Raw genomic sequence first — 72,089 nt, 5'->3', positions numbered from 1 at the left:
TGTTTTCTTTTTAGATTATAACAAAAAGGTCTAACAGTTATGAGAAAAATCTGATATATGATTTTTTCAAACCGGCTCTGGGTAATGGGTTGTTTACTATTAAAGGTAATCAACACGTTCATATGTTATAATATATATATAATAATCCAAAAGAATATTTTAAATGTCTTAAAAAGGAATACTGGTAAAAGTAGTACTTTTCTTTATCTGAACATATACTGTTTATAGTCTCTCAAAAATATATACGTATAAAATGAATTTTTTTTTTCCTAATTTTTAACTGATGATATATAAAAGAGAAATCTCTTTAACTGATGAATATATAAAAGAGAAACAACGTAAGAAATTTAAGTAAGAAATATTCTTTTATTTCAAGCATCAAATTGGGAAATTCATCGAAAAATCTTAAGTCCAGTATTCAAAGAAAAATTTCATTCAACCTATATAGACTCGATATTAAAAAATTCAAACAGACTAGCAAGAATTTTAGAAACTACTAACGGAGAAAATGTAGATATCATGCATTATGTACATCTATGTACTTTAGATATAATATATGGTAAGCTTTTGAAATTCTTAAATGTTTAAATTATTTGTATAAATATAAGTAAGTTAATTAAAATATGTTTTTTTTTGTACTGACAGATAGCTTTTTAGGTCGTGATCTTGATTTGCAGAACAATCCCGAATGCAAACTTGATGAATATATGTCAGAGTAATAATATAAAAAGAATATTTTAATATTTATAATATAATGCAATTTTATTTCATATTTGTTTTCTCTTATTGAAATTTATACTTATTCAGAATCATGGATATTGCTTTTCAAAGGATCGTCAAAGTCTGGTTACATCCTAATATTATTTTTAACAATTCATCTCTGGGAAAGAGATTACAGAAACTTTTATCTCCCATTAATAAAATCACGAACGAGGTATAAATAAGAAGATTATTCTTATTTTATATTATTTAATCTTATCTGAATATTTATTGCTAAAACAAAATCACCTATTACTAATGTATATAACTTTCATTCGTCAAGATTATGCGGGAAAAAAAAGAGTCAATGCAAAAAGATAAAATTACTCCAGAATTGGAAGTTTCAGATGAAAGTAGGTAGAACAGTTTAAAAACAAGTTCTATTGTTGATCCATTTATGAGTAGAAAACTTTTATAACAATGTTAAATAATAAATTATATATTTTTCTGAATAAAGGACTAAATACAAGTACATTTCTTGATTTGCTATTGAAATCATTTTATGAGACAGGAGTATATTCGGAACAAGACATTCATGATGAAATTAATACATTGGTTTTTGCAGTAAGTTTTTTTAATTTTAGATTAAATACAATTTTTTGAATCGAGTAAACGAGAAATATAATTAGTATTACTTTTCAGGGAAGCGAAACAGCAACTGGAACACTTGCTTTTCTATTTTTAATGCTTGCCACATTTCCGAAAGTTCAAGTATGCACAGATAGCATTTAAATAGTATTTAAAAAATCAAATATATTTTTATATTAACATTTTATTATATTTTTCTCTTTATTATATTTCTTTCTTTATTATATATTTCTGATTGCAGCAACGAGTATACGAAGAGTTGTACCAAATGTACGGCTCAAGCGATCCCCAAAATGTTCCTATTACACTTCAAGATATTAAAAAATTGAAGTATTTGGAGCGTGTTATCAAGGAGACATTACGTCTCTTCCCTGCTGGTCCTATCATTGGTCGAGTTTTACAAAAAGATGTGAAAGGTATTCCTACATATACTACATGACTACATGTATATATTTTTTACCATTCGCATTATTACTTTATGTACTAATTATATGTGTTTATTTATTTTATTTAGTGGACGAGAATGTGGTAATACCGAAAGATTGTGCTCTAATGCTTACTATATTTACACTTCATAGAAACGATAAATATTGGAAGGACCCTTTAACATTTAATCCCGATCGGTTTTTACCAGGCAATTACGATCCCAAATGTTTTTTACCATTCGGTTCTGGAAGAAGAGATTGCATAGGTAATACCACATTTTTATAGATTCTTGAATTCATATTCGAAAGAGTTATTTTGCAAAATACATATGTATTTAATATCACATTAACAGGTCAAACATTTGCAATGATCGATATGAAGGGAATAGTTGCTACAATATTAAGAAAATTTGTTGTACAAATAGATAATCCAGTAATAGTTAAAGATATTAACCTAAAATACAACGTTACTTTGAAACCAGCGAAACCTATATTATTGAGATTTTACAAAAGATAATACCTGACATTCATGTCAATACTCTGTTCCAAAGTGCAACAGGAATATTTGTGGGCAGACACCTCTCGACGTAACACGGCTCAACTATCTAAAATAAGATATAAAAATTATAAACTGACGTCTACGTTTTCATAGGTTGTGCCTTGTTCGTAGCCCCTACATAACGGCAAACTTGATAGCTGACGACTAGGAGAGGCTAACGAATTCGAAACTAGAAAATAAGAGCAAGCGAGTCGTCGAGTAGGCAAAAATTGCGATAGCAATTTCTAACATTGTTGCCAAAAATGGAAATCTCCTCGCCATAGAGGAAAAGATCGACACTCTTTCGCCAACTCTCCGATAGCTACGTTCAATAAAATCTTTTATTGCTTTTATTTTATTTAACATATATATATTAGTAATATCTTTTTATTTTATTGCTTTACTTGTTAACTTTATATTTCTTTATTTGTTAGAAGCGATATCGTTCAATGTTTTAATATTAGAGTATCTATTACCCTACTCTATATTCGACTTTTGTTCATAATATTCTTTATTTTACTTCTTAATTTTACTTTTGTATTACATTGCATTGTATAGATTTTATTGCTTCTATTACGTCCTTATTATTATAATTAATCGTATGTATTTTAACTTACTATTCTTTAATATACCACTTCTTATTAAAGTTATATTTATTTTGGCGCGGTTGGGAAAAAATGTATAGATTGAATTTTTACAATGCGTGCGCATCCCGACCAAAATAAACTTCCGAAAGCGATCAATGTCTACCGGTTTTTACAATGCGCTGGCAAAGAGATTTCAAATTTACAGCATGAAATAATTCGATTTATCTTCCTTACATTTAATGTGGACTGATATCTATATTCTGATATTTTTTCAATACTAAATAACGTGCGTGGATTGACAAGGATTTTCTTTAGGATTTCGTGTGGCACTCAACGTTTTAACGATCTATGTATGATCCATAAATATTCTAGAATCTTAGCATATATTCGAAATACGCGCCTCAATTATTTTGAAAATATCGTAGGGAGAATATTCTTTCTTTGTGAGAATATTGAGAATATCAAAATGTTATCGCGCCTCCCTCTCTTCAAACCGTTGCTAAGCACACCATGCTGGGTCCATTCACAAAGATACTCGTTCTTTTCTTCCACTGGTTTATTATAATTATTTCATATGGTGGTGATTGATATTAAAAAAACTGTGAATATTTTCAAAAATATCTGGAAACACATTGACTATTTGATAATATTAGTAATAAAAGTCTTTTTTGAGGTTAACGAAGGTATGTTTCTTATTTTTTAGTTTTAATTCGTTTTATTTCTCCTCTATAGTGATCATCGAATTAGGTTGAAAATGTATAAACTGGATAATACACTGTGCGATTTTTTTTACGCCTTAACAATATAAAGCTAACTCATTTTTGAAAAGATAAGGTTGCGTTTTATTTTATGTTATCGTTACTATTTCTTTTAACTGAAAAAAACCTAAAAAAATAAATAATATCTGTTAGAAAAATTAAAAGGAAAATAAACGGATGCTATACGAGTGTATGTGCTACAAAAGATTGAGATAAATAAAAAAAATAATATGTAATCAAATGTGTCTCAAGCGAAAAGTAAACTCCCATTATTTCTTGATTATCGCAATCGACAATATCGAAAAGAAATTTTCAATTCCATCTGGCCTGCGCGGAGTAATAAATATATAAATTTGTGTGAAAGATGTTAGGAGCGTAATATTCGCTTCATTCCGGCAAAACTCTGAAAAAACGCTGATGTTTCTCTGACGCAAACTCGATGCAATCTCGAAAAAACGCTGATGTGCGATTAGATGTAAATTTTTCTAGCACATTAATTTATCATATTAATAAGATAGGAATTCTTCGTTCAATAGTTAGTAAATACGGACGTGCTTATCTACTGCTCCCGAAAATATAAGTATTTAAATAATAAATACGTTGAGATACACAGTATAACATAAGTTAGGTTTACATGGCAACTTCAAGAGTCAAGTGACCAGTGTTGTAGCGAGGTAACACTGCACCCACGCGGGTAACCGCATGTTTAATCCTATGGCAAAAAAGCTTTGACCATGAAAATTAATAACATCCCACCTCTTAAAATAGTTAATAAGGAGAGCAGGTATATTATTAGAATAAAAGCTAATATCGAAATAGGTCAACCATCGATGGAAACAAAACAATCCTCTAAACTTGCTCGTACAGAAATGAGAATAATCAAAATAGATAATAGAAACTCGTGTATGGAAAGTGATATGGATACAGACTCCGAAGATTCGCAAATCTAGATTCCCGCTTACATAGTTCAAAAAAGCGCAAGATGGTGAACCAAAAAACAGTAATAATAACTCTTCCGCATTATTACCTACAAAATGGCTTCAAAACATACCCATAAGCAACTCTTATGATCTACTCGTCCAGTCAACAAAACCAAAAAATACTACTGAAAAATTGGGAGGTAAAAATGCAGTAAAACCACCACCAATATAAATTGACGCGGAAATCATCGACCCTCTGATCGAGTTATTGAATTAGACAGCTGAACAAAATAGCTATGTAATAAAACAACTTATAGAGAACAAAGTTAAAGTTCAAACTACTCCATCAGATACGATCAGAAAGGTAATAAATGCACTAAAAACTTAAAACTTGGATACCACAAGTATCAAGAAAAAAACGAGAAGAGCTATAAAATCGTAATTGAAGGACTTCATTCCAAGTCAAATACAGTTAAAATAACAAATGAATTACACAAACTTGGTCACAAGGTAAGATGAATAAATAATATATCAAAATTCAATACCAAACAGCCGCTACCTTTATTTTTTATCGAACAGGCTCCTCAGAATAATAAAAAAAACATATACGACATTAATACCCTGCTTAATACAATAATTAAAGTCGAACCACTAAAACTAAAAGAGAAATACGTCAATGCAGACGATGCCAAGCTTATGGAAACACAAAAAATTATTGCAACAGAAATCCTGCCTGTTTAAAATGTGCAAAAAAACATTTAACAACACTCTGTCCTCAAGAGGGCAAAATCGAAAACCTCATATGTGTAAACTGCAACGGTAATCACCCAGCAAATTATAAAGGATGTCAGACGAAAAAACTACTACAACAAAAATTGTTTTCAACGTTAAGAAAAAAAGTATTGGTAAAACCTATTCTAGACGATACTTACAAGGAAATTCCTTACTATAAACAAAACAAAAATGCACAACAGAGATAAAGTACCAATATATGAACACACTGAATCAAGAAGAAGCTACGCTAAAGTGACCAAACGAGCACACACACATAAAAAAGACTTTAACACTGATGAGACATCGAACATTAAAGAATTATTAAAGCAATCAATTAAAACTACCGAAATCAAAACACTCACGATAATAGAGTAAAATTCTCTCTTCACACAACAAACGCAACAAATTACCACAATGCTATACGCCCGAACGTTCTTAGAAGTTTCATTTACATTATTCAGCGCCTGGCGATAGGCAATACTTTCGTACTTTTGTGTAATAAGTGGCAATCGACTAATAGAAGCTTTTAAAAGAAATTACCGTGCGCATTCGATACATTTTTTCAAAATTTATGAACGTTTATGAATATCTATGATTCCTCTATTTGTAAAACAATAGTCTTGTTGGAGCTCTCTTTAGGGAGGAGATACAGTTAGAGGAGTGAAATTTGTAATAATTGTTTTTTATAATAATTAAGTTTGCTTTATAAAACTGATTAAACAGAGTTTTATATTATGATTCAACTTAACTTCTACAATATTTCAAAAATAAATATTAATTATTATATAAAAATATCGCCATCTTTGTTAGACTCCGTTTCGCAAGGAGTGCTTTGCGGTGACATCAGAACATCTTACTGGATCATCAAAAAAAAAAAAAAATATAAATTATTAGTTTTATAATAAATCTAGTTCTTTTTTAAAGGTGTTTTTTTTGAAAATTAATAAAATGACGGTTTTTGTTATTGTTTTGATTTTCGGCAGAAAAATTGAGTCTATTGTAAAAATAAATTGAAGTTTTTCATCTAAATGAAAATCCTTCGATGAAGAATCAGTTTTTAGTGCTATTAATAAAGAGTCAAAATTTCATTAAAATCCATCGAGTTGTTATTGAATTATAGTGGTCACCAACTTGACAAACATAGTTTGGAGAAAAAGGCATTTAAAGATTTTTGATGTGGATACGGTATTATATTTTCGTAACATTTGGCGCTATATGGATGAAGCTAAACTTTTTTTATCTATTTTGATCCGCTGAATTCAAATTTCACCATTTTTTGGCGAAAAGTGAAACATTCAATTCTTTATAGCCGATTGTTTAAACAAGTTTTCAAAAAGTTATAGTTTATCGAGATGAATTATTTTCTTTTCATATTTTGGACAATTGCACAACGAAAGTATTCTATAAAAAATCTTGCTAAAGCTTATAGTTTTTGAATCATAAATTTTTGAAAATTTCTAGAAAAGTTTTCCTATCTTACACTTAATTTATGTACTTATAGAAATACTAATTAAATAATTACTTACATTATTATATACAAGAAATGTTATCGTTAATACAATCATCACGTGATATTACAATTTTAAATCTCGAACCACGTGTGCTTACTGTCTGAAATTTCACATCCACATTACACTATTTTCCTATTGCAAGATTCGAAATGGTCGTAATACAGAAACAAAGTTTATTATTTTATATTCAACACAACTATCTTCAGGTACATCATCTTCTATGTCACATTTTAATTTTTTAGCTAATGAACTTGTAACACTTTCCACATTTTCGCTGTTTTCGAATTGAAAACACTTTTTGTTGTTTCCACAAGACTATTCATAAAATATAATAGGCGTATCGAAAACGGTTGCTTGCTCCTTCTGTCCGCTACCTATCAATTGTAGAATGTCTCGGAAACTATTCATCGGATTACCTTCAAATTTTCAGAGAATATTTTTGAAACGTACTTTAAGAAAATGTAAAAAAAACAATTCTATTTTTTGAAAATCTTGACTGAATCTCACCACTTAAAAGAAACTAAGCACTACGCTGATCTTTATAGTAACGGAATATAAGAATAATTATATTTATATAAAATATAATTATATTATATAATATATATTTAATATATTAAATAATAACTTTATTTTTAAGATAAATAATAACTTTAAATAAGTTATTTAAATCAATTAAATTATTTACAATTCTAATAAGTTTAAATAATAACTTTATTTTAACACAATAATAACTTTATTTATTATAATAATAATTGAATTCGTATTTTTTTCTATATTACCTTCTTTTACCTTTACAATGTGGAAGTATGGAAGATTAAGTTTTTAAAGTTAGACAGAGTTGAGAAAACGCGTGCACAGTACGGAAAGTGAAGATTATTTGATGATCATACGAACATACACCTATCGTTGTTTGTTTCATTTCCTACTCTCTTTCCCCTCCATTAGCTTTAAAAATAGCAAGTTAAAGCACATTTCATAGATTAATCAAAACCTTCTACGCATTCTATAGATTTACCGGAATATATACATTGACCATAACATACAAAAAATGATATCGAAAAAATGGATTGGTTCGCGTACTTCGTTTAGGGGCAAAAACGTTGAAAGAAAATTATATATACCGCTGCTGATAATAAGTTATTATAAAGAATCGTTTCCACATTTTTTCGGCGTTCCGAAAAAATTTCTTCGCTTGGTGCCGGCTGCGTTACTTCGGATTACTTCTCTTACGATTGGCCGTTCTCGGAAGTAGTAGCTCGGTATGACGGTCGAAATTTCGACGTTTTCTCATGAATTTTTTTAAATTTGAAAATAAAATGCAATCGTTTCGAAATTTTTACATGTTTTCATAGGTGTCTTGAAATGTACAAAATAAATTTTTTTTAATTAATTTTATATTAATTCGTCAATAATTTTTTCCGTCTAAGTTGAGCCCTCGAAAAATAGTTGAATTGTTTCGGAGAAGCACACAATCTTCCGTAGTCATTTGAAATACAAAATTAAAGAGACTATTTTTCTAAAGGCTCTATTCTAATGAACTATTTAATAATATGCATATTAAAAAAAAAATAAAAATAGCGGACTTTTAAAAAAAAGGTTTTCAAAATTGAATTTTTCTTTTGATAAATTTTGTAAAAAAGTTAATTTATCATAAAAAATGTAATGTTTTAAAAGTTATGTATTTAGCTATGTGTGTTTAAAATTACAGGTTCAATTTTTAGCATAATCGGTGAGTAGTTTTAAATCAGTGCTTTCCCGAAATTCCGTAAACGTGATTTCGAGAAAAACGCGTTCAAAGTTTTTTATACTTTCATACAAACTACAGCGCGCTTGTTTCTTTTGGCTATAATTTTGAAAATATTCTACATTTTGATCAGAAACCTTTAGAAAATATTTTCAAGATGTTTTACTTGCAAAAAATGTAAAAAAATTAATTAATTTTTTAAACCCGTTACACCGACCTACTACCTAAAGTTATCGAGAAATACATAATTTATGAACGTTCATGAATATCTATGCTTGCTCTATTTGTAAAACATACAGTCTTGTTGCAGCCCGCTTAAGGGACATCACTAGTGCGAAATTTTGAAAAGTCGATTTTGTTGTTGTTGCATATTTCGATAGTCTATACCTTTAAAAATAACATACAAAAATTTCAAATGTCTATCTCAAATAGTTTTTGAGTTACATCCATCTGAAGAACAACATACTCTTACCGTACAATATCAGTAACTTAAACTTTAAACGCGTTTTTCTCGAAATGACATTTTTCAAATTTAATGCAGTTATAATTTGAAGACAAATCATCCGATCGATTTGATTCTTTTTGCAGCTTCTTTTATATATGTTTCTCCATACCAAGAACCTCCAGTTTTTCGATCGAATATAAAATGTAATTTTAACAGGCCAAAAATCATCAAATTTTCGTCAGTAGTTTCGGTACTGTTTTTGAACCCTTGGAAGATTGCAAATAACTTGCTGAATTTTTAATTTTTTGATCCAAAATTTTATTATGTACTTATTATAAATTCACAAATATTTCCTTAAATATTAAAACATTTCATGCAGTAATTTTCTTCAAAAAAATTCCCAAAAATCACCTTTTTCAGGAGGTTACACTAGTAATCCTGCCCCTTTATGATTCTTTTGAATGTCCGAATGCGACTTCGTGGTAAAGCGCTAGAATGGATGCATTCGCGACCTGAATTTCTGGAAACCAACCTAAACGATCTGATGGAGAGATTCGAAAACATGTTTTATCACCGGCCCAGTAAGTTAGTTTTTGAACACCGGCCAGATAGTAAAATGATCCATGTCGACGCTTTAAGTGGACATCCTCTACCATTATTAGTTTTGCGTTGATTATGACTGGCCCGAACAAGCCTAATGGGTCAAAAACTTGCGCGATTTCTAGAACTATATTTTGTTTGCTTATCTTGTATGGATTGCTCTATTGTTTTACCGTATAATCTATGGTATTCTCCACGGCGTTCCAATTTACTCCCAGCGTTTTAATAGTGTTCGAAACATCTAAACTTACGAGCTTGTTATTGGTTGTGTTATTAAGACCTCTCAAAATTTCCGCGTTATTAGAATCCCATTGTCTCAATTGCATTCCTGCTTTATTTGTTAGGTTAATAGCTCGTCGCGGATTTGCTTCGCTTCGGATACAGTATGAGCTCCCGTCAAAGGTCGTCTACATAGAAATCTTCCTTTAAGATGACGGAAGCCCTTGGATATTGTTCGAACTCTTCATTGGCAAGCTTATGCAGGGTGCGAGTTGCTAGAAAAGATGCAGATGCCGTTCCGTTTATTACCGTGTTTAGTCTGTAGGTTTTCATCGGCTCATTTTCATGTTGACGCCAAAGAATATTTTAATACTTGCGGTCACGCGAATCCATTATTATTTGTCTGTGCATCTTTGCTATGTCCGCCGTGAGTGCGAACGCGTGTGATCGAAATCTTGAACCAAAATTGTGAACAGATCTTCTTGAATGGTTGGATCGACCATTAATATATCGTTTAAAGATAGACCGTTATTCGATTTTGCAGACGCGTCGAACACTACCCGAAGTTTCGTGGTTAGGCTAGATTGTTTTATTACTGCGTGGTGGGGTAAATAATAGCCGTCATTACGGCGCGGGGGAGTGGATTCTTTCCATGTGACTTAAATTTTCGCATTCAGATAAGAATTCCGCATATTCCTTTCGAATCTCCGGTTTGCATTCTAAATATCGTTCTAATGTATGTAATCTTCTTAACGCATTGATATATGAATCGTTTAATTGATTTATGTCTTCCTTAAATGGCAATCTCACGACATACCTACCCGATTTGTCGCGCAAAGTGTTGGTTTTGTAATTATTTTCGCAGCATTCCTCTTCGTGAGACCTGCTACTTTTTTCTGGGGTTCGTTCGATGCGCCAAAATTTTTCTACTTGATCGTGCAATTTAACAATGGCGGTATGGCACTTAACGGTTTGTGGAACAGGCATGTTTCCATTCGTTACTACTATCCAATCTAGTCGCTTGTTTTGTACGGCTAATGATTCGTTAAGTTGGACGATTTAACCGACACGCTATAAGCTACAGAATATTTCCATCCCGATAATTGCATCGATTTCTGATGGTTTAGCGAAGTCGGGATCAGTTAATTGAATATTCGAGGGAATAACTAAATCTTCCGACGGTACTTGATGCTACGGCGAAGTATTTGTTATATTAGGCAAAAGTAAAAATTTTAGTTTCGCGGTATAATCTTCTGTTCGTGACAGCTTTGTGGTCACCATGATCTTGCTAGCGTTAGTTTCAGTCTTATTTATTCCTGCTATTAGTATGTCTACGACTTGTTTGGGAATATGAAGTTTATTTGCAAATTCTACCGTTAGAAAATTAGCCTCGGCACCCGAATCCAAAAGTACACGACATTTGTGTGGAATCCTGTCGCGATCTATCACCGCGGTTAACCCTTTGAATGCTAAAGGCGTATATATACGCCCTCGCAAGTCCATCAATATATACGAAAGGCGTATATATACGCCCTCTGTATTTTTTAGCCATAACACTTTTATTACTGTTTTACCAGTTGATTCAACATGGAATTTGTTGTCTTATGTACATAGCAACTAAATATCGGCAATTGTTTCAATATCGTTCAATCAATTGCCTTCATATTACACTGCTCTTCTACGTTACGCTCTCGTATAATCTCTTCGTGCATTGATTCCTGTAAACCTGTTTCTTTACAGAATATGTAAGTATTTATATTTATTTTTTTATTTTGTGATTAGTTTTTGAATTTATCCATTCGTTATTTTTTTAAATAATATAGTACACCCTAAAAATGTTTGGCCAGAAGAAAAGAAAACGTATGTACCTAAGTAGTAGTTAAAGGAAAAAATAGAGCTTCTTGACGACATATTTTCCTCGTCTGAAGAAGAGAATTTAATTGTTCAAAAATCAAGACGCGTTTTGCGCTCATTAAGTTCAAGCTCCGAATCAGAAACTGGAGAGCAAGATATTTCACAATTGCAAGAAAATAATGCCAATGAATTTACATCGCCAGATCCATTTGTAAACATCTGTTGGTCGCATGAAAATTTAATTCCAAAAGTACACAACTTTGATGATAAAGATTTTGGATGAAAAGCAGCCCTAAACAAAAAATCAAAACCGTTAGATTATTTTCAATTATTTTTCCCAGAATCATTAGTAAATTGTATTGTAAATGAAACTAATAAATACCATAATTATTTAAAAAAAAAGCGTACATGGAAGGCTAATTCGCGAATAAATTCATAGTACGATACTAATGTAGATGAAATATACTGTTTTTTAGGTACCGTATTACTAATGTCACGCGTAAAAAAACTTTCTTACCCGGAATATTGGTCGAAAGACAAATTTATGAAAACTGACATTTTTCATGATATTATGTCTCGAGATAGATTTTTAAACTTAATACAGTGCTTACATTTTAGCAATCCCGAGGTACTAAACTGTAGAGATAAATTGTTCAAAATTCTTGAACTAAATGATAGATTTCGATTGATTTTAAAACAAAATTTCTACCCGTTTCAAAATATTTGTATAGACGAAAGTTTATTATTGTTCAAAGGTCGCTTATCCTTCAAACGATTTATACCATCTAAACGCAATCGATTTGGCATAAAGTCTTTCATTGCTTGTGACTGTAAAACGGGGTATATTTTTGACATGATAGTATATTCAGGTTTGGAAACACACAGAAATTTCTGTGTTCCAAGAAAATTTGGGTAAATCCGGTAATATAGTCATGACTCTCATGAAAGATTATCTCGGGGAAGGTCACAGTTTATATGTGGATAACTGGTACACGAGTCCACTTTTATTTAACACATTACACTTGAAACAGACAAATAGTTGTGGTACCGTAAGAAAAAACCGCAAATATGTACCAATTATTTCAAACAAACTGCAAAAAGGAGAAATATCATTTCGATCAACTGAAACTTTATTATGTATGAAATGCAGGATAAAAGAGAAGTTTGGATGTTGACAAGTTTACATCACGCTGATATCGTAGCAACAAGAAAGTTCATTACCTTACAAAAACACCAATAAAAAAAACCAACATGTATACAGGATTACAATCGTAATATGGGTGTTGTAGATAAGACCGATATGGTAATTAGTACTATTGAGTGTATTAGGAAAAGTTATAAATGGTACAAAAAAATTTTTTTTTCATTTATTAGATATAAGTATTTGGAACGCATATGTTTTATATAAATACGTATCAGGTGAAGAGTTAAAATTCGTGACATTTCATTTACTAGTGTTAAAACAAATATTTGGAAAATTTTTTTACGAATTTCAAATACATACCAAAGGAAAAGAAATACCGACGATCCCTTACGTCTTATTGAAAGGCATTTTCCAAGTACTTGTGTCAATCCGTCTGCGAAAAAAAAGAATCAAATGCGAAAATGTGTGGTATGCACTAAACATAAAATCCGACGAAAAAGCAGATATGAATGTAAAAAATGCGATGAAGGTTTATGCGTTGATCCATGCTTTCAAATATAGCATACACAAATTGATTATTAACTTTTTCTATTAAAATTTTATCTTTATTCGTTCATTATGGTTTTATTATTTTTATTATTATTATATTAAAATTATCAAAATATCCTGTTAAAGTTGTCATATCCTGTGTTACATTATACATTTTGGATTTTTTCTTTTATATTTATTTACCGATTATTATTGAAGGAATGTACAAAAGTTAAGTAAATTAAAATAGCTTAAAAAGTTACTTAATATAAATAAAAAAAATTGATATTTTTAATTTTTTTGCCATTATTATTTTTTAAACCATAAGAATAGCATCAAATTTCCGGGTACTGTTTTGGTCACTGTCAGTGTCCATCAGTCAGTGGACAACTAGTCGCAGCGACCGACAAGCGAAAAACGCACCGTCCATATTGATGGATTCGTCCGAGAGCGCGCCGCAGTCAAAAATAACTATTAACCAATAGTTATGTCGGTAAGGGAACGCGATCGAGTTTTAAGTGTGCGCATCGTACCGTCGCGCTTTCTTCGTCTAGGTGTAGTAACGTGTTATGTTTATCCTTATATTTTTTGCAAGTTCTTGCACGGCACGTATCTACCTTGTGAATGCTGCGTGAACAATCAGTGCACAAACCCGTATGCTCAATGATCTTTCTTCGTTTCTCGGGTTTAATTTTTAATAATTGCTCACACTCGGACGTATAATGATTATTCTTGCATAATGAACACCGCTGACGTATTTGCGACGAGTATACTTGCATTTCATTTTGACGCAGTCCACTTTGTGAATACCTTTGCGGAATCGTGTAGCGCGCGTTGTTTTGTATTACGTTTCGAGAATTGCCACACCGCACGAATGACTTGGATGAATTGCTCATTTTAAATCTTTCCGTGTTTTTTGATTCCTGTATCGCATTTATATGCTTATTGATTACCATTAGAGGATTATCATAATACTCTTCTAGTTACTTCCATGCTATTTGGTAGTTATTTCCCGTAGTTTCTACCGCGCGGATTTTATCTTCTGCTTTTCCCGATAAGTAAGCCTTCAAATACGAAAATTTTTGTATATCTGGTAGGTCGGACTTTTTGCCGATGATCGATTGAAATTGATTCGCGAAGTTTGACCAGTCTTCGAACCGCCCGTCAAATTGCGGCAAACGCACCGCTGGTAATTTTAAGTTATTACCGTTTGTTTGAAGATTGTTCGCGTCTAATGGGGCATTCACGGCTGATAGTGATACAGGCGAATCGGTGGCTCGAGTTGTTAATGAATTGAATTTCGTTAATATTTCTTCTGCTTTATTTTCACGCTGTAAACGGCCTCGCGATAATCATCACTCTCTTGGATATGAGCTTCAAGTCGGAGCTTCAAAGTCGGAAGCTTTATTTAATAGATCGTCTTAAATAAGTTCAAATATCACTATATCCGAATTGATATCGTTTAATCTTAACTTGCCATTTGCTATATCCTCTCGATTAGGGTTGTCTAAACCGTTAAAGAGCTTTTTAAAAATCGTTAATTTGCTTTTTAATGCGACTGTTTGAAAAATTGCCCTGTCGTTGGTTCGCTGGAAACAAAGGGACTCGCTACAACGGTCTTAAATAATTACACAAATTAAGTGCGTGGAAATACGCAATTGTCGTCTTTATTGAGTCAATTATCAACCAGTAGAACAAGCGGCCTTCCGGAAGGGGTTTAGTACTTGCGACCATCTCCTCACAGTGATAATTCTAATAGAGAAATCAGTCGAATACAATTTCCCTCTGTACATGGCCTTCATTGATTATGAGAAGGCATTCGACTCTATTGAACACTGGGCACTGATAGAAGAACTCAACCATGCACGAATTTACTCTCGATATACTAAACTGATTAGAAGCATATACCAACATGCTAGAGCAACCATTAAAATGCACGAATGTACTAACAGCTTCACGATCGAGAGAGGTATTAGACAGGGAGATACAATCTCGCCTAAACTATTTACTTTGGCACTCGAAGGCGTCTTTAAAAGGATGGACTGGTCGGGTAAAGAAATAAATATCAATGACGAAAGATTAAATCATCTAAAATTTGCAGGCGACGTTGTTCTGTTCGCGGAAAATGAGGAAGACCTAAAAAATATGATAGCAGAATTAGAGCAAACATCAAAGGAAATAGGACTTAAAATCAACCTAAGTAAAACAAAGACAATGTGTCGACAAGATCCACAAATAACTGTAAATGGAACACGGATAGACAACGTCAGAGAATATATATATCTTGTACAAAGTGTAACACTGGGAAAGCAAAATAAAGATATGGAAATAGAGAGAAGACAACGACTGGGATTGGTAGCATTCGGAAAACTAGCTTTCATTCTGAAAAACAAAAAGATACCCCAGCACTTGCGATCCAAAGTATTTGACCACTGTATTCTTCCTGTTATAACCTATGAAGCTCAAACCTGGACCCTCACAAAACAAATAATAACAAAACTAGAAGTGACACAAAGGGCTATGGAAAGGGCAATGATCGGTATCTCGTTAAGACAAAGGAGAAGAAACGAATGGATCAGGCAGAGAACTAAAGTAACTAACATAACAACAAGAATAACACAGTTGACATAGGACTATGCCGGACACATAGTTCGCATCAAAGACAATAGATGGAACGCTAAGATGCTCAAATGGAGACCATGGGCGAGAAAAAGAAATAGAGGTCGACCAATAACTCGATGGTATGACGATATCAAGAGATCAGCAGGACTACCATGGATAAGAATCGCACAGGATAGGAATAGATGGAGAATGGATGAATACTGGGGCAAACGGATTAAAGAAGAAAGAAGATTGAGTCAAAAAGATAGATGAGAACAGTCCACTGAATTGCACACAATTTGAGTGTTTCGCACAGCGATTTTATTGATGCACTGCGAGTGAGATGTTGAGATCGCCTAACGGTCAGCGACCGATCACACGTGGTCGGCACACCACGAGAAGAGATGAGTGTAAAAGTTGATGCACTAAATGCCCCTTAAGCTGATTGACGCACCGTTGCTTCAATCGCTAGATGAGAAGACCGTAAGATTTATCTGAGAATTACAATGACCCTTGAGTTCACACACTAGAAAAAAAAACTATAATAATTGAGATAAAACCAAAGCACGTGTTATCGAAACCACGAGTAGGTAGACAATAATCGTTAGTGGCCGTTATTCCCGTTGAATCTGATGAGAAGAATAATGAATAAATCATAAAACTGAATGAATATCTAAAAAGAAAATACATACAACTCTACAAATCCTCCAGGGTATGTTACTTCTTAAAACATTCTGACAGATGTAAAGCCACTTTATATTTTGCGCATTCCCACTTCGTTGCGCTTCGAATTTTATGTTTATAGCAAATTTTGCACATCCTTGTTGGATGCTTTTTCCGAGGTGACGGATCTATATTTTGGGGGAAGTGAGCCTAATATTGAGCTTTGAGTCAAAGGCGTGTTTTAAATAATGATTTCCCACGCATTTTGTAGTCCGGTAATTTAACAATTTGTAAAATTTACTCTGCTATATGTACACGGTAATGAACATAAGTCTCCCGTTTTCGACTTTAAATGGTTTTCTGCATAATATAGGTATTGAAAAGAGTCATATCTGATATGTAAATGAAAAGCTTTTAGTATCCTTTCATGACTTTTCTCATTATTAGGAAACAAGCTAATTTCTGATCTTGATGATCAACTGCACCCATATCCTTGTTATATTCTACGATACATTTCGGCTTCATTACTTTCTGTAATTGTTTGTTTGATTGCTCGACCATCTCTACAGTTTTGTGTTTTGTGGAGAGCATATATACGTCACGTTTGTCTTTCCATCGCAGAGCTGTCAAATTATTGCAACATCTCCACACAAATTCTCCTTTCTTCTAAATATGCTTTTGCATGTCTCGTGGCATATTTTTTCTGTTCTTGCGTACCGTCCCGATAACGTTTGTCTATTGCTGATTTAATTTTAGAAACAGGTTGGGTGAAGAGTACCAGTTTTCCAGGAATAAATTATATCCTTTGTTTATTATAGATTTTGACAACTCCATCACAACGTTCTCCGATGCATTATCGTTTCAATTAATTCTGTCCTGGCCTATATATATATTATGACAGAAACCGGTACCTGCCAAATCTATGATTGTTGTGTCGTACTTTCCTCTTCACTACTCTCATCTATAATCATACGCCTTATACGCTTTGCGACTGGCATAATTGCGTCACTATCGGAGGATTCGTTATCACTACCTTCATTTAAAACTTTTGTACCTTGCATTTTGAAGAGGTTTCTTAAATTTTAATATCTGAACTGCTTAGTAACAGACACGATAAGAATCGTGACTGACTGTCATGAAGTACTGATAGAAACTAACATTCAGTCACGACCGTAACGGGCAAAAAGTCAGTCCGCGAGCTCGGCTTATTATGTTTACGTTATGCTCAAGTATCTGGTCGCGAGTCAGACTCGCTAAAGTACGGGAAAGGGTTAAGGGAAATAAAATAGAAAGGACATAGGTTGTTAAAACATTGTTAGGAGAACAGAGTAAATAATTAAATATTTGTTAGTTTGGATGAAACGTGTTACTTTATTTTAACAGAATATATATGAGAGTTTTAGATTTCGCGAGCGTGCTTCAATGCAATTCACTTTTCGACCACCGAACTCAGCACGGTTGTCTCTCGGCTCGCTTCGATGCACGAGCATCGCCGAGTATATTTCATGCTTGTACAGTTACACGCAGAACCGTGCGTCTGTACACTTGCTTACAGAAATACGCTGAACTCAGCTTGCTTTATTATAGATGATAAAAGGCAAACCGTTTATTCAACTACAAACGACAAACGTAAAAATAGGAAAAACAAACGGCACAAATGTGGAACAATCCAAACATAGTCTGCTACTGTCCTTCATCCCCTCGCGCATATTCGTATGAACAATCATATACACACATGAATACAACATAGTGATGCGTATAATTGCCGAATCTTCAACACAAATTATCATAAAGACTCATTTATTCACTAAGAAAAAATTATTAGTAACTAATTGATTTTTATCTTGTCCAGAAAATAAAATTATTAAAATAGGTGTCGTAGGAAGATTCGACGGGTTAAAAAATCTTTTCGAACGTTATTTTGATCTTGTTGAACGTTTCGTCCCTTTCATCGGGACTTCATCAGCAACTGAAATTTTTATTATGACTTATTTGAAATAGGATTGTTCTGTTTATTTATACCTCGCTCGTGATTTTATCTATGTGTGAAGCCAGTTCCTTTAGTCTTTTTCCAAAATATGAATTGTAAAATATAATATCTAAATGTAACTAGAATTGGAAAGCCCTTTTCATAATTATTTCCATCGATCTGAATAAGAATAATAGTCAATAAAAAAACAAATATAGAATAACGCTGCATTATATTATAAATACTAAAATACTCTCTTTTTTTATTACTCTGACATATATTCATCAAGTTAACATTTCGGATTATTATGCAAATCTAAATCGCTTTCTAACAGGTCATATGTAATTACAAAAGGAAAACAAATTTCAATAAATTTATTTATATTTTAGAAATATTTGAAACGTTTAAAAAACAAATGTTTCTTTTTTATATGGACCGTTTATTTTTAAGGTAGTGGAAGTCTATTTTCTATTGTTTCAAGAAAAAATCAAAAGTTTCCATATTAGTCAATTCAAAAATATTCATTAATTATGTTTAGTCTGACTATGTATCTATTATTTTTTTTGAATATGTAACTTGATTATATGAATTTCTTTTAGGCTAATTAAACTGAAACAATGTATATTTACGGGCTACAAATAAATTTAAATTACTGTCAGAATTAGTTAATTGTTAAAATCATTTAATTTGAATTTTGAAAAATCTCAAATATCTCTTTAATAAGAATATCAAATTTAAATATCACTTTAAAATTTTAATAACAAAAAATAAAATCGAAATAGAATTTTTTATTTTGAAAGTTATTTATATTGTTAAATAAAACATAAGATATTAGTATTATTTACTTATGCTCTTCATGTAGCAGTGTTTAGAAATATTCCTGATCAACACGAGGTATATAGTGTAATGACTATTCGCAATTCTAATATTTTTTGTAAGTAATAGTAAAACATATATATATATATATAGGGAATAGTTTTTTAACCCTACAGATACTCTAAATTACTCTTTACCCACACTCCCACAATCCCACACTCGGCCATTCTGAACGTAAATTCGTCTTTGAATGTATCTCTCTCTCTTCTTTTCAAGCATTCACTCATCCATAACATCTTTCGTTCTAATTTCGCTTTTATTTTGCATTTAGTATCTCACTCACTCATAACATCATTTGTTCTAACTTCGTTTTTATTTTACATTCTCGTATCTCACTCATCCCCATACGTACACTCATCCATATACATAGGCGCCTTCGTTTACAAATTTTATTATATTTTATTCTCGCTCGCTTTCGCTCTCGCACTCATTCTGTTCACAAGTGAAGTCAATCCACAGTTTTATGTGATCCGCGGAAACCGTCGTATTAATCGGGCCCTCGTGCTCACCAATCTTACTAACCACGTACCTGTTTCCTCGTAGTACACGCGTTATGCTATAGGGACCTAAATATGAAGTGGCTAAATTTAAGCCAGGTCTGAACTGAGTCCCCTTAATTGCTACTAAATCGTCTTCTCTGTAGGGACGAAAACCCACTCGTTTTTTATTATATGCCTTACAGTTTTCCGCCTGTAATTTCGTTATTTTTTCGGCAGCTAGTTTGCGTAGCTCTTCGCGGTTGTCGTGGAAGTCGTCTAACCACTCTTTCTCTAGATGGTCGCGAATCTCTAAATTTTCGTGTAAACGTGCATCTACCCCGAACATTACTTTAAATGGAGTGGTTCCGATACCACGATGCTGCGTGACATTCAGGTATTGCTGTGCTCGATCCACGAAACGATACCATTCCTCTTTTTTCGAATGCGCAAGTTTTGTCAACAACGGAATAAGCGTCCTGTTCACTCTTTCGACCTGACCGTTCCCCCTCGGTACTCCTGTGGCGATACACACATACTCGATAGCCTCTTCTCTGCAATAGTCCTCAAAATCTCGTGATGTAAACGCGGTTCTTCTATCGGATATTATTCGTCGCGGATTCCCAAAAATGACCGCCTGCTTTTTAAGACGATTCAAAACCTCGCTCGATGAAGTCGTCTTAGTCGGATGTAACCACGTGAATTTAGAAAAACTGTCGACCACTACGAGAATATGACGATAATTTTTTCCCGTGGAAGGAAGCTGTCCAAGATGGTCTACGTGATAGGTATCCAACGGTAGTTCGCCTTTATTAATAGGGTTAAGCAAGCCCTCTAACCTCCCCTCTTTTATCTTGGATAAAATTCACTCTACACAGTTGTGAATTACTCTTTCCAACTTTGGTTGTAGCCCTGGAATCCAATATTCTTTTCAAAAGCATTCTGGTTTTGTTCGCGGCGAAATGACTTATCACATGGTAATTTTTTTATAACTGACGATTGCATTTCTTTTGGTACGACTATACGTACGTCATCTCCTACTTTCTTAAACAACACGCCTACTCGTATGATATATCCATCGTCTTTACCAATTTTAACCATCTCGTATATTCGTTGTACATCGACGTAGTCTCTCTACGCTCGTCATAATCGTAACGTTATCGAATCAATCTCCTGGTCTAACGCGAAACACGAAGCAATCGGATTTCTACTAAGGGTATGAACGCGTGCCATCCTCCTACTCGGTCGATGCTCTATACTGTAATTAAACTGTTCAAGGGCTAACGCCCAACGCGCCACTACCACGCATAAATCCTTTTTCCTCATCGTAAGTGCAAACGCCTGGCAGTCCGTCACTATTTTAAAAGGAACACCCAATAGAAAAGTCCTAAACTTCCGTAGTGCTCTTACTATCGCGAGTACCTCTAATTCGTAGCTCGCATATTTACTTTCCATCGGTGTTGTCTGTCCACTCGCGTAATATACCGGGTGTAATTCTCGTGTTACACTATCTCTTTGCATTAGTATTGCACCGAACCCGCGTGACGATGCATCGGTATGCAATTCTGTTTCTGCTCAGGCCTTATATAATCTCAAGCAAGGATATTCGTACAACTTAGCTTTTAGTGAATTAAACGCGGCTCTTTCCTCTTCGGCAAAATCGACCTCTATGTTTTTTCTCAGTAAATTAGTTAATGAACGAGCAATTTCGGAATACTTCAGGATGAATTTACGGAAGTAACCAGTCAATCCTAGGAAACTCTGGATTTGACGCTCTGTACATGGTTCTGGAAAATCGCGTACCGCTTCAGTTTTCCGTTCGGACGGAAAAACGTAGCCGTTTTCTATAACGTGTCCCAAGAATTCCACTCTGCTCTCTAAAAATTTACACTTTCCCCAGTTTATTGAAAACCCTGCTTCACCCGCAACTTTTAGTCCTTTTTTTAACTTATTTAATCCGCTCGTTAAATCTTCCGACGGTATGATAAGGTCGTCCATATATGCTAACACTACTTTATCGTTTATTAGTTCTCTGAAAATCGCGGTAATGTACCTCTGGAAAACAGCTGGAGAGTTACATAACCTAAAAGGAACTCGTAAAAATTCATAATGCCCGTCAGGTACTATGAAGGCCGTAAACTTTCATGATTGCTCATCTACTGGTACATGAAAGAATCCGTTTTTTAAGTCTAACGTGCTGAATACTTTTGCACCCTGTAACGCGTCTAATTGGTCTTCAATCAGTGGTAGCGGATACCTATATCTTACTACTTTTCTATTGAGTTCCCGATAATCAACACACAACCGATTTGATCCGTCTTTTTCTCTGACCAAAACCACCGGACTCGCGTATTCCGAAAGCAATAGTCTTACAATACCTTCTTTGATCCACTCATCGATCTGTTTATTCGTCTCGTCTTTCTCTAAAGGAGATAACCGTCGCGCTCATCGGCTAACTGGTTCGTCGTCTTTTAACACTATTGTCATCTTAACTCCTACTTCCCGACTCTTTTTAGGAATTTACTCTTCTATCGCTACTTTCACCCCCTCTCTAACGCTCGGATCTGATATATGTGAAAGCTCTAACTCGTTCGTTTATACATCAATCGCAAAAACCTCCGGAACTTGTTCTGTTTGAATAACCGGCTCTTTGGGTCACATAAAAATCTCACCGTTCTTTATCTCATAGTTTATAGTGAGCAAAAAGTCAAGCCATAATATCATAATATACCCTAACAATTCATCTACCATAACTCGAATAGTAATGGGGTAAACCTCGTCGTCAACGCTCATTCTTGTTTGGAATACGCCATCGTAGGTCTCACCCTCGTGCTGACTCCATTGACCAAGATCTCTGCTCCTGTCAAGGTCGGCGAACCAATTCCTTATACTGGCTCCAGTTGATTATGGTGATATCGCTGCCTGTATCCACTAGGGCTGATACGACGTGACCTTGGATGTCCACCTGCTTCCAGATCTTGGGTCCTTCTACCGGTACCACCGTCGTTGCTGTCGCCGTGTTCTCCGCCACCGTGTTCGCTTCGCGTGACTGCACCCCTCTCGGACATAGTGCCGTTCGATGCTCTCGCTCGTTGCATTTAAAACACTTAGGACACTGTCCTCTCGTAGGGCACTCCGCGCCCATATGATTTGCCTCACCACAATTGAAACAACGTCTGTGTCTCTGAATTTCCAACATTGTAGCCTCCTCCCGCGCGCTTCGTTCCTCCTGACGCTCCTCTCCAAAGCTGCTGGCGGCAATGGTTCTCCCACCGCTTTTTCTCTGTGCCTCGGATTTGGTTCTCTCCCACAACGTGATGCTCGCGAAGGACCGAAGAAGATCATCTGTGGTTCGCGATGCCTGAGCTCGCGCTAAATCTCTTAACCGTCTGTCGGGTATCCCCTGTATGATGTACCCGAGAAGTTCTTCTCCTCTTATTGCAGTTCGGTTTCCCAAGATGACCTTTTGGTGCAGATATTGGGAAAATGTTTCCGTCGGCTTCCACATACGCTCCTCGAAGCGCATTCGCGCTGCGAATATATCTTCTGGGTGGTAGAACATTCGTCTTTTTTAATTGTCGTAGCAGCTCATCCGCCGCTAACGACACGTATTCTGTAGTAAAGTGATACCACTCTTTGGCATTCTCCGTTAAACGCGATGCAATCAATAACCGGGTCTCCGTATCGGTTAAATTAAAATCAGCTCTGACGGCTTGGAGCTTACCTTCCCAAATCTCGTTATTCGACGTACCATCGTAATAGTAAATAGACGTACCATCTTTAATGTCCTTCATTAAGGCGGCGATGTTTTCTCTTCTCGGCGGCGTACTTATCACAGGTATCTCGAAGTTAGGCCGACCACTGATACTTCTTAATTCCTCCGACAACTGCAGTATTTGCCGCTCCAGGGTTTCCATCCGCACCTCTCGTGCGTTTCCGTCTGGACCTTGAGTTCCCTCTTCGACAGATCGAGCATCTTTCTCTTCAATGCTTGCTCCTCTGGAAGTCCAACCTTTAGCTGGGTTTGCTTGCTGAATTCTGGCCAAAAGTTCGGCCCTTTTTCCATACGTTGGCAAATTGTATTCTCTTAAAATTTCTCTTAGCTCTTCTACTTGGAATCTTCGGGTGCGAAACTCATGATTGTATGGCTAATGATGTACACTTTACACTCACTGCTTAATTTCTCGCTCTATCTATTCTATTTTCCCGCTGTATCTCTGTTCAGATCCCGGAGTGAGTTTCCAAAATATGTAGTAAATATTTTTGAGCAACGCTACTTTTACTCTGTTCAGATCCCGTCTACTCTGTTCAGATCCCTTTTATTCTGTTCAGATCCCGGCTGAGCCCCCAAAATATGTAAGAAATAGTTTTTTAATCCTACTGATACTCTAATTTACTCTTTAGTCCGATATTGGTACTCTACTCTTTAAACTCTTACTCTACTCTTTTAACTCTTACACTCGTCGATACTCTTTACACTCGTTAATAAACTCATCAAACTCATCAAACTCGTCAAACTCATACCCCTCTGCCCATTCTCTCACCTTATATCCTTTCTTCCTTTTGTCTTCCCCGCATCCACATTAAATACATACATACACACATACTCTCTCGTTCCCTTCATACTACAATAATAAAGGAAAACATTTCTTATACCTTTACCTAACCGAAAAACAACTTTTTACTTATACTCGACTATTCTTGAATATTCATATTTCAACGCCTCTTGCTTCTATATTTATTCCAATCCCACATCTATGAAGACGGCGGAACAGTACTCTTTATTTTCTAAAGCTGTTATTATAGTATTAGTTAGTCTGTGTACTTGTTCAACGGTAGAGTGTTTGTTTCGGAATCCAAATTGATGGTCAGGAATCAGGTTTTGTCCGAAATTATTCGTTTCATTCTTTGGTATATTATTTTTTCAGTAGTTTCGATAGTAATGGTAAGAGCGATATCGGTCTATAAGAATTTACATCATGCGGATCTTTAGTAGGTTTAGGGAGCATTATAATTTCCGCGAGTTTCCAAGTACTTGGAAAGTAATGGACTCGTAATACTGCATTAAATATTATTGTGAGCATCCTAATTGCTTTAGATGGCAATTCCTTTAGTATTCTGCCATTTATTAGATCGTAACCTGGTGCCTTTCTTATTTTTATTTCTGATATTCGCATTCTAATTTCTTTGGCTATTGTGCTATTAAAGTTTTTATGTGATTGTGTTTTGCTTCCGACGTCATTTACGTTAGTGTCTGTGCACGTATGAATATTGAAGTTGTGTGCTTTGAATATGTTTTCTAGGTTTGTTGCGAAGATTTCCGCTTGTTTTTCTGTGCTTTTCGCCCAAGAGCCGTAAAAATTTCGTATGGCTGGTATTGATTTTACTGGTCTTTTGAATCTTTTTGTTGTTTTCCAGAGAGAGAGTAATTTGTATCTTCGTGAGGTGAAAGTGATGTCAGGTATCTTTCGAATTCTGCATTGTTGTAATCCCGTATGCTCTGCTTAACATCTTTAGTTACTTTGTTTAGTAGTCTCTTATTACTCTTTGTTCTATTTTTCTGCCACCTAGCTTTAACTTGCCTTTTTATTTTTATTTTATCCAAAATAATGCTAGGGTATGACGGAATTTTTCTGGATAAAACATTTTGGGATGTAGATGTCCACGCTGCTTCTTGTATAACATCTGTTAGGTTGTTAACTGCATTTTTTATTTGTAAAGAGGTCTTGAGCGGAATATTACAGTTCAATTTGAATTCTAAAGTTTCTTTAAAGATCATCCAATTTGTACTTCTATTGCACAGAGTTGGTGATTTTTTATATAGTATAGGTTTATTCTGGTAAGTTATTATTATAGGTGAATGGTCTGAACTGAGATCAAGTGATGATTTGGTTTTGAAGTGAATTAGGTTTAGGACTTTTAGGACGCCGAAGTCTATTAAGTCGGGAGTTTTATTAGAAGCTGATGGCCAGCATGTTGGTTCACCTGTCGTCAGGATGTCTAGGTTTGCGTTCGTTGTGTAGGAGTTTAAATTTTACCTCTTGGTAAAGTGGTTTTTGATCCCCAATATGGATGTTTGGCGTTAAAGTCTCCAGCTGCTATAAATTTATTACCTAGTTCCTTGAAAAAGTTGTTCCATTGGTCGATTGTAATTTTAAATTTTGGCGGTGCATAGATAGCCGATAGTTTAATTGAATTACCCTGTGTTTTTAATGTAATTGCGGTGGCTTGAAGGTAATCGTTGTCTGTTTTACTGTGTAGATGATGTTTTATCTCGTTCTTAATAATTATGGCAGTTCCACCTTGAGTTTTACCTGAAAGATGTTTTCTGTCATACATGGTGTAGTATGGAATATTTATATAGTTTTTGTCTGTGAGATGAGTTTCAGATACGAGTAGAATGTCTGTATCATGCGTGTATATTAATGTTATGGTGTCTTTAATTCGTTGTTGTAATCCGTTGCTGCTCCAAACCGCTATTTTTATTTGTGTATACATTATTTGTTATTAAGTAGCGTTTTTGTTAATAGTTGTAGCATTGTGAGGATTTGTTGCATTTGTTGTTTTAAAAGAGAATTTCGCTCCATTATCGTTGTTGTAATGATTTCTGTATTTTTAATAGATTGTTTTAGTAGTTCTTTAATGTCCGATGTCTCCTCAGTGTTTAAGTCTTTTGTATTTGTATGTACACGTTTGGTTACTTCGGCGTAGCTTCTCCTTGATTCGCTGAGTTCAACTATCGGAGTATTATCCCTGTTGGCATTTACGTTTTGTTTATTGTAGTATGTTTCATCGTAAGGATCTTCTAGAATAGGTTTTACCAATACTTTTTTTCTTAGCGTTGAAAACAATTTTTGTTGTAGTAGTTTTCTCGTCTGACATCCTTTATAATTAGCTGGGTGATTACCGTTGCAGTTTACACATATAAGGTTTTTATTTTGCCCTCTTGAGGACAGAGTGTTGTTAAATGTTTTTTTGCACATTTGACACAAGCAGGATTTCTGTTGCAATAATTTTTTGTGTTTCCATAAGATTGGCATCGTCTGCATTGACGTATTTCTCTTTTAGTTCTAGGTGGTCCGACTTTAATTATTGTATTAAGATGGGTATTAATGTCGTATATGTTTTTTTTATTATTCTGAGGAGCCTGTTCGATAAAAAATAAAGGTAGCGGCTGTTTGGTATTGAATTTTGATATATTATTTATTCATCTTACCTTGTAACCAAGTTTGTGTAATTCATTTGTTATTTTAACTGTATTTGACTTGGAATGAAGTCCTTAAATTACGATTTTATAGCTCTTCTCGTTTTTTTCTTGATACTTGTGGTATCCCGGGTTTCAAGTTTTTAGTGCATTTATTACCTTTCTGATTGTATCTGATGGAGTAGTTTGTACTTTCACTTTGTTCTCTATAAGTTGTTTTATTACTATTTTGTTCAGTTATATAGCTATTTTGTTCAGCTGTCTCATTCAATAACTCGAGCAGAGGGTCGATGATTTCCACGTCGATTTATATTGGTGGTGGTTTTACTGCATTTTTTCCTTCCAATTTTTCAGTAGTATTTTTTGGTTTTGTCGACAGGACGAGTAGATCATAAGAGTTGCTTATGGATATGTCTTGAAGCCATTTTGTAGGTAATAATGCTGAAGAGTTATTATTACTGTTTTTTGGTTCACCATCTTGCGCTTTTTTGAATTCTGTAAGCGGGAATCTAGATTTGCGAATCTTCGGAGTCTGTATCCATCTCACTTTCCATACACGAGTTTCTATTATCTATTTTGATTATTCTCATTTCTGTACGAGCAAGTTTAGAGGATTGTTTTGTTTCCATCGACGGTTGACCTATTTCGATATTAGCTCTTATTCGAATAATATAACTGCTGCCTTTATTAACAATTTTAAGAGGTAGGATGTTGTTAATTTCCATGGTCAAAGCTTTTTTGCCATAGGATTAAACATGCGGTTACCCGCGTGGGTGCAGTGTTACCTTGTTAGAACACTGGTCACTTTACTCTTGAAGTTGCAATGTAAAGAAATTTTGCCAAAAAATTGCCAATAAGAGAATTCCTATTTTATTGATATGATACATTAATAACTCCGCCTGCACGATCGCAGATCAGCGATCATGTTGACGGTCCTAAGCCCGGGAAAAGGAGGAAGGTTGTTGGATCAGGTTAGCTCCCTACCCAACGTAAAAAAAAGACTACGGCTCATAGAACAGACACTCTGCCTCGGAATAGGACGGATATACAGATGACGACACATGCAATGAAAAGGACAACGAAATGGAAGAAAGAACATATAATGCGTCTGGCTACCTGGAACATCAAATCATTTAATAATAAAGATCAAGAAACCCTGAAAGAACTGAAAGATAATAACATCGATATATGCGCCTTACAAGAAACCAAAAAGAAAGGCAAAGGACAAATACAGTACGACGACTACTTAGTGATCTATAGTGGTGTAGAAAAACAAATCAGGGCAAAAAAGTGGTAGCCATCGCAGTATCCAAGAAATACAAAAACAACATACAAGAATGCAACTACATATCTTCACGAATATTGGTGGTAAAAATGAAAGCGGAAGACCAAAAATTAAATATAGTGTCAATTTATGCACCCGAAGATAATAAACCGAAAGAAGAAAGAGAAGCCTTCTACGACCAACTACAAAATTTAGTCGGATCATTACCAAGTAACCAACAAATGATAATCCTTGGAGATTTTAACGCCCGCATCGGAAACGAAATAATACCTGGAATAAAACAAGGGTTCAACGAAAACGTGTTAAATGACAATGGAGAACTAATGACACAGCTATGCACATTTAACGAGCTAAGGATTAATAATACATTTTACAATCATAAGGAACACTATAAATTTACATACAGCAACACCAGAGGCTTCAGGTCTACAATTGATTATATTGTCACCAACAGATACGTACAACCAAACCAAATATTAGATATCAGGACGTTAAATTCCGCGAATGTAGGAAGCGATCATAGCCTGCTATTAGCAAAGATAAGAATGAAGTTTAAACCCCAAAGAAATCTTGCCCGAGCAACTCAAGAATTGAAAATAAACATCGAGTCACTATGGAACTTACCAACCAAACAACTATACGAGAACAGGTTGAAAGAAAAAATAAAAAAAAACCCAATAAAAGAAGAGGATAGTATAAACACAGCCTGGAAGAAACTAAGAACCAACATTTTAGAAGCTGCATATGAAGCCCTGGGAACACGAACTGTAAAAAACCGGGCTAGAATGATCAAAACTCCTTGGTTCCGCCCAGAGATTAAGGAAATATGCAAAAAAAAAAAATAGCATACCTTAACTATAGGGCATTAAGAACACCTGAGTCATACGAAACGTATAGACGAATCCGGAATCAAACAGCGACATTAGTAAGGCAAACAAAGCAAAATTATTGGGAGATTTTTTCGAAAAGAATGGAGAGTGACTTCTATGGACTCCAAAAACAAATCTGGCGATTTATTAGAAATCAAAGAAAGGAGGTCAATGAAATGATAGAAACAAACCAGATCACAAAAGAAAATTGGATTAACTATCTAACAGAGCTCTATAAATCAGAAGAACCTCAAACGGAACTAAATACGCCAGAAATAATAACTAGAAGCGACATACAAATTGAGTCCAGTGATGTAGAAACAGCTATTCGAAGACTAAAGAATAGGAAGAGCTCAGGGCAAGATGGCATCCAAAACGAGTTACTAAAATATGGTGGTCAACGTCTCACACAACAATTAACATTCATAATCCAAAAAATACTACGCCAACATAAAATACCTGACGAATGGCGAACTAGTACAACTATAGTTATGTTTAGAAAAGGAGACAAAAAGCTGCCTACAAACTACAGGGGAATAAATCTTGTAAACACTTCATTAAAACTAACAACAAAGATTATAACGAATAAAATTAACAGCTTAACGGATCTAGAAGACGAACAGCAGGGATTAAGATCAGGCAGATCGTGCACAGACGCGGTTTTCATCATAAGACAGATAACAGAAAAATCAATTGAATACAACAGACCAGCATATATGTGTTTCATTGATTTGGAAAAGGCATTCGACCGAGTGCAGTTAAAGGATGTTATACACCTCCTCTATAACCGGCAAATTCCGAACAATCTTATCAAGACCATAGAGGACTTCTATAGAAACAATAAGATCCAAGCAAAGATAAATGGCGCCTTGACTGAACCGATTGATGCAGGTCGTGGTATCCGACAAGGGGATTCCCTAGGTCCCCTGCGTTTTAACATCATTATGGACGAAATAATAAGAAACGTAAGAAACTGAATGGTAAAAAACATTTACGATCGTAATTGCCTGGTAAAAACCGATCAGGATTAAATGTTAAAGGGTCCTTCCAATATTTATCGTTTCGATAAAGTGTAAGTATAATAAGCAGTAGATCACAATCTTTCGGTATTACAACATTCTCGTCCACTAAATAAATTAAATAAACACATATAATTACTACATAAAACAATAATGCGAATGGTAAAAAATATATACATGTAGTCATGTAGTATATGTAGGAATACCTTTCACATCTTTTTGTAAAACTCGACCAAGGACAGGAGCAGGAGGAAAGAGTCGTAATGTCTCCTTGATAACACGCTCCAAATACTTCATTTTTTTAATATCTTCAAGTGTAATAGGAACATTTTTGGGATTGCTTGAGCCGTACATTTGGTACAACTCTTCGTATATTCGTTGCTGCAATCAGAAATATATAATAAAGAAAGAAATATAATAAAGAGAAAAATATAATAAAATGTTAGTATAAAAATATATGTAGGATTTTTAAATGGAAAAACAGTTTTATTACAAAACGCAGATCCTCTCTCTTACAACGCTCAATTAGTCCAGTCAACGCGGGCCATCTCCTTTAAATCTCAGGAAAGAAGGTGGAAACTTGATATAAGGGTAAATAGATGACGCTGAATCGAATGGTGCTAATTTTTTTGAGGTGGAAAGTGCCGTTTTTGAGAAAAAGGGTAAAAAAGGGTAAAAAATAACTTTATCTTAGAATCTAGGCATTTAATCGAAAAAAGTTTCAAACAAAAGTTGTAGAGAATTGAAAAATACTAAAAAAATGTTTTATGATTTATCTTCGTATTTTCAAAAATAAGCGAATAAAATTGGATTGAAGATGGGAAAAAAATTGTAAGAGTGGGAGAAAGCAAGCTTATCCCTCCGTCGCGTTTTACACGAGAGCGAGCTAGTGTGCGTGCGAGCGTCCGTGTGCACTAATACACAAACGAAGGATCTTCGGCAATCTTCGGGACTCTCGGTCTTGAATGAAAGTGCGAGTGAGAGAACAAACCAATATTTCTCTCTTTTTATTTATCATGCGATAACGAGTATTATTGTCCTTGGCCATCGATTGTTGAGCGTTCTGATATCTCTCTTTTTATATTTTTTCTTTCGGTAGCAAGAATTTTACGTCTTGGCCATCGAGCGTCGAGCGTTTTGTATACGAGTGCGAGTGAGAAAGAAAACCGATATTTCTCTCTTTCTATTTTTTCATTTGGTAGCCAGAATTTTACGTCTTGGCCATCGAGCGTCGAGCGTTTTGTATATCTATATATATCGGCGTATAAGCGCGGCATTTTTACATCGAATCTTGATGCTTATGGCACGCCGTTTCTTTATTTATTGTCAAAAATAATGAACCTTGAGTAAAAAAAAAATAATTAATTTTAACAGAAACTATTATTATTTAGTTGAGAGTAAAAATAATGAATTAATTTTGTGTCTCGCCATAAAATTAATTAGAATAATTAATTGATATAAATTCTTTGCCTCACAAAAATTTATTTGTATATCAAATTGAATACGTATTCTCTTTAAGACGAAATTTAAAATTTAAATATTTTTCCTATTAAATTATGTATTTTATAAAATTTTAAATTACTGACTTTTTGTCTCGTAAAAATTTATTAGTGTATCAAACTAAATACATATTTGAAAAAGAAGAATTTTGTATCCACACATAAAATTAATTCAAGATATATATGAAAGGATATTCTAAAAACGTGGAATTTATTTTTTGTCTATACATAATTTTAATTCATTTTTATTATGTTATAAGAAAACAGTAATTCATTCTGATTCATCTTCGAAGTCTTAAGAATTGTACGAAAAAAATTGGACAATTACCAAGTGGTGCGTTAGCGTAAGTAGTAATGTCTTCGCTTCTCGCGCTGGTTTATTAACGTTCGATTCTTCGTGGGGGAATTATTTTTTTTATAAGTTTTTCTATCCTTAACAACGAGACGGTCAGTAAGTCCCACCTCAGATTTTTTTCAAATTTTGCACTAACGATATAAAATTTATTAAGAAATCAACATTATTACGCGAGTAATAAAATTACCAATTATAAATAAAATAATATCCAATAAATAACAAAAATTAATTTTTAACGTTCCGAAACGATACATTTTTTAGGATGATATTTACAGGATGAATTTGTAATGTAAGTAATAAACTTCGTTTATTTGTGCAGGATGTAAAAAAATTTATTGCTTTGAATTTTTTTGTAATAATTTTAATTTTTTTTCTATATATAATTAGAAATTAGGAAATGTAAAAATAATTTATATAACCTAAGGATAGAAAAACTTATAAAAAAAATAACTCCCCTACGAAGAATCGAACGTTAATAACCGGCACGAGAATCCAGGACGATACAACTCATGCTAGCGCACCACTTGACGAGTAATCGACTTTTTTTGTACAATTCTTAAGACTTTGAAGATGAATAAGAATGCATTACTGTTTTCTTATAACATAATAAAAATGAATTAAAATTATATATGTCTAGCCAAAAAATAAATTCCACGTTTTTAGAATATCCTTTCCTGTATATCTTGAATTAATTTTATGTGTAGATGTAAGATTCTTCTTTTTCAAATATGTATTCAATTTGATACACAAATAAATTTTTGTGAGGCAAAAAATTAATATCAATCAATTATTCTAATTAATTTTATTACTTAATACTATTCCATATGTGGGACGACTTGGTTTTGCATCCCAATACGCTGGCACGATTTTTACAACAGGTCCAAGTTTTAACCTTGTCTTTGTTATTAAATATCAAATCACCCGGATGGTGTACGCAAACTTCACGCCTGTCCATATTACCATTTGCGCGATACAAATAAAATCCTTTAACACACATGGAACATCTAGTTTCGATGACGTTCAATTCACCGACAGTCGATATCGAACTGCTCCTTTGTCTCATCATAGTTTCGTTGATGTAAGCCCTTCTCGAGGAGGACGTGAACGATGACGATCTAACGCAATCCCGATTTTGTTGTCCGTCGTTGTCAATTTTGTTAGAAGGGAGAAGATTGTTCGTCGCGTTGTTAGATTGATTCTTCGATACGAACGGTTTGTGCAAATTATTGACGAATTGTTTGAATCTGGCATCGAAATTCCACGCACAGGGATAACCAGCTTCTATTAAATAAAGCGGATGGTGTACGTAAGTGCGTAAAACGTATTCCAATATGGTATCGTTGATGATAAATTCGTCGCGTTTTGTTCGAACGAAATCGTATGTACTTTTGCTAGGATATCTTCCTTCGATCCAATAAGGTGATACACCGTTACAATATAAAGTTTGATGATCATTAGTTCCGATATCGATCTGTCCCAATTGTCCTTTCAATTGTACCCTTGCCAATTGGCCAGCCAATTGTCCGGCCAATTGTTCGCTCAATTGTTGATGATAAATATTTGGGCACAGGTATACCTGTTGTTGAGGAACGATAGAACGACAATTTGCTTATGATTGTTGGACGGACATCAATTGCACGTACAATTGATGAAAGTATACGTTCCTTGCCTTTTGTTGATAATGATTTAATTTGCATACGTTTTTGTTTTGATTGTACTCCGGCATATACAATTGTTGTTGGCGTTGTTGGCGTTGATAATCGGAATGTGATACCCAATGACAATTTCTACTTTGATTGGCTGTTTGACGATACATTTTTCCTGCTGATGCTGATGCTGCTGCTGTTGCTGTTGCTGATGCTGCTGTTCCTGTTTGATGATTTATCCTTATTCCACCCTCACATTCGGCAAATTTATTTGATAACTCACGATAACGTCCGATCGATGCTGGAACGTTTATATTACGTCGATTAGGTGCATATGAATACGATGGTATTTTTGTTGGTAATGTTGACGCCTTTGCTGTTACTTCCATCGTTGCTGCCACAGCAGCTTCCACGGTTTCCATCATCGTCATCATCCCATTTGGCCGCTTACAATCTTTATGTCAAAGATAAAAAACAAATTTTAACATGAGCACACATTATTTATTTATTTTCTTTTTTTTTTCTTTCTTTCTTTCTTTCTTTTTTTCTTTCTTTTTTTTTCTATCCTCTTTTTATCCTTCAATTTTTATATTTTTATTTTTATTTTTAGTTTTCAATTTTAGTTTCTTTTTTTTTTTTCTTCATCATTAACATATCATCCGTTTGTCCCTACGATTTATTCCAAGCTAAGTCGACGATTTAACAACGTTGTTTATTTAACAATATTATTATTTTGTTATATTATATGATAAATCATTCTAATTTTAACCCATTAATTATTATTGTTCAATTTGTATTTTTCATATATATATTTGTTTGTTTTGCGATTTATATATAACGAATGGGTTAATTTAAGAATAATTATATTCAAAAATTATAATTACGATTAAAAAAGAAAAATACTTCAACTAATCGATCGTTAACTCGAGTATCGCGAATTGTATTCGCATATATTCGCAACATTAATAATCTCTATCTAATATATTTATTAATTTCTTTTTTCATTATATCGTTTAATCATTGTTTCATTTTTTTTTTATTATTTAGAAACCGGGAAAGTTTGTATGAACATTTTCTAATTAATCGTAACGGCTTTCTATATGGGGGGTGGAGGGGGGAGGGGGAAACACCGTTAATTTATAGAAAGTAGAATAAAATGAGGTCGTAAAAAGTTGTAAAAAAACAGATCTGACAAAACGAGTATTTATTTATTTTTTTCTTTTTTCGTTGACGCGCCGGAGGGGTGGGTCTTTTTTTCGTCCCTCATTTTATTTTCTTTTTTCGATTTAATTTCTTTTCTTCGATTCGAGGAGTGCAAAACACGAGGAAGGGGGGGGACACGGTCTCTTTAACATCTAGGAAACGAGAAAACGAGATAAGAAATAATAAAACGATGACCCAGATTATAAAAATGATTAATTATATATATATGTAATAAAATAAAAAAAAGAAAAAATATAAATAAATAAAATAAAATATAATTCCCCCCCTTCGACCCCCAAGAAATCGTTATATTCGTTATTAGTTGGTTAATCATTTTCATTCGATATTTAATATCCTTAATTTTACGATCAATAATATTCACAACATTGTAATTATATTATTTATTAAAAAAAAAAAAAACATTGTTACGTGTTAATATCGATTCGATAGCAAATTCACGAAATTATGCCCCTAATTATTAAACGTTTCGTTATATTTCAATTAATACAATTCGCAATTATTTTTATCATAATACCACCACACATAACGTACGCACATACACGCATAGACATATTCATAGATATCGTATTTTCCTATGTTGAAAATTGTAATTTTCGACGGGAAAAAACGAAAAATTATTATGAAAATAGATATATTATGAATTAGATTATTCTGATGACAAATATTGTTAAATGAAAAAGAAATTATTATATGGAAAAAATTATTATATGAAAATATAGAATTATTATAATATTTATTTATTCATATTATATAATTATATATTATATAATAAATATAAATAATAATAATAATAATAATAAACTAACACGTGCGTTTGTATAAAAAAATCTGAACTGGGTGAGTGGGTGGGTGGTCACCTTGGTTGGTAGAGGAGGGGGATAGAAAAAAAGGAGGAAAAAAAATATTAAAGGAACGATTAACTCATCGTGTTACATTGTTACACCGTTACGTCATTTAAATGAAATCATTACACGTGTCTACCCCACCCCCCTATCCCCCCATTCCCATAGAAAACTGCACGCGTGTTTCGTTTGATGAATGCATCATGTTACTAATACATAATTCCTATTGAAAGTATTATAATAAACCCCCCCACCCCCCCAAAAAAAGAAAATTCATCCCACATTACTATTAAAATTAATAAAAAATAATTAAATAATAAATAAATAAAAAATATAATAATATATAATTTTTCTTATGTTTTGTTTTCTTCTTCTTTTTTTCCTTTTTTTTTCTTCTTTAAATTAATAATTAATAATAATTGTGTGTATATGTACGTGTGTTTGTGTGTGTATATATATATATATGTAAAGGAAATGTATTCCTTTGATGTGTTGTCGCACTTCAAGCAGCTCTCGTTGGAAGGATCGATTAATAACATCGATAGAAAGAAATGATTGGGGATTGATAAACAAAGGAAGGGGAAGAATACAAGATAAAGGAGATGTGAAAAGGAGGACAGAATATTCGTTATAAATATAATTAAATAAACTGTTTAGAATAGGTGGGAATAATAAACTTTAATTGTCGTTTTTTTGGTTTTCACGTAAGGGTATTTAGATATAGTGATTGATGTAATTAAATTATGTACATAATAAATAGCAATTTGAATTTTGGTTTTCAGAAAAACAAATTTTAGTTTATTGGTCAACCTCACTTAATGATAAGAGTTTTAGTCTTATATATATATGTATGTTGATGATGATCTAAATACAGAAGCGCATGAGATCAATGAAAAATGAATAAATAAATAGAAATAAGAAAATAAGATTGTAATTAGAAAGAAATTTGAATGAACAACGGACGTAGAAGATCTAATATGACGATTTGCGTTAACAAATTTATAAATAAATACAAAGGTTTCTTTTTTTTAATATGTTAAACGTTTGTTTTGAATAAGATTTTTTTGGTCGTTCGCGCATTTGCATATACGAATTATATAATAATAATAATATGCATAAATTATATTCTTAATTAATTAATAATAATAATAAATAAATTGTTGAAATTTTTATATATTCCGATGATTATTAAATCGATATTAAATCTTTATCTCGTTGATTACCTCTTTTTACTCGTCCTATTTTATCTTTTTTTTTCTTTTTCTTTTTCTTTTTCTTTTCTTTTCTTTTAAATAAAAAGAAAAATTACGTAATATTGTATTAAGAAGGGGGAAAAAAAGAAAGAGCTATTAAATTAATTTCTAACGATCGTTACAACGTAAATTATACCATTAACGATATTAATTTCGTTTATCTTGTGAATTAGAAATGAATTAATAACAGAATGACAGATATTTTATTTTAATTTGTTTTTTTTTTCTTTTTATTATTTTTAATCTTCGATCTAACACAACTGTCGACTTATCGAGGATAATAATTCGTAGAGAGATTCGGAGATTGAATAATAATTATTTAATCATTAAATTTAATATTATTAACAAATTTTTTATCCGTTCGTCCGATTCGATGGAAATAAATTCGTGGCTGACCATAAATAAACAAACCAAAAACAAACAAAAAATACGAAATAAATCTAAAATGCAAATAATTGAAAACAACGATAACGAATGAAAGTATTGCGAATTTAAATGATTCATTAATATTATTATTATTATTATTATTATTATTATTATTATTATTATGATTAATTTAATTATCATATAAAAAAAATTAAATATATTTTCTTTTTCTTTTTTTATTGAATCGAATTCGGACAAACACTATCCTGATGAATGAAAAAAAAAAAAAATCATAAATAATTTAAAACGAAAAAAAGAAAAAAAGATTATATTCACGATTGGATAATTTGAATATAAATGTTAAATATAGAAAGAGGAAAATAATGAAAAGGTAAAGATAAGGATGATTTTATTTTGAGGTTAGTTCGAAAAATCATTTCTTTCATTTTTTTCCAACTGACATTTGGCTTCAAGATGTGTTCCACAAAATGTTTTATTTCATCTTAAAGAACAAACATTTAGACTTAATATGTGCTCACAATGATTTATTTTACCTTTCAGGATTAACATTTGGCATCAAGGTGTGTTCCAAAATGTTTTATTTCATTTTAAAGAACTAACATTTGGACTCAATATGTGTCCCCAATGATTTATTTTACCTTTCAGGATTAACATTTGGCATCAAGGTGTGTTCAAAATGATTTCATTCATATTTTTGATGTATCAACTGAAAAAGGGATGAAAAGAAAAATAGAAATATTATAAAGAGAATGTATTTTACGAATAAAAGAATCCGGAAGAAAAGAAAGGTCAAAATTACCTTTATTGAAATTTCTTAGATGTTACCCTATTGTACTAACTTTCACCAAATTTTGTTGGTCACATTTTCTCTTTTCCTTTTTTTCTATTTATCTCCAATACTTTATCCTACCCCATAGGAAAAATTTGCTTTCATTGTTTTTACTTTTCTAAATATTATTAATATTTTTATAAATATTCATTTGTTATTCTAAATCAATGTTATCTATTCCCATACTTTATCGTAAATAATTAACAGTTAAAATCACAGTTCACGAAGCATTGAAATCACTTGCTACACGTTCTTTCGTTAATGACATTCTTATCAGAAATATCAGATAAGAAATTTCTTCATATCGAAACGGACAATTGGAAACCCCTCTCATACACTAATGACGAAAATTTAAATTGGTAAATTGATATTTTTAAATCAAGAATAATATTATGTTAATTGAGAGAGAGAGACTAATATTTCTATGGGGTTTACGTTGATAGATGACATCAAGTTTATTTACACAACGTTTTATTCATTCGTTAAACAACGTTTATGATTCATTTACATCGATAATTATTTCTTAACATTAATGTAATCTATGGGAAAACATATATAGCTTTCATTTTATGGTATATATAACTCGTTGATAATTTTTCTAAGATATATCTAAATTTATAAGTATTAAAAAGAATATATTATATATATATTTATTTATTAATTCTGTAAATTCTGTAAATCATAAATATATATATATCTACCGGACACACACACACACACACACACACACATTTTGCTTAGTCAACTTGAATACCTTTTTTTTTAGTTCGACATCTATATCTAAGTTTGCTTCGTTGTAACGAAGTTTTTGTTAATTTTCGTTAATTGTTCTTAATCATTGCATTTATAAAAGTTTTATTCGTTACTATCGGTGAATTGTTTTCGTACCAACCAACTAAGCTCCTTTCCACACCTGATTCCGTATACTCATCATCTCATTACAACGGTTAAGTTCCACTTCCGGCCCAGATCCCGGGTAAAGTACTGGCTCTACAAGCTGACCCAAAATAGGGCATTTATTCTCTTTGCCGAGAAGACAGCAAGAAAGTCGGTATCGGAATGGAGAATTATAAAAATTGTTTTTCCTGGCAGTCCTCTTCTAGGACGTCACAAAAACTGGTATATATATATATATATATATATATGTAGGATTCGTGAAAAAATTGGGCCGTTGGACAGACTGGACCGGGACTCGAACCCGGATCTTCCGCCTTCCGGGCGACTGCTCTTTAACCAATTGAGCTATCCAGGGCCCACCGTCCAATCTCCTCACGAACGCCTACTTAAGTGTTTGGCTTGGAGGTGCTCGCATCCCACATATATATAACAAAAATATATGTAAAATAAATTTATATTATATTTATATTATATTATATATAATATATATATAAAAAACTGCATAAAACGTTTTGTCTTTTATTAACCGATTTGTTAACATACGAAAAAGAAAAATCAGTCAATTTTGACCATGTCAGTTAAATTAACTAAAGGGTTTCATTTTAACCGACATAGGTGAGTGGAAAAGAGATAGAAATTTTAAATTAACGAAATGTTAAAAGACAGAAGTGGGGGATGGGGGTTGGGGGTGGGGGGTTTCATTTTAACCAAAATAGGTGAGTGGGAATATTAAATTAACAAAATATTAGGGGTGGGGATAAGAGTGGGGGTTTCATTTAACCAACATAGATGAGTGGAAAAGAGATAGAAATATGGGACTAAAAATTTAGAGAAAAAAGGTGGGGATTTGTAGGAGTTTTCTATTTTTCCTATTGATTGATTTCAAACATAGGAATAGGACAAAGGGCTTAGGGGGTATAAAATCTGGCCGCTGAGGATTCGAATCTTCAGTATTTGGAAAACTGTGAGTTAGAGAATTTAGATTGAGATTTTGATTTAGAGAATATGTGACTTTTTAAACATTGTTGATTCCACAATCATTAAACAGAAAACCAAAAGGGTAAAGGGGAGAACAGAATAGAAGAAGAAGGAACGTCTGGTCAAAAAGGTATGTACAATTTTGTATAATTAATTATATTCAGTTTCGTTAAAATTAGATTTCATTTCTCTCGTTTAGTTTCGTTTAAGTTTCGTTTAAGTTTAATTTAATTTAATTTAAATTTTTTCTTCTTCTTCTTCTTGTTATTACGCGTAAATTTGTCCTAATCGTAATCGGTAATAGTGATTTTAGTTGTTTTTTTTTTCGATGTTTGCTCGAACGGGGATTTTTTCGATGTTTCTCGAACGGGGATAAAAATTGATTCGGAAAATAAAAATTGTTTTTCCTGGCAGTCCTCTTCTAGGACGTCACAAAACTGGTATATATATATATATGTAGGATTCGTGAAAAAATTGGGCCGTTAGACAGACTGGACCGGGACTCGAACCCGGATCTTCCGCCTTCCGGGCGACTGCTCTTTAACCATTGAGCTATCCAGGGCCCACCGTCCAATCTCCTCACGAACGCCTACTTAAGTGTTTGGCTTGGAGGTGCTCGCATCCCACATATATATAACAAAAATATATGTAAAATAAATTTATATTATATTTATATTATATTATATATAATTATATATAAAAAACTGCATAAAACGTTTTGTCTTTTATTAACCGATTGTTAACATACGAAAAAAAAAAATCAGTCAATTTTGACCATGTCAGTTAAATTAACTAAAGGGTTTCATTTTAACCGACATAGAGTGAGAGTGGAAAAAAAATTTTAAATTAACGAAATGTTAAAAGACAGAAGTGGGGGATGGGGGTTGGGGGTGGGGGGTTTCATTTTAACCAAAATAGGTGAGTGGGAATATTAAATTAACAAAATCTTAGGGGTGGGGATAAGAGTGGGGTTTCATTTTAACCAACATAGATGAGTGGAAAAGAGATAGAAATATGGGACTAAAAATTTAGAGAAAAAAGGTGGGGATTTGTAGGAGTTTTCTATTTTTCCTATTGATTGATTTCAAACATAGGAATAGGACAAAGGGCTTAGGGGGTATAAAATCTGGCCGCTGAGGATTCGAATCTTCAGTATTTGGAAAACTGTGAGTTAGAGAATTTAGATTGAGATTTTGATTTAGAGAATATGTGACTTTAAACATTGTTGATTCCACAATCATTAAACAGAAAACCAAAAAATTAGAATAATAATAAAGCTTATCTTTTGTTTTTTTCTTTTCTTATATATACACGATAAAAAAAATGGGCTGGCATTAGAAGTGACTGCAAAAACAACGTATTTTGTAAGAAGGTTACAATCGTTATTGAAAGCGAAATCATTAACCAATGCAGAATCTAATTTGGGTAGTATTTTAACATTAGATACGCAATCATTGTATAATTGTCCAATAGAATACAATAACAAAATTATGACACAATGTCGTTAAATATGTCAATGTGCGATAACAGAATTGTTGATAAAGAAAACAACCAATGCTTGATGAAAGTATTGGATAATGTTGATAATGAATTACTGAAAATTACAAGAAATGCGGATAACCTATTCGTAATATTATCAGCCTATATCCACACAATTTTTTATTTAATAGAAGCGGGTTATCCGCATTTCATTGATATTTTAATACAACAACAACGATCGTTTTCCCAAGTAGTTCGGATAATTCTCCATTATACGAACTCCGATGTCTGAAGTGTTTTAGATGGCATACCATGTATAAACACACGGTTTTAAATGACAACGAGAGGTGCATATCTCACAAACAGTACTTACAAAAAATTAGAAATACTGAGAAGAAAATGTGGCCATGTAAGTAACGTAGTAAGTAACGGTGTAAGTAACGTAGGTTGTGAAAAGACAACAAATCATGTCTGGGTTAAATTTGTACAAAAAAAAGACAATTTTAAAAATTATATCCAAACTAAACCCGCGAAGGAAAGGAAAGAATATTACGGGATTTACGGGTTGGATTGTGGCATGGTGTCGACTATAGAAGGGAAACCTTTATTATCGGATGTAGCCTTAGTGGACATTTACGGTAATGTCGTTTACTATACATATGTTAATATTCAAGGCGAAATTTCTAATAAAATGTGTAAAGAGAAATATGAACGAATTAGAAAGTCTACGAAAACTTTTGAAACGGTTAGAAACGAATTATTAGAATTAATAACTTCCGAAACGATATTAATTGGGCACGGGTTAGAAAACGATCTCCGTGCGTTAAAAATTATTCATTACAATGTTATTGATACTTCATTACTATTAAATAGAGAAAATGGATTTCCCTGTAAATACAAAGTACAGGATTTGATTAAATATTTTTTAAACAGGAAATACAAATCGGGGCACACTCGTCCGTCGAGGACGCATATGCTTCAATTAAATTAGTACTTTATAAAATATATTATGACGGTTTTAATAGCAATATTATTAATTCCAGTTCAACAATAATAAAACAAATAATAGAAAAAAATAATGTGAAACAGAATAATATTCAAAGGGGGGAAACAAATTTTTAATCCGGATAAAACGATTCATAATCGATTAAAAAAATAATAATTTTTTTCATTATCCTGCATTTCATATCTATATATAGGAAAAAGCAAATTTATTATGTTTTTGTTAAATTCTTTTTTTTTCAGCATGCGATGGTTTGTTTATTAATTGTAATGAATTATTTGTAATGTATATCGGAACGTTTACTAAATCTCGTGACTTTTAATAAGTTTCAGATGTTATAATATTGTAAATATTTCTTCATGAATTGTCTCATATAGTTTTTCTAGACTTCGATTTTGTATATATTTGTGTATGTATATATGTAGGAAATAGTTTTTTAACTATCTTTAAGTATCTACTCTGAAATTACTCTTTACTCTGATTTTGGTGCTCTACTCTTGCAACTTTTACTCTACTCTTTTAGTTCTTACTCTATTCTTCTAACTCTGATTTTACTCTTTTAACTCTTACTCTACTCTTTTAACTCTTATACTCGTCGATACTCTTTCACACACTCGTTAATCTCACTCGTCTAACTCTTTTCTCTTAATATGCTCGCAGACTCCTCAATACTCTTTACTCTTAATACGCTCGTAGACTTTTCCTCCTCTGTACATTCTCTCGCCTTATATCCTTTCTTCCTTTTGTCTTTCCTGCATCCACGCTAAGCACATCCATACACGCATACTCTCTCATTCCCTAACCGAAAAACAACTTTTTACTTATACTAGATCGTTCTCGAACATTCACATTTCAACGTTTCTCGCTTCTATATTTATCCTACCATAATAAAGGAAGACATTTCTTATACTTCTGCCTAATTGAAAAACAAGTTTACTTATACTCGATTATTCTTGAGTATTCATATTTCAATGTTTCTTACTTCTATATTTATCCTACAATAATTAAGGAAATTATTTCTTATGCCTTTACCTAGCTGAACAACAATTTTACTTATACTCGATTACTCTTGAATATTCATATTTTAACGTCTTTTGCTTCTATATTTATTCCAATCCCATACTCGGCCATTCTGCATGTACATTCGTCCTCGAATGTGTCTCTCTCTCTTTTTCCCACGCATTCATTCATCCATAACATCTTTCTCTAATTTCGCCTTTTATTTTACATTTAGTACCTCGCGCACTCTTAACATCCTTTGTCCTAACTTCATTTTATCTTACATTCTTTATCTTTTTATTCTCGCTCGCTTTCTAAGACGATACCGAATCTCGCTCGTCGAAGTCGTCTTAGTCGGATATAACCACGCGAATTTCGAAAAACTATCGACCACTACGAGAATATGACTACGAGAATTTTTCCCCGTGGAAGGAAGTGGTCCAAGATGGTCTACGTGATAGGTATCCAACGGTAGTTCGCCTTTATTAATGGGGTTATGCAAGCCCTCTAACCTCCCCTCTTTTTTCGCGGATAGAATACACTCTACACAATTGCGAATGACTCTTTCCAAGTTCGGTTGTAGCCCTGGATGCTAAGGGCATCCACCTGTGCCATCCTCCTACTCGATCGATGCTCTATATTATAATTAAACTCTTCAAGGGCTAATGCCCAACGCGCCACCCTCACGCATAAGTCCTTTTCACTACTTTAAAAGGAACACCCAATAGATAAACCCTAAACTTCCGTAGCGCTCTTACTATCGCGAGTACCTCTAATTCGTAACTCGCGTATTTGCTTTCCACCGGTGTTGTCTGTCCGCTCGCGTAATGTACCGGGTGTAATTCTCGTGTCATACTATCTCTCTGCATTAGAATTGTACCGAACCCGCGCGATGATGCGTCGGTATGCAATTCCGTCTCTGCTCCGGCCTTATAAAATCTCAAGCAAGGATATTCGCGCAACTAAGCTTTTAGAGAATTAAACGCTGCTCTTTCTTCTTCTTTCTACTTCGAATTCTACATTTTTTCTCAGCAAATTAGTTAACGGGCGAGCAATTTCTGAGTACTTTGGAATGAATTTACGGAAGTACCCAGACAATCCTAGGAAACTCTGAACTTGCCGTACTGTACATGGTTCCGGAAAATCGCGTACCGCTTTAGTTTTCCGTTCCGTCGGAAAGACGTAACCGTTTTCTATGACGTGCCCTAAGAATTTACACTTTCTCCAGTTTATCGAAAGTCCCACTTCACTCGCAACTTTTAGCACCTTTTTTAACTTATTTAATCTGCTCTGTAAATCTTCCGACGGTATGATAAGATCGTCCATATATGCAAACACTACTTTGTCATTAATTAGTTCTCTGAAAATCGCATTAATGTATCTCTGGAAAACAGCTGGCGAGTTACATAATCCAAAGGGAACTTTTAAAAATTCATAGTGCCCATCGGAAACTATGAAGTGCCGTGAACTTTCGTGATTGCTCATCTACTGGTACACGAAAGAATCCATTTTTCAAATCTAACGTGCTGAATATCTTTGCATCCTTTAACGCGTCTAACTGGTCTTCAATCAGCGGTAGCGGATATCTGTCTCTTACTACTTTTCTATTTAGTTCTCGATAATCAACACATAATCGATTCGATCCGTCCCTTTTTTTACTAAAACCACCGGACTCGCGTACTCCGATAGCGATGGTCTTACGATACCTTCTTTGATCTACTGCTCGATTTGCTTATTCGTCTCCTCTTTCTCTAAAGGAGATAGCAGTCGCGCTCTTCGGCTAACCGGTTCATCGTCTTTTAACACTATGAACTCCTACTTCCCGACTCTTTTTAGGAACGTACTCTCCTATTACTACTTCTACCCCCTCTCTAACACTCGGATCTGATATATGTGATAACTCTAACTCATTTGTTTGCACATCGATCGAAAAAACCTCCGGAACTTGTTCCGTTTTCCTAACCGGTTTTTTCGGTCCCATAAAAATTTCACCGTTCTTTATGTCATAATTTATAGTACGCAAGAAGTCAAGCCCTAATATCATGTTATGCTCTAAAAACTCATCTGCTATTACAAAAATAGTGATTGGGTAAACCTCATCGTCGACGTTCATTCTGGTTCGGAATTCGCCCATTGTCGGACTCACGCTCGTGCTGACTCCCTTGACCAAGATCTCTCCTGTCAAGGTCGGCGAATCCATCCTCCGATACTGGCTCCGGTTGATCATGGTGATATCGCTGCCTGTATACACCAGGGCTGATACGGCGTGACCTTGGATGTCCACTTGCTTCCAGATCTTGGGTCCTCCTACCGGTACCACCGTCGTTGCCGTCGCCGTGTTCTCTGCTACCGTGTTCACTTCGCGTGACTGCACCCTTCTCGGACACAATACCGCTCGATGCCCGCGCTCGTTGCATCTGATTCACTTAGGACCCTGTCCTCTCGTAGGGCACTCTGCGCCCACACGATTTGTCTCGCCACAATTGAAACAATGCCTGCGCCCCTGTGCCTCAAATGTTGTTGCCTCTGCCCGTGCGCAGCGTCCCTCCAACCGCTCATCATTCCAGTGCCATACCGAGCTGCTAGCGGCAGTGGTTCTCCCGCCGCTTCTTCTCTGTGCTACGGATGTGGTTCTCTCCCACAACGTAATGCTCGCGAAGGATCGAAGAAGATCATCTGTGGTTCGCGGTGCCTGAGCTCGCGCTAAATCTCTTAGCCATCGGTCGGGTATCCCCTGTACGATATAACCGACAAGTTCTTCTCCTCTCATTGCAGCTCTGTTCCCCAGGATGACATTTTGGTGGAGATATTGAGAAAATCACTCCGTCGGCTTCCACTTAAGCTCCTCGAAGCGCATTCGCGCTGCGAACATATCTTCTGGGTGGTAAAACATTCGTCTTAATTGTCGTAGCAGGTCATCCGCCGCTAACGACACTTATTCAGTAGTGGAGTGATACCACTCGATGCAATTAATAACCGTGTCTCCGTATCGGTTAGATTAAAATCAGATCTGACTGCTTGGAGCTTACTTTCCCAAATCTCGTAATTCGACGTACCGTCGTAATAGTCTATCATCTCCTTGATGTCCTTCATTGAGGCGGCGATGTTCTCTCTTCTCGGCGGCGCACTTCTTACAGGTATCTCGAAGTTTGGTCGACCTCTGATGCTTCCTAACTCCTCCGACAACTGTAGTATTTGGCGCTCCAGGGTTTCCATCCGCACTCTCCGTACGTTTCCGTCTGGACCTTGAGCACCCTCTTCGACAGATCCAGCATCTTCCTCTTCAATGATCGCTCCTCTGGAAGTCCAACCTTCAACTGGGTCTGCTTGCTGAAACCTGGCCAAAAGTTCGGCCCTTTTTCCATACGGATACATTTAAAATTTCTCTTAGTTCTTCTACTTTGAAATCTTCGGGTGCGCGACTCATGATTGTATGGCAAATGATGTGCACTTAACTTTCACTACTAACTTCTCACTATATCTTTTCTATTCAACTCTCGGTTTTAAATTTATTCTAATTTCGACTGAGCTTCCAAAATATGTAGTAAATATTTTGAGCTACTTTGCTTCTACTCTGTTCAAAACCCTTTTACTCTGTTCAGACCCCTTTTATCTCTGTTCAGATCCCATTTATCTCTGTTCACATCCCGGACGAGCCCCCAAAATATGTAGGAAATATTATTTTTCCCTACAGATACTCTGAAATTATTCTTTACTCTGATTTTGGTATTTTACTCTTGCAACTTTTATTCTACTATTTTAGTTCTTACTCTATTCTTCTAACTCTGATTTTACTCTTTTAGCTATTACTATACTCTTTTAACTCTTAATCTACTCTTTTAACTCTGATACTCGTCAATACTCTTTCACACACTCGTTAATCTCACTCGTCAAACTCGTTAATACTCTTTAATACTCTTTACTCTTAATATGCTCGTAGACTCTTCATATAAAACTCTTCCCCCTCTGCCCATTCTCTCACCTTATATACTCTTTCCTTCTTGTATTCCCCGCAACCACGCTAAATACACGTACTCACTCATACTATCTCATTTCCCTCACACCATCACAATAAAGGGCGATATTTCTTATGTCTTTTCACTTATTCGAATATTTAGTAACGATCGTTCTCGAACATTCATACTGAACAACAACTTTTTCTTACTCTAAAGGCGTATATTTAGCAACGATCGTTCTCCAATATTCCTATCTTAACGTTTCTTCTTACATTTTTTCTAACCCTTCCTAACTGACAAACAACTTTGTTTTTCCTTGAAATACGGATATATTTAGCAATGATCGTTCTCGAATATTCCTATCTTAACGTTTCTTCTTACATTTTTTCTAACCCTTCCTAACTGACAAACAACTTTGTTTTTCCTTGAAATACGGATATATTTAGCAATGATCGTTCTCGAATATTCATATCTTAATGTTTCTGCTTATATTTTTTCTAACTCTTCCTAACTGACAAACGACTTTACTTTCACTCGAAATATGTATAAATTTAGCAACGATCATTCTCGAATATATTCGTATCTTCAAGCTTCTTGCTCATGTTTTTTCCAATCCCACATATATATAAATGTATAAAACGTTTCGTCTTTTCTTAACCGATTTGTTAACTTATAAAAAAGAAAAACCAGTCAATTTTGACCATGCCAGTTAAATTAAGTATACGTTAACCGTCGAATATTCTAAAATATGAGTAAAAATAAAATAAATACCTTTCTGGAATCGTCGATTTTTTTTAGAAATAGTAGAAAAGAGATAAAAATTATAAACAAAAATGTTAGACAGAAATAAAGGTGGGAAGGGTTTCATTTTAACCAACATAAGTGAGTGGAAAAGAGACAGAAATTTTAATTTAACAAAATGTTAAAGGACATAAAAGTGGTGGGGTGGGGGTGGAGGGTTCATTTTAACCAGCATAGATGAGTGTAAAAGAGACAGAAATATTCAACTAGCAAAACGTTTGGGATGGACATAAGAGTGGGGGAATTTTATTTGAACCAACATAGATGAGTGGAAAAGAGACAGAAATATTAAACTAGCAAAACGGTAGGGATAGACATAAGAGTGGGGGAATTTTCATTTGGAAAAATATAGGTGAGTGGAAAAGAGATAGAAATATTAAGCTTTTGTGTGAGAGACTAAAGGGCGTGGTTTTCTTAGGATATTTTCCATTTTCCTATTGGTTGATTTCAAACATAGGAATAGAACAAAGGGCTTAAGGGGTATAAAAGCTGGCCGATGAGGTTTCGAATCTTCAGTTTTTTGAAAACTGTGAGTTAGAGAATTTAGATTGAGATTTTGATTTAGAGAACTACTTTTTTAAACATAGTTGATTAAACATCCATTCAACAAAAAACAAAAGAGGTTGAAGAGGAGAGCAAAAAGAAGAAGAAGGAGTGTCTGGTCAAAAAGGTATGTACAATTTTGTATAATTAATTATATTCAGTTTCGTTAAAAATTAGATTTCATTTCTCTCGTTTCGTTTCGTTTAAGTTTAGTTTAGTTTAGTTTCATTTAGTTTCGTTTCTTCTTCTTCTTCTTCTTCTTCATCTTGTTATTACGCGTAAATTTGTCCTAATCGTAAACGGTAATAGTGATTTTAGTTTTTTTTTTTTCGATGTTTCTCGAACGGGGATAAAAATTGATTCGGAAAATAAAAAATGTGTCGAATAATTTTAATGGAAAAGAATTATTCGTAGTTACATTTTATTATTCATCGAGAAATAAATTGAATTATCCGTCTATGCGTGTCATTCGAGTGATCCGATAATTTTTCTTATTTCATTTAGAAAAAAAATATCTCTATTTATAATCAAATGGAAAAAAACGGTATTAACGTAAAGGAATAAGTTTCGTTTAACATAAAATAACTCATTACTATTGTGTTATCTTATCGTGAATAATTTTATTGCATTATTGTTGTATTAAATAACTAACGGTGATATAAAAAAAACGTGTCAAAAGTTAATTAATAATTAAGGGGTTTTGGGTTAAAAATCGTTCAATTTCAATAACTCGTAATTTTGAATAGTAAGGGAATATTTTGTATAATGAAACAAAAAAATAAGAATAAGAATAAGAAGAAGAAACAACGGTGTTCATAAGTCAAGTAAATCGTAACCCTTTGCACTCGTTACTTAATACTGTGATTATTTAACTTATTATTATTACTGAATAGTAATAAAAATAGCAAATATAATTCGAACGCGTTTAAAGAGAACGTGTTAAAATATATTAATAATATTAAAAAAATTTTAATAAATGAAGTGTGAATAAAATAAAATTAAATAAAATAAGTGAAAAAAAAAAGAAAAAAAAACATAAAACGAGATAAAAGAGAGAAATGGAAAAAAAAAATTAGAATAATAAATAAAGCATCGAGAGGAAAACAATTCGATTAACCGAGATTTATCTTTTGTTTTTTTCTTTTTCTTACATATAGACGATAAAAAAAATGAGATTATATTGGAAGTCACTTCAAAAACCACCTATTTCGTAAGAAGATTGCAGTCAATCTTAAAAGCAAAATCTTTAACTTAATTACAACTAATACACAACTTAATTTAAGGAGTTTTTCAACGTTAGATACTCAATCTTTATACAATTGTGAAATAGAAAATAATGTCAAGAATTACGATACAATGTCATTGAACATTTTAATGTATTATAAAAAAAATGTTGAAAAAGAAGAAAATCAATGATTGATGAAAGTATTGGATAACGTAGAAGACGAATTATTAAAAATAACGGAAAATGCGGATAACCTGTTTATAATATTATCATCATATATTCATACGATTGTTTATTTAATCGAAGCAGGTTATCCGCATTTTATTGATATTTATAATACAACAACAACGATCGTTTTCCCAAGTAGTTCGGATAATTCTACATTATACGAACTCTGGTGTCAAAAGTGTTGTAGATGGTATACCATGTACAAACACACGGTTTTGAATGATAATGAGAGGTGCATATAGCACAAAAAATATTTGCAAAAAATAGGGAGTAGTGAGAAAAAAATATGGCTATGTTGCCGCAAGGGGGTAAATAACGTAGGATGCGAAAAAACGACGAATCACGTATGGGTGAAATTTTTCGAGAAAAAAGACAAATTAATGAATTATATTAAAACGAAACCTGCGATTGAAAGAAAAGAATGTTATGGAATTGGTTTGGAATTGGAAATATATTGGAATTGGAAAATATGGTTTGGATTGTGGGATGGTAACGATCGAAGGAGGGAAAATCACTATTGTCGGATGTAACTTTAGTGGAAATTTACGGTAATGTTGTATATTTTACATACGAAACCATAAATTTTCATTCTTTTCTTTCACTCGTGGGTTTCGGTTCTTATTTTTTTTTTCTTTTTTTTTTTTTTTTTTCTCGTCAGGGGGAAAAACCTTCAAAAGGCCCCCTGGGCCCGGTACCCAAATTAGTGTCGGATTTTTACCGACTAAAAAACCCACCTGAAACTAATTCTAACATGCAATGGAGGATAGGAGGTGCGGATTCGTGATACGCACACATTTCACGCAAAACCCCCCTGTCCCCGAATAGCCTGGCCGGTTTCACCATACTCTCACCCATTCATTCTTACCGTTCACACACTCAAACTTATGAATCTACCGCGCACTCAACGGTCTCCCTGAGGCGCGTCTTAATCTACCTATAACTATATAAACCCAGCCACCCGCGTCCAATGATGCACTGGCTGGGTGCACGTACTCCATGCATCGGCATGCCCAGTCGTACTTCAAGGGGAAGCGGCGCGCGAGACCAGGCAAGGCGCCGCCACGGAATAGTCAACCCTTTTTTTTTTTTTTTTTTTTCGTCAGGGGGAAAAACCTTCAAAAGGCCCACTGGGCCCGGATACCCAAGGGAGTGTCGGATTTTTACCGACAAAAAACCCACCTGATATTTAATTCTAACTCGCATTGGATGGGAGAAGCGGATCAGTGAAAAAGAACACAATGACAAACACGCGAACTCTCCCATCCCGAACGTAATAGTCAACCCTGACGCAACCCTGATGCAACCTACGTTATAGTCAAACAGTGTGTTTTACATGGATACATCTACATACACACGTGACATTAATTTAACACGTTCAGCAGTTACTGCCAATTTTTCGTTCACTTCAGGCCGCGGGAGTCACCGGTGACCGACACTCAAGAGATTTTTCAATAGGAAGTAACGCGCGTGGCCTTAACTGGTATTTCGTTAAATTCGCATAACTCTGAACGGGTTAAATTATTATTCGGAGTTCATATATTTTTATATATTTTATATATTTTTAATAATTCAGTTTCAAATTATTTCAATACTTCATTAGGGCATTGGTTTTCTATTTGTAAATATTTTTTAACTTAACGATACATTCTATTATACATGTATATATATTGTATTATACGTTTAATGTAATATGACATTGTACAGAAAAAAAATATTGCACGATAATGAAATAATTAATAATGATTCATATTCGATTATTACCACGAAATCAACAACAACAACGACAAAATTACAACATCAGTTAAATGTTATACCGATGAGAGAACAATTGGACAAAATTATAACATCGGTTAAATGTTATACCGATGAGAGAACAATTTGACAAAATTATAACATCGGTTAAATGTTATACAGATGAGAGAACAATTTGAAATCCTGGTGTTAAAAAGAAAAATGTATTTCTCGAATTGAATCTTTATTCAAATGGAAAGATGCAAGAAATATTTATTTTTATCAATAATTGTTCGTGCAATTTATATCAAATAGTTTATAAATTATGTTTTGACAATTATATATTGATTGTGTATCTAATGTCTTACATGAGTAAGAAAACTTGTGATATTTATTAACTGTGATATTTATTAACTATAATAATGGAAAAAGAAGAGTTCCTTTTTTTTAATTAGTTAATAATTTAATAATAATATTTAATAATTATACAAAAGTTATTTTTATACATATAAACTTGTGATATTTATTAACTGTGATATTAGAAAAGAATTTTGTTTTGTAATATTTAATAATTTATAAAAATGTTCTTTTGTTAAATCTTAATTATGTGTTATTATACTATTAATTGTTAATAACTATCGTATACGACTTTTTAATTGAACTGTTATCGTCTTAATCTTCTTTACAACTTGTTATTGTTTATAGATTTTAATTATGAGATTAATTATGAGATTTTTTAAATTTTTGTTGTTGTTTAATTTATTTGATTAACTAAAATGTTAGATAAAAGACTGATTACTTATATAAAGATTGAATGTTAAACGAAAAGACTGTTTTATCAAATGTTATTTGTAAATAATTATTAAATATTTTCTCTTACGATGTAAGAAAAGAAAAATCTTAGAAATCAATTTTGATTAGATGTAATTAATGATAAGAGTTATTAAAAATCAAGTACATTTTTTCTTTTTACAAAGTAAGGAAATTTAACGTTCAAATGTAATCCAACGATTTGGATTTACACAACTAGTAGATAAGTTAATTTTTAATTAGATTTCTATCAATTTTACTGACAATTATTGTACACACCTTATATTAGAACATTTTTTATTCTTTTACTTTTTGCATTGTATAGAATCATGATCGTGAAACCAAATATGTACATATATATATTTTATACAAAAAAAATATTTATATTTGTAAATAATATATACTTTTCTTATTTTTGTAAAAAAATTATTTCATTTTTCTCTCCCAATTTCCTCCCATTTCGATTTTCTATTTTAAATATAATTTTTCTCGAGCAATTATCGTTAGTTAGATAAAATTCTTCGACAATTTAAAACAAAAAAACAAACAAGCAAAATAAGAAAAGGAATAAAATATAAAACAATAATTAAATAAATATAAAGTTCCTTTCAAAAAAATTCATTTGTTATTTGCAACAAAATAATTAATATCAAAATTTAGAAAAATAGAAATGAATTTTGATTAAACGAAATTAATGATAAAAGGTAGTATAGATAAAATACATTTGCTCCTCTTAATCGTGAGGCCCAAAATAAAAAGATTAATTATAATAATTATTATTATTACTATTTAATTATTATAAAATAAGTAGGCAATAGATTGTGATTAGGCTAAATTTATGATAAAAGTTAATAGAGATCAAATACATTTGCTCTTTTAAATCGTAATGCTAAAAATAAATATTAACTATTATTATTATTATTATTATTACTATTTGATTATTATAAGAAAATAGACCTATGCTATGCTCACTGCAAGGTTCCCCAAAACTGACAGGTACAAATACAAAAAAGTAGGGCCTGTAAAAGTAGGGGCAGGAAAAGCAAGGGCCGTGCACTATGGGTCCAAATCCCGAAAACGCGAGGTCCATATAAAGATGCAATTTTATTTCTTTGTTTTAAACTAGTATTGGAAGGATTTTATGGATCGCTGATTAGGATTCTGATGTTTTTCTTTTTCAAAATAGCGGATGGAAAATGGCGGACTGTTTTTTACTTAAAATTGATTCAGTCGTTTAGAAAAATAATTATTCAAGGATTTTTGGAGCCGCTGATTATAATTTTGATATTATTTTTCGTATCAAACAAAAGATTACAAAAATTTTTAATATTTGTAATATATGTTACGACATTTGAATTCATATTAACATGAAATAAAAAATATAATTAAATAGTTAAATAAAACATAGGTTAATTCCAATTAATAAATTTATTCCTTCTTTTCTTTTTCTTTTTCTTACAAACAAAATATGAAACGATGATAATGATAATGATGATGACGATAATAAATCGAGTACGTTGATTTATGGTATGGCTTAGAATCTAGGAATTTAATCGAAAAAAGTTTCAAACAAAAGTTGTAGAGAATTGAAAAATACATAAAAAATGTTCTATGGTTTATCTTCGTATCTGCAAAAATAAACGAGAAAAAGTGGTCAAAGTAATTGTAAGAGTGGGGAAGCAAGTCCCGCCTCTCAGTCGGCTTTTACACGCGAGCGGGCTAGTGTGCGTGAGAGCGTCCGTGTGCACTAATTCACAAACGAAGGATCTTCGGCAATCTTCAGGACTCTCGGTCTTGAATGAAAGTGCGAGTGAGAGAACAAACCAATATTTCTCTCTTTTTATTTGTTCATGCGATAGCGAGTATTTTTGCTTGGCCATCGATTGTTGTGCGTTCTGTATACGATTGCGAGTAAGACAATAAACTGATATTTCTCTTTTTATATTTTTTCTTTCGGTAGCGAGAATTTTACGTCTTGGCCACGGAGCTATATACAAGGAGGACGAACGTATAGTATCAGAAGTGTCCCCGAAAAGTAGAGCAAATAAAGTTTCATTACAGAGTGCGCTGCAACTGCCTCGAACCAGTTTTTAAATTTAGCGGTTAAAAATACTTTCACACTTTAACAACACTGTCCAAGTAAACTTATTTTTACACTTGTTTATGCTTACATACACCGCAACATCTCAACGGTTTTTTGTGACGTCACAGAGATTTACTTGCCCGTTGCGCTACTCTGGTGGTGAAAATATGTACATGTTATTTGATGCTGTTTTTGGGGACACATTTTATACCAAATGCCCTATGCCGTGCGTGCTCCTTCTTAGTCCAGTCAACGCGGGCCATCTCCTTCGAATCTCAGGAAAGAAGGTGGAAACTTGATATAAGGGTAAATAGACGACGCTGAATCGAATGGTGCTAATTTTTTTGAGGTGGAAAGTGCCGTTTTTGAGAAAAAGAATAAAAAAGGGTCAAAAATAACTTTATCTTAGAATCTAGGCATTTAATCGAAAAAAGTTTCAAACAAAAGTTGTAGAGAATTGAAAAATACTAAAAAAATGTTCTATGAGTTATCTTCGTATTTTCAAAAATAAGCGCATAAAATTGGATTGAAGATGGGAAAAAAATTGTAAGAGTGGGAGAAAGCAAGCTTATCCCTCCGTCGCGTTTTACACGCGAGCGAGCTAGTGTGCGTGCGAGCGTCCGTGTGCACTAATACACAAACGAAGGATCTTCGGCAATCTTCGGGACTCTCGGTCTTGAATGCAAGTGAGAGTGAGAGAAGAAACCGATATTTCCCTTTTCTATTTGTTTAGGCGATAACGAGTATTATTGTCCTTGGGAGCGTTCTAACGTTATTTATCTTTCTTCTAACGCTAGCGTCTATGTTGCTTCGACGTGTCGTCGAGTTATCCATCTTCGCCTGTTGCGGGCGTCCTTGTAGCGATATATGCTCGAACGCGCTCAGAAGAGATTCCTTCCTTTTATGACCATGCACCCTTGCTTGATCTCGTAGCGATTGATCTGGTATCCCAGCGATGACGAATTCGATCATTTCTTCCTCGTCGATCTCTATCCGGTTCGCTAATATGATCTTCTCATGGAAGTAATCGCTAAAAGACTCGTCACGCTTCCAAACACGTTCCTGGAACCTCGTTCGCAAGGTCATCTTGCTGATTCGCTGATAGAACATTTTTCGCAACTCAACTAAAAGTTCATCCACTGTGAGATGCAGGTATTCTCTCCGCGATCTAAACCACTCTAACGCTCGCCCCTTTAAACGCTGTACGATCATCACTTTCGCCTGGTCTTCGGTCAAATACATACATGTCACGCAGGTAGTTTACGTGGTCTTCCCATATTGTAAACTCATCTGCCTCCCCTTCAAAGTATCCAATCAATTCAGTAACAGCTTTTAAAGATAATTTATTTATCTCCGTTTGCGCAGGTGGCCGGTTCGCCTCTTCCAACCCGTACGACTGACCAATAGCAGGACTTTGTGTCCTTCGCAGGATCTCTATTTCCTTCCGCGCTAGTTCTACTTCTCGTTCCGCTATCTCTTTCTCTTTTCGAAAGATTTCCATCTCTCGTCTTAAAAGCGCAAGCTCATCTATACTCTCACTCACCGCGGCTACGGTTGTGTTCCGCGTTTCTTCGACATCCCTCCTCGCAATACTGTCTCCTATTACCCAATTTCCCGATGGATCAGCTTCCATAAGGCGGGCTATCAACTCGCTTTTAACACCTGTCGTGGCAAGTCCCAAAGTTGCCAACTTCTCCTTCAATTCCGATACCAAAAATTCCGAAGGCGCTTTACGTACGTCGCTCATGATTTTTTCTTCTTCTATACTGTTTCGCACATACGACTCTCTGTCACACTGTTCAACGCTAATTCTTCACTATCACAAAGGTTCACACCAATTCACTATCGCAAAAGTTCACATCAATTCACTATCGCAAAACTTCACACAATTTCGCTATCGCAGTATTCGCTGTTGTTTTTCCGCAATCCTACTCTTCGCACGCTGTAGCTCTTCAATCCCGGACGAGCCACCAATTTTGTAGGATTTTTAAATGGAAAAACAGTTTTATTACAAAACGCAGATCCTCTCTCTTACAACGCTCAATACTCACTACTCTTTGTCGCCCGTGCATTCATTCGTCGCATTCACACTGTCCTTTATTTCGTCCGTTGTATCAGGTTACTTAAAATCTAACCGATATTAGATATATAGCGTCTTTGTCGGCAGACCCAAAAGATAAGACGGCGACGCTTACCGTCTCCTACATATATTTGATTTTTTATATACTATTTAAATGCCATTTGTGCATACTTGAACTTCCGGAAATGTGGCAAGCATTAAGAATAGAAAAGTAAGTGTTCCAGATGTAGTGTCGCTTCCCTAAAACGTATTACAAATTATATTTCACCTTTATTGAATAAAAAAAATTGGTAAACAATCTAAAATAAATTAAACTTACTGCAAAAACCATTGTATGAATTTCATCACGAATATCTTGTTCCGAATATTCTCCTGTCTCGTAAAATGATTTAAATAGCAAATCAAGAAATGTACTTGTATGTTGTCCTTTATTCAGAAAAATATATAATTTATTATTTAGCATTATTATAAAAGTTTTCTATTCGTAAATTGATCAACAATAAAACTTGTTTTTAAACTGTTACACTTACTTGCATCTGACGCTTCCAATTCTGGAGTGATTTTATCTTTTTGCAATGACTTTTTTTTTTCCCGTATAATCTTGACGAATGAAATTTATATACATTAGTAAAATATTATTTTGTTTAGGCTATGGAATATTTCGATAAAATTAAATAATTTAAAATAAGAATAATCTTTTTATTTATACCTCGTTCGTGATTTTATTAAAGTGAGATAAAAGTTTCTGTACTCTCTTTCCCAGAGATGAATTGTTAAAAATAATATTAGGATGTAACCAGACTTTGACGGTCCTTTGAAAAGCAATATCCATGATTCTGAATAATTATAAATTTCAATAAGAGAAAACAAATATGAAATAATATTGCATTATATTATAAATATTAAAATATTCTTTTTATTTTATTACTCTGACATATATTCATCAAGTTTGCATTCGGGATTGTTCTGCAAATCAAGATCACGACCTAAAAAGCTATCTGTCAGTACAAAAAAGGCATATTTTAATTAACTTACTTATATTTATACAAATAATTTAAACATTTAAGAATTTCATAAGCTTACCATATATTATATCTAAAGTACATAGATGAACATAATGCATGATATCTACATTTTCTCCGTTAGTAGTTTCTAAAATTCTTGCTAGTCTGTTTGAATTTTTTAATATCGAATCTATATAGGTTGAATGAAATTTTTCTTTGAATACTGGACTTAAGATTTTTCGATGAATTTCCCAATTTGATGCTTGAAATAAAAGAATATTTCTTACTTAAATTTCTTACGTTGTTTCTCTTTTATATATTCATTAGTTAAAAATTAGGAAAAAAAAAATTCATTTTATGCGTATATATTTTTGAAAAACTAAAAAATAGGAAGAGCTCAGGGCAAGATGGCATCCCAAACGAATTACTAAAATATGGTGGCCAACGTCTCACACAACAGTTAACATTCCTAATCCAAAAAATACTATGCCAACACAAAATACCTGATGAATGGCGAACCAGCACAACTATAGTTATGTTTAAAAAAGGAGACAAAAAACTACCTACAAATTACAGGGGAATAAATCTTTTAAATACTTCATTGAAACTAACAACAAAAGTCATAACGAATAAAATTAACAGCTTAACGAATCTAGAAGACGAACAGCAGGGATTCAGATCAGGTAGATCATGCACAGACGCGGTTTTCATCATAAGACAGATAACAGAAAAATCAATTGAATACAACAGACCAGCATATATGTGTTTCATTGATCTGGAAAAAGCATTTGACCGGGTGCAATTAAAGGATGTTATTCACCTCCTTTATAACCGACAAATTCCGAATAATCTTATTAAGACCATAGAGAACATCTATAGAAACAACAAGATCCAAGCAAGGATAAATGGCGCCTTGACTGAACCGATTGATGCAGGTCGTGGTATCCGACAAGGGGATTCCCTAAGTCCCCTGCTTTTTAACATCATCATGGACGAAATAATAAGAAACGTAAGACTGCTAAAAGGATATAAAATGGGCAGCGAAGAAATAACCATCCTATGTTATGCTGATGACGCTGTATTAGTGGCCGAAAATGAGGATGATCTACAACGTCTACTACACCGATTTAACTGCATAGCCAAATCATTCAACATGAAAATATCGGCCCAGAAAACAAAATGCATGACAACATCAAAGACACCGTTAAGATGCAAACTGGAAATTGAAGGGAAGGTTATTCAGCAGGAAATGAGATTTAAATACCTAGGAATGGAAATCTCAGGATATGGTGATGTCGAAGCAGAGGTAAGAGAACAGACAACGAAGGCATCCAGAATAGCGGGTTGTTTGAATGACACAATATGGCGAAACAAAAACATTGACATAGAGACCAAAGCAAGAATTTACAAGGCAATGGTAAGACCTATTATGTCACATACCGCAGAAACTCGACCAGACACGGCGAAAACGAAACAGTTACTAGAGACAACCGAAATGAGAGTTCTTCGCAGAATAGTTGGAAAAACACTGCTGGATCGAGAGAGAAGCGAAGATATAAGAAGAACATGCAAAGTGGAAAATATCAACGAATGGATACTAAAAAGGAAAAAAGAATGGAACGAGCACATCAGTAGAATGGACAACAGAAGAATTGTCAGAATTGCACGGGATAAGTCACCGGCAGGCCGCAGAAGCACGGGACGCCCACGAAAACGATGGTGCGACAATTTAACAGTGCAATAGGCAGAAAAAACGTCGTTAAGGAACAGGTAATTTGCCTAAACTAAAGAAAGAAGAAGAAGAAGATATTTTTGAGAGACTATAAACATTATATGCTCAGATAAAGATAAGTACTACTTTTACAAGTATTCCTTTTTAAAACATTTAAAATATTCTTTTGGATTATTATATATATTATAACATATGAACGTGTTGATTACCTTTAATAGTAAACAACCCATTACCCAGAGCCGGTTTGAACAAATCATATATCAGATTTTTCTCATAACTGTTAGACCTTTTTGTTATAATCTAAAAAGAAAACAAAAAATTAAACAAAAATAAAAAGCAAAGAATAACATAAATTAAACTCGCGTTTACTCAATAAACGGCATTACGGTAAATCTGATAAATTTTACCCCAATATATTTAGGATCATCAAATATTATAAATAATTTTGGACCTATCCAGAATCGCCATGGTGATTCATATTTGGTAGATAGTTTTAACATTTTATTGGTAACATCTAAAATAAATATCTTTAACAACGTTAACATAAGTATAGATATGACAAATATGAAATACAACCATACCTTCCATATCCCCAAGAAACAAATACAGGTTTCCAATGAGAGGAAAAGCTTTTGGTCCCGAGAATCCTTTGACCATATTAAATTCAAAAAACTTATTTATTAAATATTTAATTATATAGTATAATATAATTGTTATTGCTGTTTTATCAATAAGTGTATCGATATACTCCATGATGAATTAAGCAAACTAAAAATTACAGAAGAAGTAAAATTTGTTTAAATATAACACTAGGACCACCTCTCGTAACTTTGGAAAGAATATTTTTTAAGAACAATGCATAAAATTCTAGTACACTTCGCGTCTTAACTACAAGTCTTAACAACAATCTTTAGATGCTTCTCTTGGATATGTCTTTAACACTATCACTTTCTTCGTCGGCTTCGTCGGAATTCGTTTCTACCCATGGCTTCATGAAATCGACCACCGTGGTCGTTTGCTGAAGGCCTTTATGATTCCCTACTCTTTCCACTACGTATCGGTTATAGCGCAATGTTTTTGTAATGCGATTTGGGCTAAAGTATTTCGCCATTAACTTCAAACCCGGGCCTGATTGCGTCTAGGCCAGTCAAAAAGGGCAAAATTTCGTTAATTTTAGGCTGGAATTCGAAAATTTGATCTAAGGGTAACTCGACGACGGTAAATCGAATAGTGCTAATTTTTTGCAATCGGATAGCGCGTTTTTAAGAAAATGGTTTAAAAAGGATAAAAAATGGATTTATCTTTGAATCTAGGCATTAAATCGAGAAAAGCTTCAAACAAAAGTTGTAGAGAATAAAAAATGTTCTACGGTTTATCTTCGTATGTGCAAAAATAAGCGAGAGAAAGATGGTAAAAGTAATTGTAAGAGTGGGGAAGCAAGTCCCGCCTCTCCATCGGTTTTTACACGCGAGAGGGCTAGTTGCGTGCTAGCGTTCGTGTGTACTAATACACGAACGAAGGATCTTGATCAATCTTTGGGCCTCTCGGCCTTGAAAAAAAATAAATAATATCTGTTAGAAAAATTAAAAGGAAAATAAACGGATGCTATACGAGTGTATGTGCTACAAAAGATTGAGATAAATAAAAAAAATAATATGTAATTAAATGTGTCTCAAGCGAAAAGTAAACTCCCATTATTTCTTGATTATCGCAATCGACAATATCGAAAAGAAATTTTCAATTTCATCTGGCCTGCGCGGAGTAATAAATATATAAATTTGTGTGAAAGATGTTAGGAGCGTAATATTCGCTTCATTCCGGCAAAACTCTGAAAAAACGCTGATGTTTCTCTGACGCAAACTCGATGCAATCTTGAAAAAGCGCTGATGTGCGATTAGATGTAAATTTTTCTAGCACATTAATTTATCATATCAATAAGATAGGAATTCTTCGTTCAATAGTTAGTAAATACGGACGTGCTTATCTACCGCTCCCGAAAATATAAGTATTTAACTAATAAATACGTTGAGATACACAGTATAACATAAGTTAGGTTTACATGGCAACTTCAAGAGTAAAGTGACCAGTGTTGTAGCGAGGTAACACTGCACCCACGCGGGTAACCGCATGTTTAATCCTATGGCAATAAAGCTTTGACCATGAAAATTAATAACATCCCACCTCTTAAAATAGTTAATAAGGAGAGCAGTTATATTATTAGAATAAAAGTTAATATCGAAATAGGTCAACCATCGATGGAAACAAAACAATCCTCTAAACTTGCTCGTACAGAAATGAGAATAATCAAAATAGATAATAGAAACTCGTGTATGGAAAGTGAGATGGATACAGACTCCGAAGATTCGCAAATCTAGATTCCCGCTTACAGAATTCAAAAAAGCGCAAGATGGTGAACCAAAAAACAGTAATAATAACTCTTCCGCATTATTACCTACAAAATGGCTTCAAGACATATCCATAAGCAACTCTTATGATCTACTCGTCCAGTCAACAAAACCAAAAAATACTACTGAAAAATTGGAAGGAAAAAATGCAGTAAAACCACCACCAATATAAATCGACGTGTAAATCATCGACCCTCTGCTCGAGTTATTGAATGAGACAGCTGAACAAAATAGCTATATAACTGAACAAAATAGTAATAAAACAACTTATAGAGAACAAAGTGAAAGTACAAACTACTCCATCAGATACAATCAGAAAGGTAATAAATGCACTAAAAACTTAAAACTTGGATACCACAAGTATCAAGAAAAAAACGAGAAGAGCTATAAAATCGTAATTTAAGGACTTCATTCCAAGTCAAATACAGTTAAAATAACAAATGAATTACACAAACTTGGTCACAAGGTAAGATGAATAAATAATATATCAAAATTCAATACCAAACAGCCGCTACCTTTATTTTTTATCGAACAGGCTCCTCAGAATAATAAAAAAAACATATACGACATTAATACCCATCTTAATACAATAATTAAAGTCGAACCACCTAGAACTAAAAGAGAAATACGTCAATGCAGACGATGCCAAGCTTATGGAAACACAAAAAATTATTGCAACAGAAATCCTGCCTGTTTAAAATGTGCAAAAAAACATTTAACAACACTCTGTCCTCAAGAGGGCAAAATCGAAAACGTCATATGTGTAAACTGCAACGGTAATCACCCAGCAAATTATAAAGGATGTCAGACGAAAAAACTACTACAACAAAAATTGTTTTCAACGTTAAGAAAAAAAGTATTGGTAAAACCTATTCTAGACGATACTTACAAGGAAATTCCTTACTATAAACAAAACAAAAATGCACAGCAGAGATAAAGTACCAATATATGAACACACTGAATCAAGAAGAAGCTACGCTAAAGTGACCAAACGAGCACACACACATAAAAAGACTTTAACACTGATGAGACATCGAACATTAAAGAATAATTAAAGCAATCAATTAAAACTACCGAAATCAAAACACTCACGATAATAGAGTAAAATTCTCTCTTCACACAACAAACGCAACAAATTACCACAATGCTATACGCCCGAACGTTCTTAGAAGTTTCATTTACATTATTCAGCGCCTGGCGATAGGCAATACTTTCGTACTTTTGTGTAATAAGTGGCAATCGACTAATAGAAGCTTTTAAAAGAAATTACCGTGCGCATTCGATATATTTTTTCAAAATTTATGAACGTTTATGAATATCTATGATTCCTCTATTTGTAAAACAATAGTCTTGTTGGAGCTCTCTTTAGGGAGGAGATACAGTTAGAGGAGTGAAATTTGTAATAATTGTTTTTTTATAATAATTATGTTTGCTTTATAAAACTGATTACACAGAGTTTTTATATTATGATTCAACTTAACTTCTACAATATTTCCAAAATAAATATTAATTATTTATATAAAAATATCGCCATCTTTGTTAGACTCCGTTTCGCAAGGAGTGCTTTGCGGTGACCATCAGAACATCTTACTGGAACATCAAAAAAAAAAAAGAAAATATAAATTATTAGTTTTATAATAAATCTAGTTCTTTTTTAAAGGTATTTTTTTTGAAAATTAATAAAATGACGGTTTTTGTTATTGTTTTCGATTTTCGGCAGAAAAATTGAGTCTATTGTAAAAATAAATTGAAGTTTTTCACCTAAATGAAAATCCTTCGATGAAGAATCAGTTTTTAGTGCTATTAATAAAGAGTCAAAATTTCATTAAAATCCATCGAGTTGTTATTGAATTATAGTGGTCACCAACTTGACAAACATAGTTTGGAGAAAAAGGCATTTAAAGATTTTTGATGTGGATACGGTATTATATTTTCGTAAAATTTGGCGCTATATGGATGAAGCTAAACTTTTTTTATCTATTTTGATCCGCTGAATTCAAATTTCACCATTTTTTGGCGAAAAGTGAAGCATTCAATTCTTTATAGCCGATTGTTTAAACAAGTTTTCAAAAAGTTATAGTTTATCGAGATGAATTATTTTCTTTTCATATTTTGGACAATTGCACAACGAAAGTATTCTATAAAAAATCTTGCTAAAGCTTATAGTTTTTGAATCATAAATTTTTGAAAATTTCTAGAAAAGTTTTCCTATCTTATACTTAATTTATGTACTTATAGAAATACTAATTAAATAATTACTTACATTATTATATACAAGAAATGTTATCGTTAATACAATCATCACGTGATATTACAATTTTAAATCTCGAACCACGTGTGCTTACTGTCTGAAATTTCACATCCACATTACACTATTTTCCTATTATAAGATTCGAAATGGTCGTAATACAGAAACAAAGTTTATTATTTTATATTCAACACAACTATCTTCAGGTACATCAACTTCTATGTCACATTTTAATTTTTTAGCTAATGAACTTGTAACACTTTCCTCACTTTCGCTGTTTTCGAATTGAAAACACTTGCCTTTTAACAGTACGCGATTTAAGAAGATTAATAGATCTCTGAAGTTTTCCTTCGTTACGATTCATAATAAAATAATCGAATAAGTTTTTGAACACAAATATAGTGATACATAACAAGATTATACAGTCAATTAATTCTTTTCTTTATTTTCAGCTTTCGATGTTTCTTTTGTTGTTATTTCCACAAGACTATTCATAAAATATAATAGGCAGGTCGAAAACGGTTGCTTGCAGCTTCCATCCACTACCTATCAATTGTAGAATGTCTCGGAAAATATTCATGAGATTAACTTGAAATTTTCAGAGAATATTTTCGAAACGTACTTCAAGCAAATGTAAAAAAAAAACAAATCTATTTTTTGAAAATCTTGACTGAGTCTCACCACTTAAAAGAAATTAAGCACTACGCTGATCTTTATAGTAACGGAATATAAAATAATTATATTTATATAAAATATAATTATATTATATATAATATATATTTAATATATTAAATAATAACTTTATTTTTATAAGGTAATTAATAACTTTAAATAAGTTATTTAAATTAATTAAATTATTTACAATTCTAATAAGTTTAAATAATAACTTTATTTTAACACAATAATAACTTTATTTATTATAATAATAATTGAATTCGTATTTTTTTCTATATTACCTTCTTCTACCTTTGCAATGTGGAAGTATGGAAGATTAAGTTTTTAAAGTTAGACAGAGTTGAGAAAACGCGTGCACAGTACGGAAAGTGAAGATTATTTGATGATCATACGAACATACACCTATCGTTGTTTGTTTCATTTCCTACTCTCTTTCCCCTCCATTAGCTTTAAAAATAGCAAATTAAAGCACATTTCATAGATTAATCAAAACCTTCTGCGCATTCTATAGATTTACCGGAATATATACATTGACCATAACATACAAAAAATGATATCGAAAAAATGGATTGGTTCGCGTACTTCGTTTAGGGGCAAAAACGTTGAAAGAAAATTATATATTCCGCTGCTGATAATAAGTTATAAAGAATCGTTTCCACATTTTTTCGGCGTTCCGAAAAAATTTCTTCGCTTGGTGCCGGCTGCGTTACTTCGGATTACTTCTCTTACGATTGGCCGTTCTCGGAAGTAGTAGCTCGGTATGACGGTCGAAATTTCGACGTTTTCTCATGAATTTTTTTAAATTTGAAAATAAAATGCGATCGTTTCGAAATTTTTACATTATTTCATAGGTGTCTTGAAATGTACAAAATAAATTTTTTTAAATTAATTTTATATTAATTTGTCAATAATTTTTTCCGTCTAAGTTGAGCCCTCGAAAAATAGTTGAGTTGTTTCAGAGAAGCACACAATCTTCCGTAGTCATTTGAAATAAAAAATTAAAGAGATTATTTTTCTAAAGGCTCTATTCTAATGAACTATTTAATAATATGCATATTAAAATAAAAATAAAAATAGCGGACTTTTAAAAAAAAGGTTTTCAAAATTGAATTTTTCTTTTGATAAATTTTGTAAAAAAGTTAATTTATCATAAAAAATGTAATGTTTTAAAAGTTATGTATTTAGCTATGTGTGTTTAAAATAACAGGTTCAATTTTTAGCCTAATCGGTGAATAGTTTTAAATCAGTGCTTTCCCGAAATTCCGTAAACGTTATTTCCAGAAAAACGCGTTCAAAGTTTTTTTATACTTTCATACAAACTACAGCGCGCTTGTTTCTTTTGGCTATAATTTTGAAAATATTCTACATTTTGATCAGAAACCTTTAGAAAATATTTTCAAGATGTTTTACTTGCAAAAAATGTAATAAAATTAATCAATTTTTTAAACCCGTTACACCGACCTACTACCTAAAGTTATCGAGAAATACATAATTTATGAACGTTCATGAATATCTATGATTGCTCTATTTGTAAAACATACAGTCTTGTTGCAGCCCGCTTAAGGACATAACTAGTGCGAAATTTTGAAAAGTCGATTTTATTGTTGTTGCATATTTCGATAGTCTATACCTTTAAAAATAACATACAAAAATTTCAAATGTCTATCTCAAATAGTTTTTGAGTTACATCCATCTGAAGAACAAGATACTCTTACCGTACAATATCAGTAACTTAAACTTTAAACGCGTTTTTCTCGAAATGACATTTTTCAAATTTAATGCAGTTATAATTTGAAGACAAATCATCCGATCGATTTGATTCTTTTTGCAGCTTCTTTTATATATGTTTTTCCATACCAATAACCTCCAGTTTTTCGATCGAATATAAAATGTAATGTTAACAGGCCAAAAATCATCAAATTTTCGTCGGTAGTTTCGGTACTGTTTTTGAACCCTTAGAAGATTGCAAATAACTTGCTGAATTTTTAATTTTTTGATCCAAAAATTTTATTATATACTTATTATAAATTCACAAATATTTCCTTCAAATATTAAAACATTTCATGCAGTAATTTTCTTCAAAAAAATTCCCAAAAATCACCTTTTTCAGGAGGTTACACTAGTAATCCTGCCCCTTTATGATTCTTTTGAATGTCCGAATGCGACTTCGTGGTAAAGCGCTAGAATGGATGCATTCGCGACCTGAATTTCTGGAAACCAACCTAAACGATCTGATGGAGAGATTCGAAAACATGTTTTATCACCGGCCCAGTAAGTTAGTTTTTGAACACCGGCCAGATAGTAAAATGATCCATGTCGATGCTTTAAGTGGACATCCTCTACCATTATTAGTTTTGCGTTGATTATGACTGGCCCGAACAAGCCTAATGGGTCAAAAACTTGCGCGATTTCTAGAACTATATTTTGTTTGCTTATCTTGTATGGATTGCTCTATTGTTTTACCGTATAATCTATGGTATTCTCCACGGCGTTCCAATTTACTCCCAGCGTTTTAATAGTGTTCGAAACATCTAAACTTACGAGCTTGTTATTGGTTGTGTTATTAAGACCTCTCAAAATTTCCGCGTTATTAGAATCCCATTGTCTCAATTGCATTCCTGCTTTATTTGTTAGGTTAATAAGCTCGTCGCGGATTTGCTTCGCTTCGGATACAGTATGAGCTCTCGTCAAAGGTCGTCTACATAGAAATCTTCCTTTAAGATGACGGAAGCCCTTGGATATTGTTCGAACTCTTCGTTGGTAAGCTTATGCAGGGTGCGAGTTGCTAGAAAAGATGCAGATGCCGTTCCGTTTATTACCGTGTTTAGTCTGTAGGTTTTCATCGGCTCATTTTCATGTTGACGCCAAAGAATATTTTAATACTTGCGGTCACGCGAATCCATTATTATTTGTCTGTACATCTTTGCTATGTCCGCCGTGAGTGCGAACGTGTGTGATCGAAATCTTGAACCAAAATTGTGAACAGATCTTCTTGAATGGTTGGATCGACCATTAATATATCGTTTAAAGATAGACCGTTATTCGATTTTGCAGACGCGTCGAACACTACCCGAAGTTTCGTGGTTAGGCTAGATTGTTTTATTACTGCGTGGTGGGGTAAATAATAGCCGTCATTACAGTGGGAGGGAGTGGATTCTTTCCATGTGACTTAAATTTTCGCATTCAGATAAGAATTCCGCATATTCCTTTCGAATCTCCGGTTTGCATTCTAAATATCGTTCTAATGTATGTAATCTTCTTAACGCATTGATATATGAATCGTTTAATTGATTTATGTCTTCCTTAAATGGCAATCTCACGACATACCTACCCGATTTGTCGCGCAAAGTGTTGGTTTTGTAATTATTTTCGCAGCATTCCTCTTCGTGAGACCTGCTACTTTTTTCTGGGGTTCGTTCGATGCGCCAAAATTTTTCTACTTGATCGTGCAATTTAACAATGGCGGTATGGCACTTAACGGTTTGTGGAACAGGCATGTTTCCATTCGTTACTACTATCCAATCTAGTCGCTTGTTTTGTACGGCTAATGATTCGTTAAGTTGGACGATTTAACCGACACGCTATAAGCTAAAGAATATTTCCATCCCGATAATTGCATCGATTTCTGATGGTTTAGCGAAGTCGGGATCAGTTAATTGAATATTCGAGGGAATAACTAAATCTTCCGACGGTACTTGATGCTATGGCGAAGTATTTGTTATATTAGGCAAAAGCAAAAATTTTAGTTTCGCGGTATAATCTTCTGTTTGTGACAGCTTTGTGGTCACCATGATCTTGCTAGCGTTAGTTTCAGTCTTATTTATTCCTGCTATTAGTATGTCTACGACTTGTTTGGGAATATGAAGTTTATTTGCAAATTCTACCGTTAGAAAATTAGCCTCGGCACCCGAATCCAAAAGTACACGACATTTGTGTGGAATCCTGTCGCGATCTATCACCGCGGTTAACCCTTTGAATGCTAAAGGCGTATATATACGCCCTCGCAAGTCCATCAATATATACGAAAGGCGTATATATACGCCCTCTGTATTTTTTAGCCATAACACTTTTATTACTGTTTTACCAGTTGATTCAACATGGAATTTGTTGTCTTATGTAACATAGCAACTAAATATCGGCAATTGTTTCAATATCGTTCAATCAATTGCCTTCATATTACACTGCTCTTCTACGTTACGCTCTCGTATAATCTCTTCGTGCATTGATTCCTGTAAACCTGTTTCTTTACAGAATATCTAAGTATTATATATATATATATATTTATTTATTTTATTTTGTGATTAGTTTTTGAATTTATCCATTCGTTATTTTTTTAAATAATATAGTACACCCTAAAAATGTTTGGCCAGAAGAAAAGAAAACGTATGTACCTAAGTAGTAGTTAAGAGGAAAAAATAGAGCTTCTTGACGACATATTTTCCTCGTCTGAAGAAGAGAATTTAATTGTTCAAAAATCAAGACGCGTTTTGCGCTCATTAAGTTCAAGCTCCGAATCAGAAACTGGAGAGCAAGATATTTCACAATTGCAAGAAAATAATGCCAATGAATTTACATCGCCAGATCCATTTGTAAACATCTGTTGGTCGCATGAAAATTTGATTTCAAAAGTATACAACTTTGATGATAAAGATTTTGGATGAAAAGCAGCCCTAAACAAAAAATCAAAACCGTTAGATTATTTTCAATTATTTTTCCCAGAATCATTAGTAAATTGTATTGTAAATGAAACTAATAAATACCATAATTATTTAAAAAAAAGCGTACATGGAAGGCTAATTCGCGAATAAATTCATAGTACGATACTAATGTAGATGAAATATACTGTTTTTTAGGTACCGTATTACTAATGTCACGCGTAAAAAAACTTTCTTACCCGGAATATTGGTCGAAAGACAAATTTATGAAAACTGACATTTTTCATGATATTATGTCTCGAGATAGATTTTTAAACTTAATACAGTGCTTACATTTTAGCAATCCCGAGGTACTAAACTGTAGAGATAAATTGTTCAAAATTCTTTAACTAAATGATAGATTTCGATTGATTTTAAAATAAAATTTCTACCCGTTTCCAAATATTTGTATAGACGAAAGTTTATTATTGTTCAATGGTCGCTTATACTTCAAATGATTTATACCATCTAAACGCAATCGATTTGGCATAAAGTCTTTCATTGCTTGTGACTGTAAAACGGGGTATATTTTTGACATGATAGTATATTCAGGTTTGGAAACACACAGAAATTTCTGTGTTCCAAGAAAATTTGGGTAAATCCGGTAATATAGTCATGACTCTCATGAAAGATTATCTTGGGGAAGGTCACAGTTTATATGTGGATAACTGGTACACGAGTCCACTTTTATTTAACACATTACACTTGAAACAGACAAATAGTTGTGGTACCGTAAGAAAAAACCGCAAATATGTACCAATTATTTTAAACAAACTGCAAAAAGGAGAAATATCATTTCGATCAACTGAAACTTTATTATGTATGAAATGGCAGGATAAAAGAGAAGTTTCGATGTTGACAAGTTTACATCACGCTGATATCGTAGCAACAAGAAAGTTTCATTACCTTACAAAAACACCAATAAAAAAAACCAACATGTATACAGGATTACAATCGTAATATGGGTGTTGTAGATAAGACCGATATGGTAATTAGTACTATTGAGTGTATTAGGAAAAGTTATAAATGGTACAAAAAAATTTTTTTTTCATTTATTAGATATAAGTATTTGGAACGCATATGTTTTATATAAATACGTATCAGGTGAAGAGTTAAAATTCGTGACATTTCATTTACTTGTGTTAAAAAAACTCCGCCTGCATGATCGCAGATCAGCGATCATGTTGCCTGTCCTAAGCCCGGGAAAAGGAGGAAGGTTGTTGGATCAGGTTAGCTCCCTACCCAACGTAAAAAAAAGACTACGGCTCATAGAACCGACACTCTGCCTCGGAATAGGACGGATATACAGATGACGACACATGCAAGGAAAAGGACAACGAAATGGAAGAAAAACATATAATGCGTCTGGCTACCTGGAACATCAAATCATTTAATAATAAAGATCAAGAAACCCTGAAAGAACTGAAAGATAATAACATCGATATATGCGCCTTACAAGAAACCAAAAAGAAAGGCAAAGGACAAATACAGTACGAAGACTACTTAGTGATCTATAGTGGTGTAGAAAAACAAATCAGGGCAAAAGAAGGGGTAGCCATCGCAGTATCCAAGAAATACAAAAACAAAATACAAGAATGCAACTACATATCTTCACGAATATTGGTGGTAAAAATGAAAGCGGAAGACCAAAAATTAAATATAGTGTCAATTTATGCACCCGAAGATAATAAACCGAAAGAAGAAAGAGAAGCCTTCTACGACCAACTACAAAATTTAGTCGGATCATAACCAAGTAACCAACAAATGATAATCCTTGGAGATTTTAACGCCCGCATCGGAAACGAAATAATACCTGGAATAAAACAAAGGTTCAACGAAAACGTGTTAAATGACAATGGAGAACTAAGACACAGCTATGCACATTTAACGAGCTAAGGATTAATAATACATTTTACAATCATAAGGAACACTATAAATTTACATACAGCAACACCAGAGGCTTCAGGTCTACAATTGATTACATTGTTACCAACAGATACGTCCAACCAAACCAAATATTAGATATCAGGACGTTAAATTCCGCGAATGTAGGAAGCGATCATAGCCTGCTATTAGCAAAGATAAGAATGAAGTTTAAACCTCAAAGAAATCTTGCACGAGCAACTC

At 33.3% G+C, this 72,089-nt stretch overlaps 2 protein-coding genes and 1 pseudogene across 2 annotated transcripts; 2 read left to right on the top strand and 1 right to left on the bottom strand.

Moving 5' to 3' along the window:
* Positions 1-20: 20 nt before the first annotated feature.
* LOC122523799 (cytochrome P450 4C1-like) lies at positions 21-2,289 on the top strand. The gene is made up of 10 exons (XM_043645674.1): positions 21-105; positions 377-559; positions 646-715; positions 808-934; positions 1,043-1,112; positions 1,217-1,323; positions 1,402-1,470; positions 1,589-1,763; positions 1,862-2,038; positions 2,126-2,289. Exons 2-10 carry the CDS (start codon positions 520-522, stop codon positions 2,287-2,289), a joined length of 999 nt encoding a protein of 332 aa, XP_043501609.1. The 5' UTR covers positions 21-105; positions 377-519.
* Positions 2,290-27,490: 25,201 nt separating this feature from the next.
* On the bottom strand, positions 27,491-60,597 carry LOC122523798 (cytochrome P450 4C1-like). The gene is made up of 12 exons (XM_043645673.1): positions 60,522-60,597; positions 60,348-60,454; positions 60,150-60,240; positions 58,288-58,470; positions 58,133-58,202; positions 57,914-58,040; positions 57,735-57,804; positions 57,524-57,630; positions 57,376-57,444; positions 30,563-30,737; positions 30,333-30,464; positions 27,491-27,678 (listed from the first exon to the last, which is right to left on the bottom strand). Exons 1-12 carry the CDS (start codon positions 60,595-60,597, stop codon positions 27,491-27,493), a joined length of 1,395 nt encoding a protein of 464 aa, XP_043501608.1.
* A 9,619-nt stretch (positions 60,598-70,216) lies between these two features.
* Positions 70,217-72,089, top strand: part of LOC122523797 — a 4,190-nt pseudogene continuing 2,317 nt past the window's right edge.

Source organism: Polistes fuscatus, unplaced genomic scaffold, assembly GCF_010416935.1.
Source record: "Polistes fuscatus isolate 324 unplaced genomic scaffold, CU_Pfus_HIC Scaffold66, whole genome shotgun sequence".
Lineage (NCBI taxonomy): Eukaryota > Metazoa > Arthropoda > Insecta > Hymenoptera > Vespidae > Polistes > Polistes fuscatus.
Note: the sequence above shows the minus strand (reverse complement) of the source record. Positions and strands in the feature narration are given on the sequence as shown.

Coding starts and splice junctions, on each gene's coding strand:
- LOC122523798 (XM_043645673.1), bottom strand. CDS start 60,597: ATGGTCAAAGGATTCTCGGGACCAAAAGCTTTTCCTCTCATTGGAAAC. Junction 58,471..60,149: donor TGGGTTGTTTACTATTAAAG/GTAATCAACACG, acceptor TTTTATTTCAAG/CATCAAATTGGGAAATTCAT. Junction 58,041..58,132: donor CTTGATGAATATATGTCAGA/GTAATAAAATAA, acceptor ATAATTATTCAG/AATCATGGATATTGCTTTTC.
- LOC122523799 (XM_043645674.1), top strand. CDS start 520: ATGCATTATGTACATCTATGTACTTTAGATATAATATATG. Junction 560..645: donor TACTTTAGATATAATATATG/GTAAGCTTTTGA, acceptor TTGTACTGACAG/ATAGCTTTTTAGGTCGTGAT. Junction 1,764..1,861: donor TTTACAAAAAGATGTGAAAG/GTATTCCTACAT, acceptor TATTTTATTTAG/TGGACGAGAATGTGGTAATA.